General features: G+C 40.0%; 2 protein-coding genes across 2 annotated transcripts; both read left to right on the forward strand.

Moving 5' to 3' along the window:
- Nucleotides 1–3,315: 3,315 nt before the first annotated feature.
- Nucleotides 3,316–18,037, forward strand: CEP57L1 (centrosomal protein 57 like 1). Its single transcript, XM_026846353.1, has 12 exons — nt 3,316–3,433; nt 4,912–5,057; nt 7,117–7,261; nt 8,920–9,099; nt 9,678–9,796; nt 10,214–10,330; nt 10,618–10,695; nt 12,446–12,544; nt 13,246–13,323; nt 13,432–13,661; nt 15,316–15,460; nt 17,590–18,037. The coding sequence occupies exons 2-12, from the start codon at nt 5,019–5,021 to the stop codon at nt 17,791–17,793; spliced, it is 1,434 nt and encodes a 477-aa protein (XP_026702154.1). The 5' UTR covers nt 3,316–3,433; nt 4,912–5,018; the 3' UTR covers nt 17,794–18,037.
- A 6,424-nt stretch (nt 18,038–24,461) lies between these two features.
- On the forward strand, nt 24,462–59,707 carry LOC113477701. Its single transcript, XM_026844190.1, is given in 12 exon segments — nt 24,462–24,598; nt 25,639–25,711; nt 32,410–32,511; nt 35,800–35,964; nt 39,729–39,932; nt 43,952–44,144; nt 46,510–46,634; nt 49,423–49,626; nt 50,595–50,716; nt 51,720–51,902; nt 51,904–51,946; nt 59,516–59,707. Coding segments are annotated over 12 exon segments (1,743 nt in total).
- The last annotated feature ends 12,382 nt before the right edge of the window (nt 59,708–72,089 follow it).

Below are 72,089 nucleotides of genomic sequence, written 5' to 3' on the forward strand. Positions count from 1 at the left end.
CACAGTCTTCTAGTTATCTGGCTAAAAATCTACCTGCTACTCCACCTCCATGCTACGTTAGAGGATGTTGGATGAAGAGACTGACACTTTCCCTGAGAAAGTATTGGTAAAACCAGAAGTTTATTTTGAAAATAAATTCCAAGGCAATGGTGGGGACATAATCTGTGGGTTTCATCTGCCTAGAAGGCAAGTTGCAACGTTCAGAACCATCTTTCAATTATCCTATTAAATATTTGAGACATAAATGATGAAAATTATCATGCAGAAAAAGCATTTACTGTGAATGAGTCAGTGCCTGCAATAACTATCCCCTACTTCATTATATTTCTTCACTATGATTGTCATGTCAACCTACTCTTACATTTGCCCCACCCTACCCGGCCTTTTCCTTTTTGCATTTTCCCTTCTAATCTCTAATTATTCTGCCTGTGCAGAGATACACAGTCTTCCATATGGGAGACAGTTGCCCTTGAAAACCTTCCTTTTCCACAAAAGCAAAGTCTTCCTCTTTTTAATCACGGGTCAATAGCCAGAGCCAGTAATTTCCTCCTGCCTTCCAATCTGTCAGGACACACGTACTCTGCTTTGCTCTCTAGAAAGCTGTGAGAGCGACTCCGAATCTAATGAGCAAAAGCAGATTTCTGAAGGTGAAGAGAAGTGACCAAGCTAACCAAACTACATATGGAAGACAGTGTGATGGCATCAGCAGCTTAAAATAACAGTAGGGAGAAAAAGTAATTTTTTTACATTCTTCCTGTAGAGTACTGAGGAGAACACCTTCAATTTCCACATCAGTCAGTGTACTAAGCGCAAACAGCATCTGTTGGAACTGGATCCTAAGTATGAAGGGAAGAAACTTGATAGTTATTCTCATGTATGAAAAAATTATTCTTTTTACTTTGGAAAAAAACCCTAAGTTTTTATGCTAGAAGAGGGAATGGGAGAAAAACAATACCAAAGGAAGAAGAGCAAGGAACAAAGCTATAGGAAGGTGTAAATACAGTGAAAAGAGAGGAGATGAGGGAGAAAAAGCAACTATAGCATGAGAGTGGATGAAAGGAGAAGATGAACAGAACTAAAAGGGAAGTGAGGAAGTATATTAGTGACCATTTATAGTATTTGGGTTTGTGTTTGATGCTTATTACAAAAAGGTTATATTTAATTACTTAGACTGATTAAAGACTTAGAAATGTAATTATTTTGATAACACTATATTTCAGGCCAGATGCTTTCATGCTAACATAGCAATTGTTACTAGGTAGGAACTCGCCGTCTTGCTCCCCTGAAGTTCAGTTACCATCTTTCGTTCAGCTTAAAGCAGTTTGCGCCAAGTGGATTTCCCCACAAAGTATTGAATATGATTTTATCATGCACTTATGAACAAAGGCCCAATTTATTGAGGAATGGGGTCTGCTGTGTTCATTGAAGAAAACAACAAAATTCTAATGATAGTATGACCCAAGTTTGCTTGATACACTGTCAAGTTAGAACCTATTCCTAAAAAAATTGTCTTTAAATAATCTCTGTTTTTTCTCTACCTGGTTATTTCTTTGCCTTGTTCCCAAAGTACTTGTGTAACTCATTCCATTTTCTTTCTTACTTCTTTTTGTCCTCTGTCTTTTATCTCTGGCAAACAGGAACTAAAGAATTAACAGTAGGAATGTTTCTGACACAATGAAATAAAAGGCTTAGGAGGGGGGGGGGGTTCATTAAAATACCAGGATTTATCATACTTCACAGTACATACAGTGTCATGAGAAAACACAGAATGTAATTTCTGTCCCTTTTCTTCCAAGACTGATAAAAATGATTGTATGAAAGTTCTGCATAAGACTTGAAATTCAGGAATGAATAGGTTTTGCTACGATATTATCAAAGAAGAAACCTGTCACTTAACCTTTATATATCCAGTTCTGAAACAGTTTGTATCTTGCAGTTTGTACAACAAACTAACTCCCATGTTCCTTAATTTCTCTAACAGATTTTAGTCATTTGTTCTAAACCTGTTTAAAGTGGGACTCAACAAAACTTAACATGTTGAAATGCCTTATTGATTCAGTGAGGCTTCACTTCCTATTAGTTTTGCAGCTGTCACCATTTCATTTCTAACCCACTTAGAATAAAGGAGGCACATCAGTACCAGTTACTTAGATATGTCCTGAGCAAGGTCATATGCTTCAGGCTGATTAAAGCAGTTGTGTCAGGATGCTAGAGACTGGGTGTTCCCAAAACAACAATGCAGTTTGCCTACAACATTACTTATTTCTTTTTGTCAGTGGAAGGGCTGTTCTTTGTCTGTCAGGAATAAGGCTGAAAGAGCATTGCAGCACAGCTAGTACAGCTGACCAAGCTTTTCCATGGTTCTCAAAGGAAAATGAAAGGGGAAAAAAATAGACCAATTTGGATTGTGTCACAAAAATGGCCTCTCACGTAACCTTTTGCCAGTAAGACTTGGCTCAAATAGACAAGGCGGCAGCCAGAATTCTGGGAGTTTCTTGGTATGGCCTGTGTTGGGGCAGTTCTTTAAAATTTCTCTTATAATATGTCAGATAAACAGTGAATCATTCCTTGATTCATCTGAGACTTTGTTTTCAGTTGTGAAAAAAACCACTATAAATTGTGCATGCCCAGTAGGTCAGGTCAGAAGATAGATATCTTTGTATTTCTTTCTGAAAAATGCTTTGATCTGTTTTTTCTTTTTCTTCTTTGAAGGTGTTCTGACAGCACCTCTTTGGTTCTGAGAGGTTGCCCTCACAGTGATTTAAATGAACTAGGATCTCTGTAAGATAACAAACTTTGGAGAACTTAGTGGGAGCATTGCTTACATTATCACATTATTCCCTTAGTGTATCTCTTTTGGGAAACTGTTAAGCTAGCATTATTCTCTGAATACGCTGTAGTTCACATGTGGAAAAAGCTTTTCCACATGCTGCTTTACAGTGTGGGACATAATTGTATATGTGGCAAAACATTTTTTGACTTAACTTCAAAAGAAATTTTTTTGAAACTTTTTTAATGATGTGGCTAGCAATGGAGGGGAGGAGCAGGATGGAGGAGGATGAGGAAGTCATAAATGGTCTTTCTGTAACTTTTATGATTTCAGTGGTGTTCAGTAACTCCTGACTATTGGCATGCTTACTTGTGCTAGGCAGCAGTAATTAAAATTTTAATTGATTTTTATGACAGCTTGATCCAGTACTCTGGCACTCAATGCAGGACATATACAGCAAAAATAAATAGTGTGAAGGTAAATCGCATTAGTACTTATATGACCATGATGAAATGGGAAATTCTCTGTTTGTCTTAAGGGACCAAACTCCAGCTTGCTTGCTCTCCTCTGAGGCATGAAAGTCACATATACAGGTGCGACCCCGCGGATGGGATTGCTCCCCAAGAGCCTTTGTGCCATCTCGCTCCCAGCCTGCATGTGACGGTGAGCCACCAGGCAGAAGTGGTCCTGCTCATCCTCACACCCAAGGGGCGAGCACACAGGCTGGGGCAAGGTAGGAGGTAGGCAGTGTAATTGCATTAGTGCAGCACTGTCACAGACCTAATTTACTACCCCTGGCACCATGCAACGTGCACAAGGTTGTAACTGTGTGGCGCTGCACTCCCAGAGCCTCCTGGCTCAGGCTTGGAGACAACCTAGGTGGCTAGGCCAGGCTGATGGTTAGCAGCAGGCCCACAGTCAGCACTAAGTTGCCCCATGTTTGATGCAGGGTATGAATGAACTGGCTACTTTGTGTTTTTCTGTGTAAAATAACACTGGGCATCTGACTATCACCACTGCATCCAAGACAGGCTGGGTCAGTTCTGGTTAAAAAACCCCAAAGGGCCAGTGTTGACTTCAGATGCAGCCTGCACATGCAAGTGCTTCACCCTGCTCCCTGCAGCCATGCAGGCTGCTGGGGTTGGAGTGAGACATTTCTTCCTCTTCTTCCCCTCCCCTCCCCACTGCCTGTAACCAGGGTATTTTGTCAGCCTCCATTTAATAGGCATATTTCTCCCTTGGCAGTTCCCCAAACTTGAAGGAGTGCACTAATTTCCTCAACCAAGGGCTTGTCTAAACAACGGTGTTTTGGCTGCTTTAACGAATGTTGTTCAAGTGCTAAATCCCCCTAGGCCTGGTGGAGTTATATTAGTACAGACATTGCCATTCAGGATGCAGTATCTGCTTTAAAGCACCTCTCTAGGTCTGTGTACCAGCATCCAAGGTAGCATGGCGTTAAAGAGTGGTAGGTTAATCTTGCAATGGTTGTAGAACATGTAAACCGTTTTAAAAAGCAAACCTGTCTGTGGTGGTTTTATAAAACTTAAATACTTGTGGGGGGAAAAGTTGATGGTAGAAGAGTTGACGTCCAAACATACGTCAAGCTATTTAATTATTTCCTGATAGATTTCTTGTCTTAGTGGGCTGAAAGCAGTCAGGATGTTTGACGACTTGCTGGTGTAGTGACTTGGTCCTTTTCCTGGCCCATGTCCTTGCCTGAGGTTTGCAGTGTTATAGAGATTACTCCTGTGCAGGATGGTTATTATAAACTGTATTTACCTGCCAAGATTGAATGACTTGTCTATACCAGAGCACCTCTACTGGAGTAATTATGTTGACAGAGCCTCCAAGCACTATAGCAAGTGTTCCATCAGCCTCCTTCATACAGCTTCTGTGCCTGACGAAGCTGGGACAAAGCAAGGCGTCCGTAGCTATGTCCACAACAGGGCTTCTGCAAACACGGGTGTCTCAGTTGTGCAGTGTTGTATTCCTTCACACCCCTTGTGTCAGCGGCTCTTAGGAGCAGCTTGGGAAGCTCCCCCAGGGTGCATATTACCCTTTGCTGTGCTGCCAAAATTGTGGTTCTGCACAGGTTTTCTGGTGCTTTATTCCCTCCCTCTCTCATTTGTAATTTGCTTCAGATCACCGCCCTCCTTGCAACCGGACACAAACCTATCTCCTTGGAAACGGCAGAACTTGTTTATAAGACAGTAATCAGGAAACTAATGGATGCATAGCAGCTGCAAGCATGCAAGGGAGCCATGTTCCACCAGAGGACATTGGAAAAGTGAGTCTCCGCTTAGGCTGACTGACAAAAGGTTAGATAGCATGAGCAAAAACCACCTTTTTCCCTGGGAATTTCCAAATTTACCTTACCCCATTCACAGCAGTGGTAGGAAGCTAGTTGAGTGTGCATAGGTGTATTTTCATGGACTTTATTAGTCTTTTTTTATCACCAACACGTAAAGGTTGAGAAGCAATAGGAAAATTGGTAAGTCTTGCTTATTTCTTATTTTGTGGAATACTGTGCTGATGCACTGTGCCATGCCAGGCCCATCTTGTCTCCTGTCTTGGGCCTGACCCTGCCTATGTCCACAGGACTCTCTCATTCATATATTGAGACTTCTGCTCCCTGCTTTGTGCCCATCACTGCCACTGCCCCTTGTGCTGTTGGAAATGGCTGGCAGGCCTGTCTGGCTAGTGCAGTTAGAGTCAGTTGGGTGTCCCTGTGTAGTGTTTCCTGGCCCTCCAGGAGGGAGCTGTGGAGGCCCAGAAATGGCTCATGTAGCAATAAATGTGTCAGGGTGGTGTGCCTGGCTGCCTGCAGCTGCTGACCCACTGCTGAGAGCTTGTATCCTGGGCTCAGGCAGGATGGCGGTGGGGCCCCATGGGGAGCTCTCCAGAAAAGGCCTGTGGTACAAGGGTAGCCTGGGCAGCCCCCTTCTCGTGGGTTGGCGGGACATGCCAGTGCTGGGGGGGCTGTGCTGGTGCCAGGGGGGCCACCCTGAGCTGTGGAATCTGCCCCGGGGGTGTTAGCACACAAAGGCAACCATGTCTGGGAGGTCCCAAGTCAAGCAAGCACTGGCAAAGAGATCCTCACATCAGTGTCTCTGTGATGACAACTTGGAGGAGGAACGAAGTATTTCCATGTACCTTTGGTTTAGTGCATATCTTGAAGAGGTGGTGTGGATGGATGGTGATTTTTCTGTTTTATATGGCCTCTGAAACAGTGCTGGAAGAGCTGTTCTGGAAACTTTTTCTGTTACTGAAACTTTCTTCCCTGCCCACCTGGTGTGTATGGCTTTTCCTGGGGTGTGCTTCATCAGCATGTTCCATTCTTGGTTGGGCTTTCTTCCTCCTGTTACTAGATACCTCCTTTGGGTGACTTTCTTGGGAACTAGTGTCTGTAAGTAGCCTTGCCCAAGCTGGACGCCTATTCCAGTTGCATGCCCTGTATTTTGAACTCAGGTGATACCATAATTGTTATATCATTGAATCTTCAAATAAACTGGTTTTCTGTCAGCTGAAGCTGTACATACTCTTTATTTCTTACACTGTATCAAGTGAAATGCTTGGTACTACTTTGCTAGGTAGCTGCAGTGTGATTTAAAACTTGTTTTAACTTCCTAGAGGTTGTATTAGACTAAAGCACTTTCTGGAGGTTTCACTGTCTATGTCTTGAGTATCAAGAAAAATCACTATTTGACAGGGTGTAAACTGTCTTCAGATATGCTTATGATAAAATAAAGAATGTGAAAGGGTGAGGCAGAAGGGGAGTGGAAAAACAGGACTTAATACATAAGCTTAATAATGGGGAGAATGCTGGGGATATTGCGTGTTAAATATCTTTCTGTTGTCTCAACATTAGATGTGGAGAACTATGTCTTCATTATGTAATAAAGCCATATGCAAAAAGATAGGCAAGAGATCACTAAGGAGGCTGCAGATGCAAACAGGCTGTGTAATTTGGAATGTTTGCTCTGCAGGGAGCACAGAGAGGCAGATGCTGAAGTCTGTGTAATAGGTAGCAGAAAATTTTGTTAATCCTTGACTTTTAAAAGGACAAAAACCAGCATAAGTTATTAGAAAGCACCACGACAAATCTTAGAAAAATTTGGTTGGTGAAAGAGAGCTATGTTTAGTGCATTTAGTGTTATGAAAAGGCATTGTTTTGGAATGGCATTAAAATACAGGATTCATCGGAGGTGGGGAGGAGTTAATTATTATTTTGGTTCACATGGTCTGGTTTGATATAAACAGAGCCAGGGATAGCCCAGTGACATACCTTGAAAACTGTTACATAGTCTGTTAAAGAGCTATTGGCATTAAATAGTGTCTTTTTACAGGCTATGGATTCTGAATCAAAGAACAGTTTCACAGGAAGCTTTCTTCAGCCACCAGATAAGATGCTTCCTACAGCCTTTGCTTATATAGAATCAAAGAAGCTGGCAGCTGTTGGTGGTTACAGGCCTTCTACCCCCAATAACCAAGGTAAAGCCTAAATATGTCCTTAAAGTGTTTTTTTTAATTGTTCCCTGTGAAATCTCTTGAGCAAACTCCCTGTTATGTTTTACTCAGTTCAATGACTTGCTGTGATTATCAGACTGACACTGAGACAGGATGTATATGTGTCTTGAGGGAGTAGTCTCCCTGAAGTCATATGTCTGGAATAGAAACTGCTACAAATCTTCTAACATCCTTATAAACTTTGGCTTTGAAATTTGTTTAACTTAAAATTGTCAGACTTCCTCCAAAAGCAATGGAGAGTGCTTAAAACTCAGCAGAAGTTTGTGACTTTAAATATGGAAAAATCATTAGTATGGTACACTCACTTGAAATTGGCTTTGCATATTGCTATTTGTCTTACGTTTTTTTTGTGTGGTATGATTCCTTGGGAGAACTCTTGAATAACACAGACTTTCAGGAAAATTAGCAGCACGAAGGTTAGTATGTATGAAATATGGGTCCAGTATGGTTGCTGTGTGCCTTAATGGCTGATTACCCTCTGGAGCTCACAGGGCAAATGCTCGGTGGCTTAGCATATCTCCAGAGCACAGTGAATCACAAGGATACCGTACTTGGATTTACTATCACAGACAACTGCAGTATTGCACAGACAGCCTATGTGTGTGCATGTGATCATTGTTCTTCACTTGAAGGATCTGTGACTTCTGTAGTAATCTTTTGTTATACAGATTTTGGGCTTTTTGGATTAAAATGTTCAGTTCAATGTTATGCAGCTAAGTGTTTAAATAAGGAAATGTTTGGCATGCCAATAGAAATATGGAAGAAGTGGTCCCACTTCATCTTTCTGCTCTCTGGTATCTGCTTTTTGTTTCTTTTTTTATTTTTGATTTTATTCTAATGGGGTTATGATAAGCTGATGAGAGTTGTTATGGAGCTAGCAGTGTTTTCTGGGTATTCCTTTACTGAAAGAATTGGTATAGAGAAACTATCAAGACTTATAACATGTCAGAAAAGAAGCTTGACTTGTTACAGAACATGTCTTAAACTTCCACAGGTGTGTATACTTTTTGGAATAGACTTCTAATTGTAGTTGAAATTGCAACTTTTATTTATGGCATAATTTTGACACATACTGATTTGAGGCTAAAAGCAAAATCTTGCTGACTTGTTTCTATGATTTAAATAATCATCAAATACAAGAGACATTGAATTACCTTTTGAAACAATAAAGTTTTTAATATGCATCCTCTACTAAAATGTCCCTTTGTATCTGACTTCCCTCCTGTCCTGAGTCCGCTGGGTTTTTTTCAGTCTGTCCACACCAGTTGCATTACACCAAAATTTGTGACCTAACTTTGGTACCTGTGTTCCCTCCCTCTGTGTGAACAGAAATCCCAAGGTTTGTTCTATTCAGTTTGCCCTGATTTCTTTGTGCTTGCTACCCTTTGGAGTGAAAATAGTTTTGTTCATAGGACCTATGCTTTATACCTCAGCTGTGCAGTAAACATGTCCGTTTTCTCCCAGATATGTTCTTTGTGTGTTAGTGTATTAATGGGGAATATAATTCATTTTAGGGGTTATCCTAGGAAGAAAATGTAGGTAGTATTTTGCTATTTGAAGCATTTTGTAAAAATAACAATAGAAACTATTACTTAAGGTTTAACTGTTGCATTGTTTGCCAGTTTTGGTGGCAGCCCTGAAAACTCTTCAAGAAAAGATCCGCCGGCTAGAGTTGGAGAAGTCACTGGCTGAAGATAATCTGTGCAGCCTCTCCGTAGCAGCTGCTCAGTATAAGAAGGCCTTAGAGCATGAATCCTACAAAAAGGACACAGCACATCAAAAAATGATGCAACAGAGGAAAGGTGTTTCTCTTGAGTGATAAGGTGTAACCATAGCAACTCCAAAACTGCAAGATCTAGGGAGTATTTGTTTATTTTGACAAACTGCTAATTAATGCACCCCCCCTTTCCCTTTTGCTTCAGAATTGAGGAGGGGCAGGAACCTGATAATTGTGAATCAAGTTGAGATCTTGTTTTACATATATTAACCAAGTATTGCATAACCCATACAGCTGCTTTAAAGAATAAGCAGATTTCAGGTGGTATGTTTAACTTCTACAATAAGCAAGCAGCTGCTTGACATTGCTAACTTGAGAAAAATAAGAAGAAGGGAAGAAACCAGATTCTGTTTAGATATCTGCTGATACAAATCAAAGTAACCGCAGTGCTCACACCTTTGGAATTCATATTAGGTACTAGGTCTGGAAAAACATCTTGATTCTCATGTCTTATATATAAAATATATTTTAACCACATGACCTGTTCAGACTAACAAAATTCTCTTGCATACATTCAAGATAGAGAATTCCTCAGTGAGATGACAGACTGGCCAAATGTGTAGCTCCCATTGCTGTACTGAATGTCTTTGTTTCTCTCTGTAGATATAAGTGTGCAGTTAAATGCAGCACAATCTCGCTGCTCCCTGCTGGAGAAACAGCTGGATTACATGAGGAAAATGGTTTCCAGTGCGGAACTGGAAAAGAAAATGATTTTACAACAGGTGAAGCCTTTTAGCATACCGACAAAGTAGCAATATAGTTAAAAAGTATAGAAATGTGGAAGATCAGAACTTTTTTTATGGCCATCATTCTTCCTCCACTCTTCTCAGGGTGGTAGCAAACGGAAGCAATTTATTGTCTGACTGACAGATGACAACCGTTCAACGAATAGTATGAAAAGACTCCCTAGGTGGAACATTTAATGAGCAAAACCATGCTAATACTTGCACATTTGGTAGACAAAAAAGCTGCTGGAAACTTAAGTCTTCTTTGTCTGCCTGGTATTTTTCATCACTTTGCAATTTAAAAAATATTAAATTTAAACTAGTTAAACACCTTTACTGTAGTGTGTTTGGTTTTTTGTTGCCTGAAACAATTTCAGTCAGCTGCCAACTCTGTTCTTGCTTACTTTTTTCCAGGCTCAGCTTCATAAAGAGGAACATCAGAACCAGTTAGAACTGTGTGCAAAACTTGAAAATCTTGAAATGCTAGAAGAAGAGTGTCTTAAGTTTACTGCTACTCAGAGAATTGCAGAAGTAAGCATGAATGAAATGACAGCCTGCAAGTCATTCATTTGATGTCATTTGTATGGCATACTGTTAATAGTACTAAGTTTTGCAAAAGTTTCCTCTTTCAAAGCTGAGATTATAAAGCATACCTGACTGAATACCTTGACTTCATTTACATGAGTCTTTTCTTCAGTCTGGGCTTTAAAAATTCCTACAGTCCTGTTTTATCCAGATTACAATTGCAAGCTACTTCAGACTTCTGATTCAGCATGTCAAACTGAAGTGTGACTAATCATTTTTGCTTTCAAATTCAGGACAAGATCAAACACTTAGAAGAAAATCATTGTAAAGAAGAGCATGAGTGTAAGCTAATACAAGACAAAACTGCTCAGGTAGACTGAAAAGGTTTTATTTTATCTTATTTTTCATTACTGAAGGAAGCTAATCTGTCAGTCAAAAATAACCCTTTTCTTTAAATTACATTTAAACGCCACATTTATTACCCGGGAAGAACTCGTGGAATGTTACCTAGACCTCTTATAATCTACATAGTCGAAAGCTTGCCAGGTCTGTTGCATATCTTAAGAAAGATTCTGCTTGGTTATGTGTTAATGGTGCAGTTCATCAGCCTCAAAGCTGCTATAAGTGATCTGGGTGGGGAATTAATTTCTAGAGAATCTGCAACTAAATCAGATAACCTTGATTTATAGTAACTGGAAAGTGGTCAGTGGTCATGTAAGAAACTTTATACACCAAGTAAGGTTGGTTATTCTCTTTGTTTTCCTCTTTTTGTTAAGATCTGCTGAAATCTAGTATACTGGACTACACTTGGAAAAGTCTTTAATCAGTGATACTGTTACATTGTTCATTAAGTGAGAGCTTGAATAATTCATTATTCTGTGAAGCCATAGCCAGTTTGTTGGGCCACCATCCATCTGAGAGAGAAGTATTTGCCAAAAGAGAGCAAATTCAAAGAAACATTTTGTTAAAGGGACAAAGTAGCTTCAGGTATTCTAAACCTCACTTCACTGAGAAGTAGCAGCTAGTTTGACAGAGAGCAGTTGTGGTGGCACTCCCTTGGGGTGGGGTGGGGGTATGCAGAGCTGAAGAATAATATTGAAAGAACCTAGCCATAAACAAAGCTGACAAATTAATTCATCATTGCTGTCAGTTTTTATACCTCATCCGAGGATGATGGGCTTTCATCAGTCCAGGAAGCTTGAAATAACATGCAGATTGTAGCCCAGGTACCTGACCAGCAGAATTCCAGCAGAATGACACAGCTGAAACCTTGCAGGGTTTTGGGTTTCTTGCTTAAACTGCTTGCTGCTGCAGAGCAGAAAGCCTTGCATGGAGATTTTATCTTCTGAGAAATATATCAAGAATGACTTTCCCAGAGCAGATAGTCTGACCTTAGCAGTATTATAAACATTTGCTCAAGAAAGAACTTAGGTGTAGTAAACTGAGTCCTCAGGTAGTATTAATACCATCTTAGTTCACTGCAGGATCAGTTCAGGTCTGTTGAATCTGGGTTGGGTAACACAGGGGGTGGGGTGGTTCACTTCCTTTTGATGATAGAGAAGCCAAAATATGGATGGACCTCCAGCATTGTTTAGCCGGAACTGTTACACATGCCAAAACAAAGTCCTTGTCCTGTGTTTAATTGGGAATGGCTATTATCCTGTTTATCATGGGCCTTTTTATCAGCTTTGAACCACAGAGCAATCTGAGGATTGTCCAGCAGGTTTGACCTCAGTGTTACACAGATGGGCTCGGTTCTCTCTGCCCCCAGATTTTAAGATACAAATGTTCATATTCTTTGGATTTCATGATTAGATCCCCAGCATGCGGCAGGATCAGCTTATCACAGTTACTGCTTGTCACAGTGGAAAAATACAGCTGCTGCAGCTGAATATGAAAATGAGGACTTCTAAAACAGAGCTGCAAGATCTGCCCGATACCCAGCCATCCTAGTAACCTGTTCAGTTTTTAAGTGTAGTTTATGCCTTCCAAGCAGGACAGTTAATAGTGCCCTTAATTGGTTCTCATCCATGCATGAAAGAGGGAATTAATTAAACCATGTGATATCATACTTAAAATATTACATTAAAAGGTTGTTTTCTTTTTTGCTTATTCCCACAGCTTAAAACAGGATTTGAGATAAACAGAATTTTAATGTCTCCAGTAACGTCTCAAAATAAACCTAAAAAGGAAAATGGGAAGAAGAAAGAAACTAAGAAGGTAACATGAAAGGTTTTTATTATCATACTGTTGCTGATAGCATCTGACTTGCACAAAGATTGGAATTTGTGAAAAACAGTGATGTAAGAGGCACTTAATTTGTCTGCTGCACTTTCCTCCATTTCCAAAGTGATAAACAGTGCTGAATTGGTAATTAAAATTGTGCTAGGGCTGGTGGCACCTCACTGGAAAACTTTCCCTTACCAGCATGACAGTAACCTCTGTTACAGTCTTACTGCCACCCCCTCTATCCTGTCTTAGCTGCCTTTCAGTGTATCTGACAAAATTAGTTTCCAAAGCAATTTTAACTGGGCATCTTAAGATGGTGTGTTTTGGGAGGACTGCTGAAATCAAGAGAATTCATTTTGCAACACATGTTACAGGTCAGTCAAAATTTTGCAACTGTGGTTTTGCAAACCACAGTAAGCAATGTTCAATTTCTTCACTGTCAACCTCATTGTCAAAGTATGTGCTAAATGTACCTGGAATAAAATTTACTTGTCTCAGCTATTGGAAAGTCCTATTCCTTCCACATATAGGAGAGAAATTTATTTTTTTTTTAAACCTGAGGGAAACTGAGGTCATGCATTTCACAGCTTGTTTATTTGAATTTTAGTTATTAAAAAAATAGTTTAAGATTATGCTGTTGGGTCAGCAGACTGGAATTTCTTGTCTTACTTTTTCTGTCTAACTTATGGCAGAGAAATCCTACAATGAAGAAAATGCACCTTTCACAATTACATGTAATGGCTGGTGAACTACCTTTTGTAGCTGGGAAGGTGAGTGAAACAAAATGCTCTTGCTAAACTGGCATCTACAGTTTGAATAAGTCTCTTTACCGTAATTGTTAATCACTTCTGTAAACCACTTAATAATTCTGCTTTAAGTCTATCAGCTCCAGCCATTCTGTTAGTGCAAACATACAAAGTGTGTTGCATATTATGAAGCATCTTAATCCACATATCTCATCACGAAGCCAAGGAGAAGTTACGTCTGGGATTTCAGGATGCAGCACACTTTCAAAATCTGCATCTTCTTATTCTACATCATCTATGGCTACCGAAAGTCTTTCAGACCTTCTGCTGGCCATGCAAGACGAGCTGGGCCAAATGAGCTTGTGAGTACTCATCCCTGGTGTTACGAGTTAAAATTCCTCAGTGGTAACCCTGTGAAGCTACAGGTGTGCTATAGTCAAACCTAGCCTGTTTTAAGTGTAGGATGACTTGTTGACAGAATGGCCTGAACAGGCCTGAGTGGTAGGATTTTTCTCATTCAAAAAATTCTTTCTATCCTGGTGTCTAACTGGTCTTGTGAGCAAGCAACATACTCTTCAACTGTTTTTTTTCTGCTTCCACGTCCTGTACTTAACCGAGTTGCTACTAAAGTAACAGCTGCAGCAAGTGGAAAATCTTTCAGGCCTGTGCTTTTTAGAAATATTAAACATATTCTGAGATCTACAGAATAGTCTAAGAATGTTCTCCTGGAGAAGGCTGTGAAGGTGGTGTTAATGTTGAGTAGGTCTGCAGCATGCAGTCAGTCTGAGTGGTAGGATAGGTTAGTACAGCTGTGGCAGGAATAGTCCTGTCACAATATCTAGCCTATTCATTTGTACTCACTCTTTCTGTGTTCTCCCTGTACGTGTGTACCTGATGGGTCTTTGTGCTGACGCAGTCTGGTGTTCGTACCTTTTCCTCGTTGATAACAGGAGAACTTGCCAGTTCTGTAGGGGGGTTGTGAAAGAGGGACAGTCTCCTGCCCGAAGATGGGCAGGGTGTGGAAGAAACTAACGCATTAGATGGGAGTGTATGCATCTTTCTAGCCATGCAAGTAAATGTGGATTACAACGTCGTGTTCTTAGGCATCTTCCCATTAATGCAAGCTTGTAGAACTGTGAGCCAAAGCCATGTAGCTGGTCATAGTAGACATGTCAACACGATGAGCTGTGGTTTGAACAGAGGAGGATGTGTTGGTTAAACCAGTTAGGATGTTGTCACTGGTTTGAAATCCTTGATGTGTCAAAATTTAAACTGGCAACTAATCTCTTCTTCAAAAAGCTTTGGCTTACTCATGGCAACTGAAAGGCAGGCTTTTGGTTTTCTTTAATAGCAACAACCAGTTGCTTCAATTGAACTGTCAAGGAGAAGCAGTTACTCAGAAGACAGAAAACAAGCTGTGACCTTTGTAAAGAGATCATCTATCTAAGAGAGGGTCTTTGTTTTTGACTAGTTCAGATATCTAGAGATCAAGTAGATCTACACAATTTCTTTTAATTAAGCTGGTTAATTTGATTAACCACTAAACCTCATTACAAATCTTTTTGAGTAGAACATTTAAATATGAATTATCTGTCAGAAAAACTATAAATGTACTAGTTTAAACAATACTTTTCTGTATTAGACTAAGCTTTCAAAGTCAGCACTAAACTGGGCAGGAAGTGAAAATACCATGCTGCATAGCTGCTGTTCACTTTCCAAAATCTCATTTTGCACACTATTACACGTGTAGTTGTTATGACTGGTGGCAAAGGGGAGGAGTAGGATGCACATCAACTACAAATTTGGAATGTGAAAATCAGACCCACTGGAAAACCTTTTTCTTTTCTAGTGTGAATATATGCCAGATTAGTATGTGTTATGTGAGGGGGTAAATAATGCTAAATTGCTGTACCCTGGACAAAACAGCTAACAACTCCTGCAATACACTGGAAGTACTGGAAGAAATCCTAGAGGCTATGTTATGAATACTTAGTGTGCCATTCTTGTCCTTAATAGTGAGCGTCAAGAACTTCTGAAGCAGATACAGGAGACCCAAGACTCTGAAGTTTATGAAGACCTAGAACAGGAGTTGAATTGCCTTGCAAAACAAATGGAGATTAAAGGAGAACAAATATCCAAGTTGAAAAAGCATCAGGCAACTGTAAGAATAAGATGTAAACTGTCTAGCTAGTAACACTCTAGTTGCAGGCTGCCACAACTCTGCCTCCTGTTGTCATTAACTGGAATGTCACTGGAATTCTTAAACCACGGTGTTCCAGGATGGACGATTATAATTAGGCTGCTAGCTCAGTGTTCTTGTACCTCCAATTCCTTCTTTTGATCAAGAAAAAGTGCTTACAGCTGGCAGCTAGGTATCTGTGCTAGTGAGAAAACTTCCTGCCCTGTAGCAGTTCTGCAATACGGAGGTGGGTTGCTTGGCCTGTCACTTCTGTTCATTGCATTCAGGCAAACTGTTGAGATTTAATTCCTTTGTGTCCTGTCCCTCTGTGGAATGAGAAAAAAGCTGTAATTCCTGTACAGACCAGGTTAATGTCTTTTATATAACTGAAATATTGAAGCTTTTTATTAACCAAATAGTCTGTTGACCCCAACTTCTTCAGAGTCATAGCCAGCCAAGCCTTTCAGTTTTGTTTAACCCCTAACCTGTACACATTCTGTCAGTATTCATTTTTAGAGCCACAGATAACAGCTTTTCATGCATGCCATATAAAATCACTCTGCTGTAGATGAACAGCTTAACCCTTTTGTAGCAATTTGCTTTGGAACATATGATAAAAAATGTAATCCATAGTTCTGTCTGATAGTTTTCTGTTCTTCCATCTTACGTTCCAGGATAGACTCACCTAAGAACTTTGCTTAGATAAGAAACAAAAAAAATCTCAGTGTGAAACCTTATGAAAGGGGAAAGTGATGGTTAATTTAAATCTCACCGATTTTATTCATGTTCATTCTTTGATAGATTTTACTCACTCAAACCTTTTGTTGTCCATGTAATTGCAAGCACAAAGGTGCTTAGGTCAAAGCAGTCCTGTCGGGGTTGCATGTTAGCAATGTGGACAAAGGACATTGTTGAGTCCTCACTGCCTCTCTTGGCAATGTCAACTGTTTTTTGGATAAATCTCTTATATTCTTGAGGAGCCAACAATTATAGTGATATTCCTTGCCTCAGAATCTTGCTGACTTCATCCTCCAGGAACCTGAGACAATGGACAACAACTGCACCTTTATTTCTTCCTTTTGCATATCTTTATGGCTACAGTCTGCCTTCGTTTTTGGATGAGGAGAAGAGGAATAGCACATACAATGTGGTGCAGCCTTGTCTGTTATCAGGGTGAAGATCTACTGACAAGTCATCTGTGCTCTGGTACAGCCTTATCAGAGCACATGCCTCAGGGTCATGATGTAAATAGCACATTCTTCATGTCTGTCAGTTTGATTACTGTCCATCATGCCCTGGTTATCAATATAGGCCGGTCCTGTAAACGTTGGCCTGTATCTTTTTTCTGGTGCTTTTGCACACAGACATTTTTGTTTTGTACAGACCAGTCTTAATATTTCTGATGCATATTTCTGCTCTTACAACCTTTCATACTAAAAATGGTGTAGTCATCTATGTGTTTCACAGTTAATAATATGTTCTAGAATGCAATTAAAACTGATTATTTTTAGAAATGGACTTAAAGCCTAAATTGGCATATGGAATGCTTCCAGCCTAATTTTATCTTTGGGAGTGACCTTTTCATGCCGAGTGCAAGTCAAGACTTACTATTTGACATTAAAAAAAAACATTCTTTAGCAATCAACCCTATTTACTCTGTTTTCTAATTTTGTTATGAGGCTTCAAAGTAAACTGCTTAAATATAGTAACTGATCATAAACAGTATACATTTTACAGGTTTGTTTGGGGTTTTTTTTGGTTAGAGTAGTACAATATGAAATGGAAAAAGTCCGTTGTAAATATAAATTGGTAACAGATGATACTCTGTCTCTCTCAAGCAAGCCTTTTTACATTAGGGAGTAATGAGCTTCAACAACCTTTTGAGTGTGGGTGAGATCAGTTTTCTGTAATGCTTTCTGTGTGGGCGAGGTCAGTTTTCTGTAGTGCTCTCTGTTACAGGGAGACAACTGTTTGCAAGAGTAGTAGGTTTCAACCTTTTTTTTAATGTCCCTTAAACATCTTTAGTTTGAAGTTCAGTAGAAGTCCAATAAACTCTACAGCTGTAGGTCTTCTGAGTATGTAGCATTCTAATTAGTAATCTTCCTTCGTAGGTGCAGAAATTAAAGAGAAAAACTCAGAAATTGAAGCAAGGGGCAGCTCATGTCAAACGAAAGTGTGGTGACCAAAAGGAAGCAAAGGAGATTGCAGTCGCCGTAAGGGAAAGTACTCCTGGGCAGAAAAGCAGAAGCTCTCTTCAGCTGCTAAAAAATGTGCAGAAACTTCAGTCAAGACTGAAAAAAAATTATATCATGTGAGAACAATAGTTCTGAAGTTTACTGTGTTAGAAGTTTTTGAAGTCTGACAGCTAGTAAATTTTTAATTTCACAAAATGCCTTTTAAAAATAAAAAAAATTAAAAACATTTTAGTAGGTCAGTTTGTTCACCTCAGAAATAACTTTCATGTAGGGTAGCTATAATTCAGCTACACTGACTTGTAATGAAGTGTTTTAATGGATTAATTAAATGCTTACTTGTTAACTTGCCAAATAAAATTTTATACCTTTTTTACACTTGAAATAGTATGAGATCTTTGTTGTCCTGTTTTCCCTGCTGCCAAGGAGATACTTAGATCTTGGTTTTCCTGATTGACTTGGGCTAGTTCAAAAAAAGCCAGTGGTTTCCCTTTTCTCTAATAACTGAAGATTCAGATCATTGCAACTGAGGCAGAAGAAGAGGTATTGTCTCTTATTTATATACATTTCCATTATTGTTAATATTATTACTCTATAAGCTTTGATGACACTCTTAGGATTAGGTACAGCTGGGGACTGGAAGCACAGCCCATGACTTGGTTAAACCACAACAACATGAGAGTGTTCTTGATAACTGTATGGGAGGGGCCACCACCAGAATCTTGGGTGCTTGTCTTCTCATCAACAGAATCTGCTTCTACCACAGTATAAAATAACTGAGCTGTCATAGAGGACACTCTGAACTGTGTACCAGTACATGTTGTGGAATTTGTGTACTCGTACAAATGGGTCTTTATTCTAATAGTGAGTCTGCTCTTTTTCATCCCCCACTATGTACATATGATAAAAGATGTAACAGTGACTTTGAATCAACACTGGTTATTTAGTTGCAATATATTCTAGTCGAGGTTACTGACTGGGTTTGCAATATGTCAGAAAAAAACAGCTTCCTCGGGATATATCAGTGAAGTTCTGCTGTAGATCTCAGGTATAAAGAGAATGTAGTGGTCTCAGTAAGAGAATTGGGGGCATGCTCTGTTGCAATGAGTCTGCATTTCTCAGTAAGAATTGGGGGCATGCTCTGTTGTCAAGGGTTTTGATTAAAGGCTAGTAATGATGTGTAGCCCTAATGGAAAGTTGGGTCTTTGGGACAGTAAATTTTGCTCTGGTACCCTTTAAGAGAAAGGATTAGGAAAATTTTTAGACAACTAATTTAAATTTAGACTAAACTTTTGTTTTAGTTGCATGTGTGAACTTTAGGGGGTGAGAGGGGAAGTTTCTATGTACTAAACATCTTTATCAGAACTGTGGAAGACCTGGTTGTTTAACTGATATTTGGGTATGGGTTTCCTATGCTCTCTTAAATTGTATAGACATCCTTCTTACGGATTATCTCTGGTTTAGAAAAGCATGCTGTACGCTTAAAAACACTTAAACACAGTTCTAAACATGGTGTTTTCCTGGTGTAGATAGTGTTTCGGGGGTAGGTTTATTCATTTCTGGACACTGGAATTGCTGATACCAGAGACAAAAGAAAAGTAAGCATTTCTGCTATTACCATTTTCAGATTGTAGGTATTCTGCTGCCATGAGATAAGCCTTTGCCATTCCAGAGTTAAATAATCTCTGAAGCTCTGTGCCTGTGTGAGAGGGAGCAAGTGAGAAGGACCTTACCAAGCCTGAAGGAGCCTTATATTTCATCTGGAGGTCCAGCCCTAGACAAAAAACATCCGAATTGAGAGAGAAAAATTGCCAGCAATTTGCCCGAAGTGCATAAAAAAGGGTGAAACAACTTTTCATGATGGCAGTGGCAGGAGTGAGAGCAAGACACGTCCAGGGCCTGTGGCGTGGGGTTGCTATACAGCTGGGCCTGTCTGGGCAGGCAGCCGGCACATTGATCACAGGGTCCCTCTGTGCCTTGACCTGGTACTTTTGTTGACTATAGAAACCCGGAAAGAGGGGGCCATTTTGGAGCTGGAGCTGGAGAAGGAGGGCCCTGGCTCCTCTCTTGGACAAGGAGCTGCAGTGGAGAGCAGCAGCTTTGGGTTGGTCCACCAGGTACTGGATGGGGCAGCACTTAAATGATGGAAGCATTGAATAGTCAGTCTTCAAAAGGCTCCCCTGTGTGCCGAAAGGGGCTGTCTTGTCCCAGAAAAAACCTGCTGTGTTTGCCTTTCTGCGGGGCGAGTGGCTGAAGGGAAGGGGAAATAGCTGAACCTGGTGCTGTTGGCAGCTGGGTGTTTTGCATCTCTGCCTGCTTCAGAGGGGGACGGGGGAAGCTGGAAAAGCTGTCTTTTTCAGAGCCAGGAGCTGGGGTTTGAGAGTAGAAAAAAGGAATGGATGATATGTGAGCTTACATTACTTGACAGGGGTACATCACTTGTATTTCAACTTGGAAGATTTAATTGTATTTTAATAATTCTTTTGTGCTGCTTTTTTTTTTCTGGAGCTTTTATTTCTCTAGTGCATGTGTTTTCACATACTAAAGCAAAACAGATGCGCTCCAGCATGGCTGATAGGGTCAAGCCGGATACAAAGGAAGTGTATCCCAAACAAGTTTTCTTGCTGGAAGAAACAGGGAAAAATTATTTTCAGATTGTATTGGGGGTGGGGGGTGGGGTGTAGGAGATATGTTTATGTATTTATTCGTTAGCATATTGACAGTTTGAGGCAATTGTCAATCACATAAAATAAGTCTTCAAGGAAATTTACAGCAATGAATAATTCTGCAGAAACAGCAGTGGTGAAGTTAAGCTTGTACACAAGTGTTGGTGAGGTTCAGCTCAGCAAGAAATAGGCAGGCAGATCATAGTGAGTTTTGCTGGGATCTGAATGCTTCGTGTCTTACGCTTCAAAAAAGTTCTGGCCTGGAACTGCATAAACGTGTATTTGGAGAAAGCACAGTGGTCAGAGCAGGCTTCTTCACAAAAACAATATGTTTTGGCTTAATAAACGCTTGCTCTACTCTTTTGCAGATCCTTATTTTGATTTATGTCCTGCATGTTTTTGTTTGTCTTCTCAGACAAAACTGCGTATTTCTTGTTTTTATTAATGTTTTGAATGTAGCTATACCGGGCAGCAGACAAAACCACACAGATCCAAAAAAAGACTAATTGTTTTATTTACTCAAAATCTGGGTTCTTTTATGCTGAGTTATGCAAAATTTGTTAGTATTTGAATCTAGGGTCATATTTTATGGCTAGACAATTAAGGAAATTGGACAAAAGATGTAGGTCAAACAGTATAATTAAAAATACAGACCAGCAAATTGCATCCAGTAATAGTTCACTTTCCTGCTGCTAATGAAATATGCTAGCACAAATTAATGGCTTGTTACTTAAGCCTGCTGGAAAGACCTTTTTCTAGTACAAAAGGCATTCAGTTTGAGCATGTGTGTTACAATCTTCTAACCAGCAAAGCTGGAGGTTGGACATAGCTATAAATCCAGTGTGTTCTGGGAATAGAAGCTGGCAAAAACACTCCCAGCGAAATAATCAGGGCAGGATCTTGCTGGGATTTGGATACTGGCTAATGTAACTAAGTACAGATGTTCATGTGGACTGAAAGACATTCCCAGGATAAGAATACTGTACAAACACACAATTATTTTTATAGCAGAAAAAAACAATGAAGGGGGGGTAATAAAACATATGCTCTTATTTTTGATGAAGCATTTTCTGTTTTCCTCGGCTTGCCTGTACTGAAGTGGGCAAGGCTGCCTCTACAGTATACCCTGCTGGGGCCTGTTGAAGCTTCTGCAAGTGTCCTGGGTTGCAGCTCTAGCGCTTACCTGAAGGTCTCCACAGGCTCTCCATGTGGGTCTCGTAGTGTCGCTTCCATCAGTGGAGAAAACCAAGTGTTCCTGAAAGTGTTACCATAAGGTAACAGCTAAACCAGGTCAGATGAATCTTATTCCAAACTCCTGATTCTCTCTACCGACGACTACAAAGGGAGTCTGGGGTGATTGGTGAGCTTAACTGAAGATATTTATACTGTACAGAGTTTGGCCAGATAAATTCTGGTGAAATGTGGAGCTCTTTCCTCTGATTTCTGGGGATCCTAGGTTAGCTCTTCAAAATTTTCAGAAGTACTGACTAAGTCCTGGGCTGCTGACAGCCTGGGAATCCTGTGCACTTCCCTGCATACAAGCACTTTTCTCCCGGTTTTCATGTCAGCCTTTTGTGCATTGGTGTAAATGTGGGTGCCTGTCCTGAGAACCTGCTTATCGTAACTTCCTCATTGGTGAGTAGCCTCACTGATCTGAAATGAGGAAATGGGACGCTCAGTGCTCTGTGGTTCAGGAAGACACAGGATTTTATTTTTTTGGTACTTAAGATGACTTCTTTTTGCAACCTGAATTTATTTATGGGAAGCTTTACTATTTTGCCAAAAGTTTTGCTTTATACCCAGAAATGGTAATTTCATATTCCCACTGCATCGCTGCTAACCTAACTTCTGTGTTCTCAAAAAGCTGAGCTAAATAACTCCCATTAGTTCTACAGCCACATCTGAATTATTTTAATCTGATCTCCACTGCCTGCATAGTGGCATCATTTCTTTTCTATTGGTTCCTTCTTAATTATATATCTGAAGAACAGCCTACTCTTTATTTTCTTAAGCAATTTTTAATTTAGCTGGTATTTCTTGCTTTAGTTCTAGGATTCCCAGTCCTCTGAATTTTTAGGTTGGTTTTTTCTTCCCCCTGTTTTTGTTCTCTGCCTCCTCTTGATGATTTCTTGGTTGGCTCTACCATCCTTGCTTCCAACCTCTTTGCCTGCTTTTATTTTGAGGTCAAGTTCCAATTGGCTTTTTATCATTGATTTAAAGATTCTCCAGCTTCTCCAAAATCATTGAAGTATTAGTTACATTAATTTTCTAATTTTATTAATTTCTCTAAAGCAGCCCTTTTGCACTTTAACACTTTACATACACATCTGGTTTTATTCTTCCATTCTATCCCAGACTATGTTCGCTTCTCTAATGTTCTTATCACTTACCACTGTCTGAAATACCATCTAGGTTCAGTGAGTAATTTCAGTGAGGACATTTGTAGAGCATGGCAGGTTTAGGGTTTTTTAGTACTAATCTAGTAAAAATCTTTATCTTCATTCTCCAAAGTAAGTATATCTAATGTAAATAAATTCTTTTTGACCTTTTACCTGTGCTAGCCATTCATAAATGTCAATCAATTAAAATACCAGACTATTGCATCACCTTTACCATAAATTCAGTCTCTCCAAAGCATCTCATATCCTGCTGCCAAGGTGTGTTTGCTCTTCCACCTTATTTATATTATTCTTATACTGTCAGCTTTCATGTCTTGCATCACTAGTTCAAGAACTAACTGAGGTATCTGTTTGTAGTGTATGAATATACTGTCTGCTTTTCATTGATTTCACCCAGATTCCTGGCTGGGTTCAGTAAAATCTTTTAGTCTGATTTTTAGGTAACACTTCCTTCTTCATTGTAGTCTTCCTGTCCCCTAGTGTTTCTCTGTATCCTTTCTTACCTGAATTTCCTCTTCTTTCAGCTGTGAAATTCAGGTGCAGAGATCTGAATTCTTCAATTTCTTCCCACAGTTGCTTAGTTTGCAGCTCTTCTTATCAGCAAGGCCAGTCCCATAACAGACAAGGATTTGCCCAAGACCTTGGGATTCCGTCAAGCAAGAAGCACCCCCAAAAGGTACATCCTGCACTGGTATATTCAGCCTCTTGGCCATCTCCTACATTTGTCAAGTCAAATCTGTGACTGGACCAACAGCTGTTATCTCTCATGAAAGAAGAAAGCAGAAATGATGTGACCAGAGCAACCAAACAGATTCTGCAAACCACTGAGAAAATAGCTGCTATGGATGGTTGTTCTGTGACTGAACTTGCCTCTTCCTCCCCTTTGCTTCCCAGAAAGAAGACCCAAACCTTTCCGCAATCACTTGTTTCTTCCCTTAAAAAGACAATTTCCTTTTTTTTTTTTTTTTTTTTTTTTTTTTAATTGTTTATACTCCTCACTGACAAGTGAATAGAATAACTGTAATTCTAGATGTTGGAAGAATGCACAACTACTCTAGAATTTCTTACAAAGCAAGCATTTCCCATTAGAACAGAATTCATTTGGTATTAGTGGATCATTTGCAGTCAGTACATTTGTCAAAAAGTGGCATTTCATGCAAATTCTTTCATCCCTTTTATTCTGGTCAACTTCAAATAATAGTTTCAGGTGAGGGAAATGGGGTAAAATAGATTTTGAATGTCAACGTATTTTGTTTTGCAAAAAATGAAAGCAAAATATTTCAATTCTTCTTTTGTAAAATGTTTTATTCAGCACATCAAATTTAATGTTTAATTACCTAAACTTTCTGAAGTGTCCTTAAGAAACTGGATCAAGGAGGGAGGAGATGGTATTTGTTAGTGGGATGCAGGAGGATACTAGAAAATTTTGGGGCCAAAAGAGTTTTTCTGCTATTTTTCTCAGGCTAGCAATCAAAATGAGAAAAATCACATTCATCCAGTTCCGTTCCTGATACTGAAGGAAAAATCTTCTTGTTAAAGGAGATGCTGTATAAACAATTCTTTAATGAAGTTGCTACATATTATATATAGTCTATATGGGAGTGGGAATTTGTGCTTTTTAGGTGGACAGTTCTCCAGGTCCAGAGCTCACAAGTGATTTGCTCTTGAGAAAGGAACTTCTTCTCAACTGCTTTGTCTCTTGGTCTGCCAAACTGAAATAGGCAAAATGGATGAAGTGTACCAGATCTCTTCTACTGAGAAGGTCCAGCAGCTGGAACAAGAACTAGCAGCACAGCTGGCAGAGCTGAAGTCAGAAATAGAAGACAACAGGATACTCCAGGGAATACAGAGAAGGGCATACAGGTAACAAGAATTTTCTGGGGAATGAAGAAGAGAGTGAGATTATAGCAGTGTATCATGTCTCTTATTGGGTTTTTTTGGTTATGATACAAAAGTCATGTGTCTATATCACTCTTAAATTTCTGTACCTGAATACACACCAGGAGCCAGGAATAGCAGCTTTTTTATTGTGTCTACCACGGAATTAGGATAGAAATGGAAGAGAATGTCAAAACATAAACTAAATTGATTTCATGTTGTATATTGTAAACAAAAGTTTAAGTCTCCCTAGAATGTCAAGTATTTCCTTCTTATAGTGAAGAGGAAGTAGCTTCAAATGTAATGCTGGGATGTAAACAGAACGGTCACATATAAGACAGCTGCTCTTACTTTCCTCAGCGATGGTGAGATGCAAGCTATGAAAATGTGCCCAAGTTGGGCATTACGCTTCGGGGAAGCTATAGACCACCTGGAGAATATGTGAAGGAAAACAGAGGTGAAGAATACTTGACTAGGACACCTGAAGGAAAGGAGCTGGACTTATGTCTCTAGCCCATTTTCTCTAGATTGAACTCTGACAGGCTTGGTGCCATAACCACTTCCCTGAGGAGCCTGTTCCAGTGACCAACCACCCTCTCAGTGCAGAACCTTTTCCTCATGTCCAACGTTGATGCATGAGTATTATAAAATAGTTCTCCTCCAGAAGTTTTCTCAGCCCCTTCTTCTGTGATGTGGATGTATTAGGAAGGAAGTTGACAAAATTGTGAAGGATGCTTGTTAAGGAACTCCACTGCATAGTTGTGGGTTGTAATATGTGTCCATAGGATTGACAAGTATCCAGATGGACTTTTTAAGAGCTTTGACTAAAAAATAGAGATGGAAGAAAACAGTTTGCCAAAAAAAAAAGCTGCTAATTAAATAAATTCTGCTGCGTTAATATAGACTTTTCATACCATTAAACTTGTTTACTGTTAACTTCATGGAGTTGTGCAGGGCCTGACAAATGTTTGGTTTATACCAGCTTGTATGTAACATCCTGTTGAGTTTTTTTTTTTTTCTTGCAGTTCTGTTGCAATTCCAAAGGATGCATCTTATTTCAGAAAAGAAAGGGAGGTAATACTGAAGAAAGCCTTACAGGTAGGTAGCTAAAATGTACACTGACTAAAAAAAAATCTCTTTGCTTTTTACCAAGTACTAACTGAAAATTAAAATCAGAGGAAGTTATAAGGTTTTTGGCATCTGGGCCTGTAAAGACAGAATGGAAAGGGTTATAATGTTGCTTATGCAGCAATAAAAGCATAACCTGTCTTTTATTTGAATAATAATGTGGACCTGGCTCTGCAGTGTTTGTTTATATGACAACTCCCAATTAAATTCAAAGCCTAAGCATTTTTCTGTATTTACCACTTAAAAAAAAAAAAAAAAAAAAGTGATCCGTTTGCAGGTGGCAGAAGCAAAACCTCTTGTTATTCAGGCTGATGTCGTGCAGAGGGAGTTAGAGAGCTGCTGGAGAAGGGAGCACACAGCAACAAACTTGCCTCTGCTACTGCACCAGGTAGGGCTCCCGCTTGCTGCGAGGGTTCAGGAGCTTTCCTCCGGCCCAGCAGGTTGCACTGTGCACATCTGAAAATAAAACCAGTATGAAAATCCTTCCTGAAAACGGGAACGAAAATGTTAGTGCTTGCAATTCCCTCGTACGATGGGAAAATTGCCTCTTCTCTTTTGCTTTTGTGCTCGTCTCGTAAGTCTGTGTTGTGAATTATTTTTATTTTCATTCTTAACGTGGAGTTTAAATTTCTAGGTTCCGGTGGACTGAACTCTGACATTTTCCTTGTACTGACTGTTTTTTTTCATTCCCACAATAATACTGCCACGGCGACAACTTAGGGGAAGTACCCTTCATGGACAAATAAAACAGCACAGCAGTCTTTGGTGACTGGTTAGCTGTTGTTTTGGTGTTATTCTCTGATGCTAATGATGATCTATATACTGCTTAAGTTTCCTATAATGCTAAGCTGCTGTTGTTTGATAATGTGTGATTTGCTGGTTATTTCTGATTTTATTCAAGTTTTTTACAGACAGAATTACTCAGCTAGTCCAGAGTAAATATTTGCACATGCTTAGATGGAAGAGATTTTGCACGCACAGTAGTGTTATTGAACAGCTTTATCCTCTCTATCAGGTAAGAACCAAAACCTACGATGTAGCACATATATATATATATATATATATCTAGCACAGTAGCTGCTCATGAAAAACAAAGTGTTAGCAATGGCTTTTCTTCCACACAAATAAAAGGATATTAAAGTTAAGGGTAATTTGTCTCTGGACATTCACTCACAGCTGTCTGTTTATGGTCAACTGCTCAGACAGATTCACTATTTGGACTGAAATTTCCTTTTCCTCATTGGGTTGAAAATACCATTTGTAAGCATTTAGGAAGGAAATAAACCTTTGATATTACTCTCAAGCTAGGATTCCTCATGCAGGGGGAATGCAATTACCTTCTAGAAGAAGCAGAAATTTTAAAATGACAGTGTCTCTTTTATATACATAAACAGAAGCAATTAGTCACATCATGGAGGAATACAATGATGCAGTTCAGAGGGCTGCAAGACTTTCAGCAGCAAGGGAAAGTTTCCTGACAGGAAAGGAAAATCTGGTGAATGTAGTGACATAGGAAGATCTGATGATTTACACTCGGTGGTTAGTGTGTGTTACCTACACTCTCTGAAGAGCATTCACCATTTTCTCCAGGTAAGAAGAGTGTGTTCTGAACAGTGAAGTATGATTATGAAACCTTCAAGTCTTGGATAAGAAACTGAGGAAGATCAAATTCAATGTAAAAGAAATCTAGACATTTGTAGGTAGGGAGCTAGATTGTGTACATACAACTTTCAATTCTTTTAGCAGATTGATTTTACTAGAAAGGAAATATTATACAATGATAAAGCTGAATTTAAGTAAGGGCCATAATGAGCTCCCTGGGTTCAGTGTAGATAGTGTTGGGCTGCTTGGATTTGAGGAGATCCAGAATGAGCAGGAGAAAGCTTGGAGACACTTTATTATTACTGTGATGATGTTTTGATAGAAAAGGACATTGTCAAAGGGCTGAGTCATCTCAATGAACAGTCTGTAGACTTGATGAGTATTTGTTTGTTTAAGCATCACCTTTCAAAAAGAAAATTTAATATTTCCTTATTTTATCTAGTTTCCTTAATGATTTTATTATATGAGTGCTATACTTTATTATATGAATGACTCAACTTCTGGACGTATAGACAATGGATAACTATGATTTTTTTTCTCTCTTTTGTGTTTTATTTTATAAATTTGCAACTGAATAGTTTGTATGCTTTCTAAATGACTGAGAGAAACAACAGGTATGTTCTTAACTCCAGGTTCTCCAGCATTTACCTATTTCTCACAAGATGAATGTGGCTGAGGATAAACATCCTGATATGGTCCAAGACAGCTGGGACAAATTAAGAAGTGCTTTTGACAAGAATTCAGATCTTTTTAATATTGACATGTTTCCCTGTTCAAGAATTTTAAGACTAATGGTGAGAAATTATCAGCTTTCCTTTAAAACCACAAGTGCTTCAGATAATGCGTTTATTGATGTATATTCTTTGAGAAAGGTCAACGGTGCAAATGTTGCCATCCTTGGCTGCTCAATGGACTCAATGGTTCTTATGGGTCCCATCCAACTTGAGATATTCGATGATTCTATAATCAGTATGCTTACAGGAAGCATACATTACATAATACCTATGCTTGAGAAATTTGGAGTGTGGCTTATAAAGTCAGCAAGAATCCTAGAAATGTGGTGTTCAAATTTCAGGGTGTGGAGCCCTGAATCTGCAGCGGTTGCTCCTCTGGCCTTACTGTGCCCTGGGCTGCAGAAACAGGTGGTTCAGAAAGATACTTGTGGGATCAACTCGGTGGAGAATCCAGGATGTTGTCCTGATTATGCCAAACCCTGAAACGCACCTTTCCAACTTTCTACAAGAATATTATTTGAAATATTTCTATGAGTGATGTGTTTCTGGAGAAACTAAGAGGAGAGAACTATTCTTTTAAGACTTACACTGAAGTATCTCTAGAAAAATCTCCTCGTGGTTATTTTCAAGTTCACTTCCCTTTTGAAGGAAGGGAGGGAGTGATGTTGTTTATGTGGAGATACCCTGTGAGTGGTACTTAGCAAGCAAGGCAGCATTCCTGTTGCAGGGTGTTTCAATCCTATGATTTAACCCATGCTTTTACAGAGTGGGAACAGTGCAGAACCATAGGAGCTCACAGGGTTGTCTCTGGAAATGCACAACTCCTCTCTCCTGGGGACTAGGCAGAGTGTATGCTGCCTCCTTGCATTTGAGAAGTGGGCTGGCCAGGGTGACAGAATGAAAAGGGGCTGTGACTTGTCCCTCCCATCTCCTTTCTCCACTGAAAACTTCTACCACAAGGGATGTTCCTGTGGGTCTGCACAGGGGAGCAAGGCACAGCCCTGGTATGGAGTGGCACTGTCCAACCAGTGACAATTGATTGAGACTAGTGCTAAGGAAAGTGCAGATTTACCTGGGGCAAATAAGGGGCCTTTAGCCCTTAGTTAGTAGTCTAACTAAGCTCTAACTGATCTAACTGGTGGTGCTGCTGCAGCACGCTTTCACTCCTTGGGCCCGAGGGGGTCCCATGTTGAGGAGATATGGCAGGACTGCCCCAGGAGTACAGTGCTACAGATGTTAAGGCACAGGGAGAGGTGGGTTAGACTCTTCTCTCCAAATGAAGCCACTTAAACAGGCTACATTTCTCTTATATGAGCAGGATAGGAGAGGGAGGGGTGATCTGGGATACAGTGGGCTAATAATGTAGAAAGAAGGACGCAAGACTACAGTGTTATAGAGTTCACATAAGCCATTCATTTTTCCACGGAGTAGACCCTTATTGATATTAAAAAGCAACTTACAAGTGCTCTAGCTCATTTTGATCTTCAGTATCTACTTATTTAATATTTGAGGAACAGTATCATATTACCATCATAAGCTTCATTCATCTGCTATCTAGATCTGAGCTTCATAGATGAAATAACAGAATGATTAAACAGGACATTAAAACCAAAGCTGAAGTAAAGCATGGAATAGAAACGCAGATGGCCCTTTATTGCTGAAACAATTAGATAATAAATTAGATTACATGTAGTTCCACTAAATCCCAAGAGTTTTGTTGAACTTTAGCAAACTGTAATTGACCTATTAGGATCTTTGCATGTATCAGTAGTACCCACGAGTACTGGGTAGAGAAAAATCAGTTGACACTTATTTGGACTTTCAAAAATCTTTGGAAAAGTAGTAGCAGAAAAAGTGCTGCTGTTTATTATGGCTTGGCCTAAGACAAAGCCCAACTAGTTGACCAAACCCCCCATGTTAACTATGTCTCTCAATGAGTGGAAAAAGGGGAAGAAAAGATGACAAAACTTAGAGGAACACAGTAGTTTTGGCTCTTTAAGGATGAAGGAATACTGATATCCATCAAAGCCTTGAGCAAGTCTGAGATGAGGTAAAGAAGGAGGAGAAAACAGTTCTTCTAAAAATGGTGCTATGTTGCCAACAGACTCTTCAACACCGATACCAGGCCAGACTCAGCCATCCCCAGTACAGCCTTGTTTCAGAAGTTTGCAGTAGCAACATCATGCCAGAATCAGATACCGGAGGAGTGATAACCCTGAAATAGTAACATACTTGAAGTTCTTGTGGCATGTGAAGATTTGGGAGGTGTGTGTGTGTGAGAAGAATGTTGTCCACCCCTGAGCCAGTACTCTGTTCAGGCAGTAGGATTTGTTAGCTGACATCCTTTCCATGCTAGAAGATAGGCATTCCAAGGATCATGGAAGTGCCCTGACCTGCAACAGCTGTAAGTCTTTTGGAGTGTAGCAGAAGACCCTTTCTTAAGAGAAATGAAAATACTAAAAATCCATACAATGTGGGTTTTTCTCACCATCGCATTCCATTCTCTGTCATACTTCTGCTTCAGGACAAAAAAAGGGGAATTACATCATTTCGTGGATGCAAAGCAAAGGGCACTGGCAGCATTGCTTACAGGCATCTTATAGTCATGTTTCTTAAAGTGTTGATGTTCTCCAGCTGGTCTGATTATGGCTTTTTACAGAATCCTGCCACAAGGACACTGGAATAATTTTGCCCCAGCACAGCACTGAAACTGAGGAGCTGAAGCCTCAGCTCCAGCTTCTGCTTTCTCACTTTGGTATTGACTACAACCTTAAAGACCTCAAGAAGTCAGATGATGAGATGGTGCTCTTTTCACTGGTAACTGAAATGTACTTCTCAACACTAAAAAAAAATTAAAAAAAAAAAATTCTTTAAAAGTATGGAATGAACTTCCATTTATTACAAGTCAGTGTTTTGCATCATGGAAAGGTAAGACTGTGGGCATTTTTGCTCTTAACAGGAAGCAGCAGAAAGGCTTGGCTTGCTCTGACTAAGCTATAATAACTGCTCATGTTCGGATTTTCAGCATCATGGTTCTGATTCCGTATGTTTGTTCTCTTAGCTCTCACTAGGGCTTTTGGTGAATTTTTCTCGAGTTTTCCTGCCCTTGTTTGGTGTCTCCCCGAGCTGTGGTGCTTCCACTAGAGGTCGGCTGTGACACGTCATCGCCCAGGACCTCGCCCAGCCTCTGCAGTTCAGGGGTTACCAGCAGGAAAATTCTGGGTTTTGTCTTTTCTCTCATCCAAAAGGCAAAACCAACTGAAAATCTCCACCATGTGTCCAGGGTCCAAAAGAGATGCATAGCTGTTAAACAGAAATAACATACTGCTTTTAAATACATGGCTTGCCTTACAAATTGCACCTTGTATGATAACAGGTGGTACAGCTGGAAAGGGCAAAGGTTTGGTTGCATAAACTGGTCTGTAAGTCTCTCATCAAAGTAACATTTAACTAGTCTAGCTGAACTCACTGAACTATCTAAAATAAACACAGGCAGATTTGTTTACAAAACTAGGCAATAATGTAAATTATCTTCATTGTAGGCTGGCAGTGGCTTATTAATTTTTGGACAGGATTTTCAAAGTACACCTTCTAGGCTAATGCTCTTCCTATTGAAGCCAGCAATAATAAATTTGCCATTGACTTTGTCTGAAAGACTGTGGTTTTAAAAATCTTCATCTTCTTTTTGGAGGCTGCAGAGTTAACAGTAGGGAGTTTTTTCATTGTGTCTTCTGGAAAGGAGAGAAAACACAGGACCAGAATGTCACTTTTATCACATTTATTTACTTTTTCAGCTGATAATATGCACTATTACTTTGCTATAGAATTTAATATCCAGCTTGGGAAATTTGTAACAGTACCATCTCTTTTTATGCTTTAGGTTATCCAAAAATTTATAAGTGTCTTCTGCAAACAACAGACAATGAGAACTTTTTCAGTTTATGACAAAGAGGTTTCTCAGTCAGAGAACTGGGGTGTGCTAGATCCATCCAGAGCTTTGAAAAAGAGAGCCAACTGAATCCCTTTTTTAAAGGTAATTTTGAAGAACTTTCCTTTTTCAATTGTGTTAGTGCTAACCAGTCTTCAGGATGTACCAAGACACATTTCAGCAATTAAAGTCTAAAATGTTTCTTTTGAGAAATAGAGTGATGCTTTTTTTTATAAATTCAGGCCTTATCAAACTACTATATTTCTGTATAGTCAAGAGCCCCTTTTCATGTCTGTTGAAAATAAAAAGTGAATGTATTGCACATTCTTTAGTAAATATTGCCTTCTATACCAAAAATATGTAGTCATATTCATAAGTTTTGTGGTTACTTTTATGTCAACCAGATTAAGCCTAAAGCAGATCCCTGGCAGCAAAAGCTTTTGATAAAACTGAAGCAATGGAAAAAAGTGGATAAGCTGATGGACCTTCATTCAAAATTTGTAGAGGTAATATAACGTAAAGTGATTTAATTTAAAGTGATTTTAATTTATTTATTGTTCACTTCCAGGGAAATTGATATCTCTAGAGAAAGCTTGCCTCAGGTTTAGGTATCATGTGTATATGCCTGAATTCATTGAAGACTCATTACTAAGGTGCTATAGAGATTTCTTCTCCCCTCTTTCTCAGTTCAGTGGTTTCAAAAGGCCGTTTGAACACTTTCATGAATATTCAAAAGCTCTGAAGTTCATATAAATCAGGTCAAGATCAGCCCTGGAATTTGTGTCAAAGGGATTGTTCAGAACAGCTTTTTTAAACTGTGACCAAGGTTCCGAATTCTGCTCAAAAGACAAGGAGATGCTTCACAGTCTAAAACTTGATAGGGCACAATGTGCCCCAGGGAGAAGTTACTGAGTGTCTCTATTTTGGTTCTAGTTTCACAGGTTGTCTTGATTCAGGTGATACATTGCCATTTTGGGCCATTTTGAGGATGTCCTACAGGACAGCTCGGTCTAGGCTGCCAGCCATCTAAAAAATGGCAATGTGCATTCACAGATCAGGCCTGCTTTGCATCCACAAGGAGCCTGAGGCACAACCAACACATCATTGTCTTGCAAATGGAGATCATCTGTGAAGAGTAGTATTCATTTGTCCTAATTGCATCTTATTCACTGAATGTACCCTGCAGGGCTGACTTGCAGATGCCCAGTCAGCTCTGCTCATTCCCGCCTGCTGCAGATGCCTAAATGACCTTCAGGGTGCGATAGGCTGGCCAGGTGTACTGGGGTCTTGCCACATTTTTCCGGTGAAAGTTGAGCAGGTTGAAAGCTGATATAACAAGAGTTCTCTGCCTCTCAAGGATGAGGAAAACTAGTGCAATTAAGATGGTGAACTACTGTAGAATTGGATCTGTATAAACATCTCGTCCAGTAAAACTGGTCTGGCAATCAGATGGTTGCTCTGCCTCTCTTCCCCGGGTGACCCTGAGCAATAAGAACACCTTGTAGTTCAGCTTTCAGTTTTACACAGGAACCAGAGAATAAATCCCTTCTCTAAAGCTGTGGAGGAGTCATGCCCCTGTGTGCCCTTTTCTATCAATAATCACATTCCTGCCAAATGGAAAGTCCTTGGTGATCTGTCCCTTCCTTTGGTACCTGGGCAGTGTTGGGCACACCAGAGCAGCCTAAGCCATGTGTCCAGCTCATGCGAGAGGCTTCGTCAGCCCTGAAATGTCACTGGGCTCCTTGGTCTTCTCTCCCCAAAGAACCACTGCCGGCAGGCCATCCAAATATCTCTGTCCTCAGCCTTGAAGATCCCCTGCTGTCTAGAAAGGGGGTAGTGAGCTTGCCACAGAGCCCCAGATAATGCTCTGTATGTGTCTGAGTTATGGGCAAGCCTTGATTTGGGACCCCCGTGGGAGTTGCTGCCTTCCTTGGGGGTGCTAGCTGAAGAGAGGAGGAGGCGGCTTCCCATCTGCATGGCAACTGTGGATGGCACAGGGCAGAACAGGGGCGAGGATGTCAGAAAAGCAACCAAAGCAACATGCAAACACCCAGAAACAGGCAGAGCAGACAGTGCCAGCTCAGCAAGGTAGAGCCCTTGGTGCTGTAGCCCTGGACCACATGCAAGGATGGTGCCTGCTCTGTTGCCCAGCCCAGGATTGCTTAGGATCCCAACACCTGAAGATGTCCTTATTGAAACAGCAACAGGGAGCCTTTGTAAGCAGTTTCTGTTGGGCTGCAGGCAGGAGGGTGATGAAGCTATGCTGGAGCAAGCTACTCCATGGCTTGGGAAGGAGAAAATGAAGGTTCCTGGCTTCCCACCCTGCTCACCTTCCAGAAGCGTCTTCCCACTGCCTGACTTCCCATTTTGTGTTTCAGTGTCTAACAAGCCTAAAAATAAATATAACTCTAAGGGAACAAAGGTGCTTGGCTGTGGAACACCAGATGGTAACCATGTTTAGCAGAGAAGCAGTAAAGGATCAGAAGTTGTTGACTCCCAATCAGTAAGAAAGTGAATGAAGGAAATGTTTGGGAAATGAACGGAAAAATATCTTCCATAGGGTGTGATATTTAATTTACATTTTTGTTAAAGACTGCTTATTCCCCTGTGCCCCTCCTTTTTTGTTTGCTTGTTTTTTGTTTTGGGGTTGTTGTTTGTTTTTTTTTTTTATCCTGAGTTATACAAGGTTCCATTTGTTTTGACTTCTCAGCATCTTTGTTCAAAACAGATGATAAAGAAAAGTCCTATAAAACTCCTGGTCTTAATCCCCTTAGAATTCCTATCAATGCTTTGCTAGAATTCATGTCAACAGAATTTTACTGATGCCAATAATTACTAAAGCACAACCATGTTTTTCAAATTATTCTTCCAATACAAGTGACAATTTAAAAAAATCCTGCAAGATTAGATGTGTTTTTAAAAAATTACCTTTGTACTACTAATAATTTTGTTTAACCTGTTTTTTGGCAGTACTCCTTATATATTTAGTCTCCCTGGTTCCTATTTAACATTCATTATTTACTGTCATGGTCTCACAAAGCATTTGAGAGAGAACTTTTTTTAAATTGAAGAAATCAGAAAGTGGATGTGTAGACTTTGCTGCTGAAGTTAATTTTACAGTATTTTAAATAATTGAATGTATTTGATTTTGATGATAGTCTTAGAAAGATTAGCAATTTATGGTCTTTTTTAAAAAATTTAAGACTGAAATAAGCTTACTTTTATGATCCCTGTTTTCAGACCTTTTGTCCATGCCAGATTTTTCACAAAGAAACCATTCTTTCAGATCTTGCCACAGCATGTAGTTTTTCTGAAAAGCTTGGGCAAAAGTCGTCATCACCATTAACAAAAGTAAAAATGGCTTTGCAGCTCACTGAGACAATAAAAAAAAGATCATTCTCCTTTTTTTTCCATTGTGGCTTGCTCGCCAAATATGATATGTTTGGTTTTGGTCAAGAAACATGTATATCTCCTTGAGTGTCAGAGGTAACAAGAGAGAAGGAATCACCCAATAGTCCCCTCCCTAAATCTCAGTTAGAAAAAAAGCGCTTTCCTATTCTTTCTTATCTGGTGTATTCCCTCCATATGCTGTGACTGGCAAGCCCCTTTCTACATTTTCACCTTGGAAAGGGGGCAGCAGACCACTCTCCCAAATAAAGGAGAAGCAGTAACAAGCAGAGGCTCCCTCACTAGATGCTCTGTATTGACTCTGCCTCACTATGGGACAGGGGCTGCACACAGACTTGTTTGCCTTGTAAATCTTTTGTCTGTGTGTTGATGTGGTTTGAAACAAGGTCTCGGACATAGAGACAGTGGTGGAAGGTCTCCAGGAACATGCGGCAGCAGTGTTCAAGCCACATCCTGTGCAGTCAGGTTCTACCGCTTCTTCTCATGCCTCCGAACAGCAGAGCTACAATCATGTCTGGAAGGAGATCTATGTCTGCACTGAGCTCCACCAGGTACTTAGAAGGGGAAATGAAGAATAATGATCAATTAAACATGTCTAGCAAGTGTTTGTCAGCTCTGATAGAGGGCTTCTCTAAGAGTTTTCTATTTGAACACCACTGTTCCCCTATTTCAAAACTCAGCCTCCTGCTAACTGCTGCTGAGCAGGAGCTGCCCAGCTGCAGTGCGCGGTCGCACGCCCAAGCCACATCGGCGATGTCCTCTCCTCCTTGATGCTCACTAGCTGCTGTGCACCCTTCGGTCCAGTCATAGCACAAGCAGCACAAGATTACACCTACCTAAAAATAGTGTGTGTACATGCCTGTGGCAGGGCTGGGGTGTGAATTTGGCTTCAAGGAATAGAAGTGTGCCCTAGTATATACTGGAGAGTGTCATTTATGGAACAGGTTGGCATGTGTGTAGGGGGGAGAGGGGAGGAAAGGGTGGGATGTCTTTGTTTGCTGGAGGCCATCCAGCATCTGAGCACCTGTGGACCTGACAGCAGATGCCTGCTTTGTGCAGGGCAGGTGTGACAGCAAGTTCCTCCTCTTGGGGAGGAAGTGGCATTTGTGGGCATGACCTCACGGAGGTACAGAAGCTGTGAGAGATCTTCAAGTTTGGGAAGAGAGGAAAAAAAACCACAAATGGGCTAACTGGCAGGGTAGCGAATGAGAAGTAAGACCTACCTCTCAGGTATCTGGGGAATTTGTAGTAACTGTGACATGCCTTATGTGGCGAGCTCTGTGACTAATCTTCTGAATTTCAGTGTATGACTTTGATTACCTATTTCTTTATTGTCCTTCTGACTCAGAAGTCATTCACAGCTGCTGCTTTGACAAATATAAAACCACTATGCACAGGACTGTTATATCTCAGAAGTTCCTGTATCTGCAGCCCAATGCTTCCTTTGTCTCACTCTGCCTGTGCCTGCCTGCTCACACCAATGGGCCCCGGGTGGCAAGTTAAGAAAGGACTGAACAATATCCTCGCTCAGCTGTTTTTTAAAGTGGAAAGGTCTCAGCTGCTGGGGCTGGCTGCAGCCGCAGTGCTAGTGAGAAGGTCTTGCTCCCCTGCACTTGGACAGGACCAAGCAGGGCAGCAGGTAATACAGGAGCAGGGGAGAGGGAACAGAGGGAGAGAGCCAGCATTTAGTCTCTTCCCACTCCCTTTTTCCATATCTGCCCCAAGCCTGATACCAACTCCATGTTAAAAAATAAACCCACATTTTTCTGTCAGGAAAATCTCCCACATGTAAAAACATACGGTTCTTCCTATCCCAGGCTGACCTTGACCAGGAAATATTTGATTACTTAATGAAAACCTCAGGAAAAAAATACATTGGTTTGACTCACCAGCTACATGATGATTAATTAAAAAAAAAAAAGAAAGAAAACAGGATTGTACTGTGCATCTTCTGTCAAGTGCACTGAGCCCACGAATGGGCTGGGAAAGAATACCTATCTGGAGCAATGCAAGGGATGTGATTGATCTCAAATTTGAAACAGTCTAGTCATGACAGTTATTGGAAAACTAGAATTAGATCCTCCACAGAACAGCTCTGTCCAGGTCTCAGTGTTTTTAAAATAGAAATTCAGCTGCTACACAAAAATATGCCATCACTTTTTTCCTCATTTCACTTGCATTTTTCAGACAGCATTGTCTGTATCTTTTTTTAGTGGAAATGCTTCATCCCCTGCTTAGTCCGTATACTTATTGTGATATTTAATAGAGATGTACAATTAATGCTGTTGATTCAGGAAAATATTTTTTAATTCTGTTTGACCTCACATTATTTTAAGTAATAGACGTTGAAGGACCTAGTTTCTCTAAAATTTAAGAAATTAAACCTTTAGAGTCAACGAGGATAAGATGAATGAGGATGATCATGCTTAGTAAGGATAGAGAAATCAGTTAACAGATAACCTATCATTGCAAGGATTATGTAAAGAATTCTTTGTTTGACATTTTGACATCAAGATTTGTTTGGCTTGAAGGAATTTTTAGAGACAATACACTCACGTCAACTTTCAAATTTATAGAACAGCCCAACATAGTCTCGAGTTTATCTGTGTCACTTCTATGAGTAGCTTTGTTAGGATGTCTCATGTTGAGTAGGATAAATTTGACAAGCACCGATTTGTGAAGATATATTAATAGGATTTTCTCTAATCCAAGAAAACAATGCCAAAATCAATGCTATAAAACCCTTAACACACTGAAAAGAATTCCAACTTATGCCATCCAAGTTCAAATGAAGTGGTAAAATAAATTGGGATAGAGAAGTAGGTAAAGAGGACAAATTTTTCTTATATACTTGATTGCCTGAGGAAATTAATTGTATAATGCCTAGTCCATAATGTTCCACAATTAATAAATACTGTGTGACTCACAGTGATCTTCTCATTTACGCTGGTACTAATGCCAGTTTAATTTCACCGACTGGTGAGTAACTCCTGATGCATGTGAGAAGGCATCAGGATAGAGTTGGTAACAAGGCAAGTGTAGCTTTTTTCCTGCTTGCTGTTCCTCTGTTACTCTTTGTAATACATTGTTGAGTGTGCTGGAAAGGAGTGGGGGGAAAAAAACCCACCACAAGTATTGAATTTAATTTTATGGAATGTTAACTAGAGTATTTAATATATGCTTGGGTTGGGTGTTGTGTATACATCACTGTAAAACTTCTCTACAGCCTAGCTGATGTTACTTACTTGTTGCCACACTATGATTTTGCCCCATGCTCAACCTATGATCTGCTGGAGCCCAGAAATCAGTTTTTCTTTTATGGTAGGAGGAAAAAGGTTGGACTAGGAGGTCAGACATGTCACTAGCATAGCTGGGTTGAGATTTTGATGGAAGAGATGTTCTGAACTTCTTTGGAAGGTTTCGTCGCTCTGACCCTTGACACAGTCTTGTCTTTGGAACGGGGATAGCTTTTTCATACAGCCCATGGACTTTATAAGGATAAACCACTAAAGATTGGAAAGCAATAAAATATTGTGGAGTTATATGCCATGATAATTTCACTGCTGGCTGGATTATGAATTTCATCCAGTACGGCACTTCCTTTCCTATTTTTTCTTTTTGTTATGGTAAAGCCTATGCATAAAGCTGTCAAATACGAATCATATGCATATTTACCACACCAATTTTTAACTGTGTGTGTTGGAACTAGGAACTAACTACAGAGAATGATAACACAGCTGTGGATCACAGTAGGGAGGATGTAGGAAATACCAGCTCCAGTAAGCCTCTGGCATCCTTCAGAAAGAAGAATGAAAGAGGGTAAAAAATTTTTTGTATGTATGTATATATTTATTAAAACCTGAAAGAAGGAAGAAAACTGATATCAACCTACTATTTCTCTGATAAAAGCAGTAGTGCATCCTTTTCTGTTATTCCATACCGCAGGTTTCCATGACAGTCAGTCCTGTAGGCAGCAGCAGCCTTCTCTTAGACAACAGATGTAGCAAAACTCTCCACTTTAGAAAGGTTTAGAAATCTCCTTGAGTAGCAAAAATGTAATTGCATTTTTCCTGTCTGGAAAAAGGTATAGTTATACAGGCAGCTTGCAGCTGCTGGGATTAGAAGAGGGCACACGGAGTGCATGGTGAGGAGAGGAGCCTATTTGTCCCTTCTTTTCTTACATCACCTGAGAGTCCGGGAGCTAAAGGTAAAAAAACTCAACATAAAATCTGCAGAGATCATAGTTAATTTTCTTACGAGGGGAGCTGTCATCCAACTGAAAATGCAACTGTGCTTTTGCTCCGGTTTATTTCAGCAGGTGTGCCTGGGCATCTTTAACTACTTCAGGTCCATAGAGAGAAGCCTGACCATCAGTACCGCCGGCCTCTCCCTCAAGGCCGGCCACCTAATTCCCAGTGCAGAAGACACCTCCTGGGTCAGTGCTGCCAAAGGAGGCACTGGTGTTTTTGGAGGCCTGAGTTCACAGCCGTATATTCACTACACACCAGCTGACTACAAGGTGAGTTATCACCCAGTTTTTAGTCTTCCAAAACACGTGCTTCAACAGGAGTACTTAATCCCATTCTCTCTTCCATGCAAACTATGCTGAGATCAACTGCTGAATCATCTGAGGGATTCGGGGTAGTTTGTTCCTCAGAACCACATGTCTTTCCTTAACAGACTAAATATCTGTATCTACTAGCAGTCTATAGCAAACCTCTGAGAAACTTCAGGCATGTAGAAGTATAATATCAATACTGCCTGTCAGATAAACATTTACTTAGACCGGTGCTGTTGGCAGTGCTACTAGGACCTTTGTAAGTGTGGGATTATCACACAGAGTAGATGTTCCTAAGAAATCTAAGGCATTTTGCAATTTATGGAAATGCTTGTTTAAGTAACTCCTAATGACTTCTAAAATGTATTATTTAGATTTAGGCAGAGTTTAAGACTTAGTGGTTTTTGATCTTGGATGAGGGCATGTGGCTGAAGGGATATAATTAGTACACTTAGCTTCACAGATTGGAAAAATAATAATTCAAAATAAATTTCTAAGGCTTATCAAACTTTGGATTCCCCAACTTTATTGTAAAATATACTGAACAGAATTAATATATCATACTGACATTAGTGGTTTGATGTGATATAATATGTTGACTTTTGAGCTGTAGAATTTCCTTGCAGCTCTGCTACCTAACACTCATCCCAAAGTTCTCATGCAGAAAGCCTGAAGAAGCATGGTAGTATTTTAATGGTAGATTTTTTTCAACATTTTGAGCTCACATTTATTTCTTATGTACTGAAAACTTGTTTGGTTGTGTTGGTTTTGGGGGGGGGGTTGGTTTATTTTGTTGTTTGGTGGTTGTTTGGGTTTTTTTGTTTGTTTTTGTTTTTTTCTGTAGAAACACACGGAACCAAACACACAGGCCACTTCATGGAAGAACTGTGGCTAGAACCAAAAAAGAGGTAGACTTCCTGCCCCTGTTTGTTGCTTATGTTAAGACTTCAACACCCCCCTCCCCTCAAAAAAACCCAAACCAGAAAAAAACTTCATGTCCCTAAACATCAAAAAATCTAAACCTCTTTGAAAATAAAATGTGTGAGGAGGACATAGAGTTGATATTTTTAAGGTATCTTCAGTTTTATTTCTAATATGGCCACATATATCCTTTAAAAATCTGATCGATTAAAATCCCTAAAAGAAAAGCTACTTGGAAGTAAAAAATCATGGTCTTCCACTTAAGAGATGTTGAACCGAGTGGTCCATCATATTTGCATTTTTAACTTAGAAAAAGTAATTTAAAAACTTTTGTTTTCCAATGGGGGGTGTCAGTTTTCCAGGAAGTACTCTTGCGACAAACTCTCCTTCTGAGCTCTGCATAATATACATTTATTTTCATTTCCTTTTTTTTCTGTTGTAGAAGAAATTATGCAAAGGTCAATCCTGACCTTCCATCTAAGCACTCTCTGATCTGGAGATTAGCTGTGAAATACTTCAGAGAGCCCCTAGTAATGAGAGAGATTATTTCACAGTGGCCTCTCTTTCCCCTGGACTAATACATGGATACATATGCTTGAACTTCAACTAAAGCTTAGATAAATATTTGCTAATCCTATTACAATTTAATTGGCAACAAATTTAGAAGCAGGAGCAGCAGTATTTCCTTAACAACAGTTTCTAATGTGTGGTTTGTTTTTGTGGGTTTTTTTTTTTAATATACTGTATGGACTGTCTCTCAAGAACTGAAAGAGTAATAGAGCCATTTAGCTGACAGACTAATTGAGACCTATCTAACATACTCCCTGGCACGTGGTATGAACCCGAAGTATATGGCATTGTTTTTAAAATACTTTTAGCATCTAATCCATGCCCAAAATTGGAGGTGTACCTGTGTTATGAATCCCTCCACACTGTAAACTGTGAGCCTGTGCGATGGCTTAGCACACAATGTATCTGAAACTGAGATTCTGAGGCAGTGTTGCATTCTCCCTGGAAGACTACTTGGGATGGAGATCATCAGAGATGTGACTTTTAATGACAGAAGGCTCTGCAAACAATGCATTATATTAATTTAAAACTCTTTTCTGTCCCTTTTGAGATTCAGCTTAGAAGAAAGTAGATAAAATATATGGAGGCGCACATGAGTGTTGCTTTATAACCCAAAAGGGATTTGTTAAGCCCCAGTAAACCCGAACAGGGGTAGAGGAGGAAAGCCAAAACCTGCAGACAAAAAACATCATGCATAAATATCCAGTTACTTGATTTGTTTCTAGAGACATATAGCTGGGTATTAACATTTTTTTATAGTCATAAGTGGTATTTAGAAGGCTTGGGTAATCTCTTTAAAATATGACTCTGAGAACACACGTGACAGGGAGAAAGTCTTCATTTCTTTTTGGTTTTGGTTTTGATTTGTAAGAACTCTCCAGTTTTTTAGTCACATGCCCCTTCTGCAGAATGCAGTAGTCTTGGCTGAGCTTTTAGGAGTGGGACAGAGCAGGAATCACCAGAAAAAAAAAAATTCAAGAGCTTGGAAGTGGAGACATTTCATTTAGTGTTCTACACAAGGATGACTGTAAACACAACTGAAAAATCTCTTCTGCCTGCCATGGTGAAGTCAGCCCAGTATTTGCTCAGTTATTTACCTAAATCAAATTGAATTTAATTCTTCTGTAAAGGGCTTTGATTTAACCTTTAGCAAATTCTGTATCCTGTTACTAAGAGCAGTAAGACAAATAATCTGTTCAGAAGAATAAGGAAAAGCAGAGAGTGTAGAAGACCATATCAAAAGAAGGAAAGAAATCTCTTTGACCAGGCTGATATGACATTATGTTCAAATTAGGCGTACATTTTGCAGGGCTGCCTCATTAACTTTATGGTAAAGAATGAATTCTGATCCAGCACAGATCTATGAAGCTGGCAAGGTGTTCTTCCCAATACGTTTAAATCTGACTAAGATTTCTATGACTAAACCAAATACCTTTTTCTTTCTTCCATCCTTTCTTTTAATAGAATTTGAGACATCCAGACACTATCAGGTAAAGTTTGGGTAGCTTTGTAAAGGCAGATATCAGAAGACCCAGTGAAAAGAGCAAGTCCCAATACACAGTGCGTCATTATTTGGCACTGAAGTGAGAACAAAGGTGCATTACATACCAGGAAATCATAAGGACAAAGAGTGGAAAATGAGGAGCTTGTGTATTTACTTGCTACCTTCTTACAAGAAGAACCATCTTTAAAGTCTTCTATGGCTATACCCCCATGCCAAGCGTTTACACTGGGAGATTAACTTCTGTAGTTATACACCTAGACATAAATGTGTGTAATTCCCTTTGTGGCATTCCTAGTCAAGAAACAGAATATTTTGAAAGCTAAGTCACTTCTGCTGACTGCAGTACTGCATTCTTGCCTGGGGTGTTACCAAGCTAACTAGTGACTCACTGCCAGGGTAGATGATTCTCTTTTAAAGACGCTGATTTTTTTTAGAAAAGTAACGTCATTGTTAAACTATTCTATGGAACAAGTGCTGATGTCACAGCTATTTGGGACATCAGTCAATGGGTGTTCCTTTTAATTAGTGCTAAAGTCTTTGTGTGTGCTTATCTCCAAATCTTGCAAGTGTAATTTACCCAAGAAGGCTACTTTGTATTTGAATATCAGGATTTAAGACACTTTTTGCCAAATTTGAGCTAAATTAGAAAAAGGGGAAAAGGTTCTACCTTAGTTCAAGAGCTAACCTTATTGTTTAGATGCCTTTTTGGTGGGTTCTGTGTATTTATATGCCTGAAGGATAAAGTAGGCACAATAGAAATTTCATACAATTTGTCTTACTCCATGGTAGTATAAGTGAACACACAGTGTAGGTGTTACCTGTAAAAAAAAAAATAATTTGGCAATATTTTATTTTATTGTTCTTTGCTCGTGACAAAATATCATGTTCCTAGGGCTGGTCCACACTTACATACATTGGTTATACAGAATTGCAATCCTTGCAGAACCCACTGCTTGTATCTCTGTGTTTCTTTTTCATGGCATAGGTCCACAGTGCTCAGTTCATGGAGTTTGCAGAGGTGGAAAACCATGACGACTTCCACACTAGTGAAGATGGATATATTCACACACAGGACCAGTAAGGTCTTTACATAATATATGATGTGGCTTTAGAGGACCTGAAGGAGCTTGAGAACCAGCTGCTGCTTGTGGCCAGCCAGTACATTGAGAAAGATAAAAGTAAGATACCTACGGGTCCAAAACACCTGTGATAATTTAGTTTGCTGTTTTCAAGGTAGGCCAATCCTATGACTTCTTGAATTGTTGCTGTACTTCTGCAGGACCAAGTTCTAACTGGATTTTTGGGATCCTTCTTTATCGTCCTAGTTAGCTAAGTGATGAATGTGTTGCAAAGACCTAACTGAGCATGTGGAACTGCTTGTCACATGTTGTCAATGTCACAGTTTTGCACTTATTCAGAGTTATAGTCATTAAAGTCATCCTGGAAGGGAAGATAACACAGAAGGGACATTTACTGATGTAGTTAAGTAATATAATGAGCAAGCACATCTTCAAGGCACAGAGTCAGAAAACAAAAATGTTATTTTTTTCTGAATGTCTTTTAATTAACGGATTGCTTTTTCTGCAGAACTAAATTTACCTCCCACCACTTTTAAACTTTTCTCAGCTGCAAATAAGAAGCTGCAAAGTATTTGATGTTCCAGACTTCCTTTTTTTCCTGCTGCTTTTTTTAATGGTAGGAACTGAGTTGAGACAGACTGTATTACAGATTTCTGAAAAGAGCAGCTGTACTTCTAGAACAGTGAGGAGGAAAAAGCTTGTAATTGTAGAAAGTATTGGGGAAGGGCCATTAGAAAACAGTGAATAACTGGCACAGACACGTATGATATTCAGAGAATTGCAAAAATTATCTCTTAAATCACTGGAATTACTTTCTATATTGATATGATAATGGTTTTGGTGTTTAAGCATGCTTCCTTAAAATTCAGTGTTCTGACAGAGAATGCAGGGCATAGCTGAGGATTAAGATGACCGGAAATCTTTACAAATCTGTGAATCCCTAAATGCCTGCTAGGACTTTCTTGGAAGTCACCTGAGGGTCCTCATTATGATCCTTCTTCTGGACATCTTTCATCTGAGGAGAGGCTGAGAGAGCTGGGACTGTTCTGCCTGGAAAAGGCTCAGGGGGGAGCTAATTAGTGTGTATGTATAGCTGGTGGGAGGGATAAAGAAGAGGGAGCCAGATCTTCTCAGTGGTCCCCACTGACAGGACCAGAGGCAATGGGCACAAACTGAAACACGTGAAATTCCATCTGAACACAAGAAAATACATTTTTACTGTGAGAGTGGTCAAACACTGGCACAGGTTGCCCAGAGACATTGTGGAGTCTTCATCCGTGGAGATATTCAAAACCTGACTGGTCACAGTCCTGGGTAACCCACCCTAGGTGACCCTGTTTGAGAGCAGAGGGTTGGTCTGGGTGACCTCTAGAAGTCCCTTACCACCTCAACCATTCTGTGATTTTGTCATGACAGGAGGTAGACTACTGGATGAGGTAGAGTGCTCTAGTAGTCTGGTATAGCATTTCTTGTGTTTATAGGTCACTTCATTATCATCCTCACACAGTAAAATTGGGGACTGGTCATGTCCTAGCTCCTTACACTCCTTGTTATGGTCCCTCTGTGTGTGCTGTGAACCCAAACACTTTCAACACTGACTTCACCACTGATCATGGACTTCAAAAAACTCTTGTTCAGCTTTTGAAAAACAAGATGCTTAAAGTCTGGAGCTGAAGAGTAGCTGCTGAAGCCTCTTCTATTTGTCCCATGGCTGATTTTTAACTCTGCAACTCTAAACATTTCAGATTCACTCTACTTGATAGATGAGTTATTGTAAAAATTACCTCTAATTTAGATAGTATCACAACCAAGAAACCAAAAGCATGATTTTTAAAGAGATTTATCATGGGCTGCTAGTGTAGAAACATTTGTAGAGATTTTTTTCCTTCCTTTACAGTCATTTTTAAGTTATGAAGAATGACTTTTCTAATAGCAAACCATCTGAAAAGAAAGTCCTCCCCTGGGTCTGCACTCTGCCCTGCTATATCTCTTTGTAAAATTTATCTCTGAGTAGTCTGTGCCACTTTTCTTTGATCTGAGAGTGAAGGTGATGTGGTGAAGAAGATCCCAACATGATTTGGTGCTATGAAAAATTAAGCTTCTCTTCCCTTTCCTCCTCTAGTTTTCTTGTGCTTTCTCTGGCTTTATCTCTTGATGTGGGCCTTTTGAACTCCAGCCATTGCACTTTATCTCAAGGAATATTTGTTAAAAGATGATGGAAGAGGTATGTTTAAACCAAATGCCTGGTGTGCTTATTCTTTGCATTGCAGAATACTCTGGGGCCCTCTGAAGCTTATGGGACTTGAAATCTTTTCCTGGCCTGGGGTTTCCTGGCAAGCAAAAACCACAACTCTCTGCTATAAATAAAAAAAAAAATTACCACAAGTCCTGGGACTCTAGGCATGTGGAAATCTCTCTGACACTGGCATCTACTTGTTTTCTACTTTTTGTTTTTTTGTCTTAGGCAATGTAGCTTGTGAGCAATTCAGTAGCAGCAACATCCGTGGCTGGGCACATGCTTCTGTGGCTCGATGTGCTATGCTGCTTGACCTCTGGACCTGTGAAACTGCTCTCTTGGAAAAAAAAAAAAATCAGGTACAGAAGATTTTCTTGGTCTGAAAACTGATTTGCAATCAGTTCAGGTTATGTAAGAGTCCCTTTCAACAGCATTTTCCGTTGTGTATTACACACAGATGCCAGAGCCAGGAACTGTGGGTGGTGGTATGGGTTTCAGATGCATTGGGAACATGGTGCTGGGCTGGGCGCAGAGGGTTGGAGCTGCTGAGTGCTGTGAGTTTGGTCCAAATGACCCCATGTAGTGGTTTTTGCAACAAGGGAGCAGAAATGCTCTTGTTGTCAGACAGCAGCCTCTGTAGCTGCTGTTCCAGGGGCTGGAAGCACTTCTGCAAAGCCTTGGGGAGAGTCACCCACCACTGGATAACTGGGAAAGATAACTGGGAAGGACCAGCCATCTCCAGAGCAAAACTGCAGAGTACATTGTGTCCCTCCTCGCATGCCAGGGAATGGAACAAATGCAGACTGGGAAGAATCAGGTCCAGCCCTGAGGAGACTGGGCTGCCAGGAAGTCCAAAATGCAAATTTTGTCTGTGGTCCAGGCTGTCCCTGATTTCAGGGGCTGGTGCAGGAAACCTTTTATGACTGTCATTAGAACTGTTCTCATTGCATCTTTTTGAAGCCCATGGAGGAGAGACTCAGTTGCAGGCTAGGCCCAGCATTTGGGTTACCCTTTGTCAGAGGGAACCAGAGAGATATTTTGTATGTTACAGCATAAAAAATAATCCATTTATTAATATAAACTATATATATATGATTCTATATAAATTTATTTCTTCTTTGTTAGTTGCTCCATTTGAGAAAAAAATGCCATGATATAATATGGAGTTAAAAAAACCTCAAATAAACCAACACTAAAAATGTTATTTGTAGCTTCACTGCTGCCTATCCCGTGGGCTTTCCCGTTCCTCTCTGATTCTAGTCATGTGTCTGTATTTTGCCATGGGACATGAAAGCATAGAGGGTTTCTGCCCAAAGACTTCAGTCTTGAAAGATGAAGATTATAGAAGTTCAGAGGAAGGGACCCAGAGGAACATGGTCAGTGTAGAAGCACTTGGAAGTGTATTCTAGGGAACTCACCAGTCCCAAGGACGATGCTGTGAGTTTCAAGAAGCAGAAAGGACCAGAGTCCACTTCAGAAGCAGGGAGAAATGGCACTAGTTGAGTTTGCCTTCACACAGTTGAAATGTTCTGTTCTTAGTCCTGGAGTTACACAGGGCAGCTCTCAAAACAGGAATGCTACAGGGTGTTAGGGAATCTCCTGTGTACTGGTGAAGAGGCTTTAGATAGAAAACCTTTTAAACTAAAACAGTTGTATGTAGTTTAGGAAATGTAAGGCCACTCTCCCATTTTCTTAAAGGCGCTTTGTGTGATGGAGCTATATAAAATACTAATTGCCTAGTTCACTGAGTTGCTGCTCTCATCCCAATAGACTGCTTTCCATTGCTGTATCATCATGCTACCTCTCTGAATCTACCTTTTATTTTTATCACAGGCCTTCTGTATAAGGAAACTTGCTTTTTTTTTTTTTTAAAAAGAAATCTCCCAGTAGAGAAGAATGAAACTTCTACAGCAACAATACACTAATTCTCTTTCAAAAACCATCAGAGAGTGTATTCTAGAACTATTCTCACAGCCTAAATCTCTAGGCAAGATTGAATGTACAGATGTGCTGTTGCTGGAGGTCTTCCACTTTTAGCTGAAATTAAATGGAAGAGGGTCTTGCTAGCTTCATTTCCAGCTGGGATAGAGTTCTTTCTGAATGAGGAAACAATAACCCTTTGTCCAGCAGCTGAGCCAGCTTAGTTTAGCCAATATAAAACTTACTTATGGCCTGTTGCTCAATCACACGGTCTTAGTTTCTTCCATAACAGTTCAGGTCAGGCAGGCCTAAATCAGAGAAACTGACTGTTTCCATTGAAATCTGAATTCTCCGCTACTGAGTTACCTTCTAAGTCCTTCTGCATCTTCCTCTTCCACAGTCTTCTGGTCTCAGTGGGAAAGTAATGTGGGTGCTTTTCCACTTCTGTGTCAATGTAAAAGAGCTAAATGTAAATCATTTCACACTGACGTGACTGATTTGTTCGAAAGCAAGACAATTAATATTTTCAATCCTCTAATTGCCATCTGACCCGAAAGTACTACAATATCACCTCGAGAGTTCACATGCTGTCATGCCTGGCACATTTGGTTTTCAGTTCTAAGCTGTGGGTATTTGTAATTACAAATTTTATTTAAATAAACTTTATAGCTATTCTTGGTAGAGGAGCCTGAAGAGAACATGTACCTTTGTACATCTTTAATTTAATCTTCAATTAATTTGGAGTTTCTCAAAAAAATGTAAAGTAACTGTGACAGTCATTGCCAAATGAGATAACGGAGAGTCTTTGATGAGTCTACTAGGGGAAATGGAGTTTTTCAAAGGTATGAAACTAGTATATGTGGTGGAAAAGAAACAGAAAATGGATTAGATGTGGAAAGATGTAGGTGTTTTTCAAGTAGTAAGTGCATTGCCTTGTTACTTTTTTAAAGGAAAAATGTGTATAATAAAAAAATCTTTATACTTCAGTAGAAAAAAACCCGATGTTATCTATGCAAGATTTGGAAGAAATTTATCCTGTGGGCTGTTTATTCTATGTTCTGTTCTTGAGCCTTCTGATGGAACATGGAGTAATCCTGTGCCAGAAACAAGATGCCATACTGGGTTTGATACAGGCGGCAACCTCCATTTTCAGAAATCTCTTCTCAACAAAGTGAATATTTGGGTGAATAAACATTTCTAATGCGCTTCTGAATATCTCTTCAACTTCTAGATGTTTACTTCGACGCTTACCAACATGCTTTGGATCCAGAGGAAAGATTTGCTTTGGCCCAAGCAATAATGGACATCATGCATAAACGTCCACAGCTTGATCTCAAGCTTGACTATTTTGTCAACGCCTACGAAAATGAATGCTTCTGTTTACAACTTCACCTCCAACTGCTGAGGGACATAGTAAACCAACAGGTAAGTAGAATTGACACTATATCCATCTTGGGGAAGTAGGAGGTGAAATCTGGAATGAGAAGGTTTTGTAATAGCCTGCATGTGTTTATACTGTTAAGATAGGTCACTACTAATTTAACAGTGAATTCTATGGATGCCTTGTAAGTTGAAGACCTGAAGCTCAAGAGCAGAAAGCTATCATCTAATCAACATCAGGAAGAAAACATTGGAAAGATTGCACAGCTTCCTATGTCATGTTAAAACCACATCTGCTACCATTTAAGACAATTAGAAATAATAGTTGAGAGGTGTGGAATATAAATACAATTTTAATCTATATTTGTTCTGTAATGCAGTGGATAAGGAACCAGTCCTGTTTATAGTAAGAGAGAAGGGACTTTAAAAAGAGTATAAAGAAAGTTTTCACTTTAAAGTGCACTTTGAAAAGCAGTATATTTCCGATAGCTGTAAATTCCTGTGCTAATAAATAAAGCACAACATTTAAAATCCTTGCATTTTTCCTCTGGTTTAAAAATCTGCCTCAGCTTTACTGTGTATCCTGCCACAAGATATTTCCTTTCTCTGAGCTTTGATTTCAGAGGCTGCAAGTTGGAAGTTTAATTAGCTAACCTTCATGACTTGGCTTTTAGTCCACAAGCAGAAGTTTGGGTTTCAGCACAAGAGGCTCCTGTTGTGCTGCTGTTGCCACTAATGCTACTATATTGCTAGGAATAAAAATGAACTGTTATCAGTATTGTTGGAGCTCGAATTTTGTTCTGAAGGAATATGAAAGATTCAAAATAATTTTAGCAGGAATAATTCAACTAGAGTGGGTACATATATAATTGACTTCAAAATTTATATATATATATATAAATAGAATTTTTTGCAGCTTATGTTTAATTGAAGAATAGTTGGGTTTGCCTTGATTTCTATCTGTGTGTGAATTTTACTGGCCAATGTCACTCGTGTTTATTGCTGAGTTTTAGATAGATGCCCAGAGGGAATACGTCCACAAGATTTGGCGGGAAGGTCAGAGAGGTGGCATTGGTGAATTTGGACTTCCTTATAATATAATTACTAAGCAGCTTATCTCTCTTAACACTAGCCGGTGAGTAATTACACAGTTTTGTTTTTCTAGAAAGTACCTGTTTCTGTTCTAATTTCTGTGATTGATTGTAAAAATTTGGGATCCTGCACCTGAAAATAAGACTATTTGAAAAACTGACAGGCTTAAGGTGAATCAAGCAACAGATAAATGTCCTGTGCTATTTAGATGGGCAGAAAAACATTTAAGGAACAGAAGTAATTCCTCTCCAACTGCCTTTGCACTGCACTTCCATGACAGTGGATGTAATACTTGTATCTTGCAGTGCACTGGGACATTAATATTCCCATGGGTACAAACTATTAAACATTAATGATGAAAGTGGGTACTGAGGTTAGCTTCACTTTAGAATGGCTGCATCAGTATCCTGACCTGGCTTCACAACTTCCACTGCCTTTTGGACACAGTCTATTACTCTTTTCTAGTACAACTGTCTGCCTGGATGTGCATGTACTCTGTTATCACATGTGGACTATTACGTGCAGAGCAGACCTGCCACGTGTTCCCCATGCTGCATCTGTGCAGCGCTGTGGGTTATGTGAAGGGTTTACATAGCAGCTAATACACCCCCAGAAGCCAAGAGCTCCTTTGCCGCTGGTCCCTTCTGGTTTCCTGCAGCTGTCTCAAACCCCTTGGCCCTCTTCCTCCCCTGACACACATTTGGATTTTGTGTTGGTTATCTGAGGGCTTATTTTCAAGTGCAGATGGTTTTAATGGGAGGGTATAATAGACATGTAAATGCAGTACATGTCAGCTAATGAAAGAGAATTTAAAACATTTTCTGTTTTCATTAGCAAATGAGACTACTTAGATGTGTTCCAACATAATTACGTTTATTAAGGCTTCAGTTCTATTTTCAGATCTAATGATTGATTTCTGATGTGCACTAAAGTCATTGCAATTAATTATTGCAAATTAAGCAATTGCAAGGTTTCTTTATATATACAATTTATAAAAGCCTTATTTGAGAGCTATTTATTCTTTCTTTGTTTTTGTTGTTTTTAAGTCCTACTTTGAAGAACATTTATTTGCTGGAGTTTTACCCTTCTCTTGGTCTGATGTGCTTGATCCCCAAAGCTCTTCAGTATATCTACCAGGAATTCTACAGCATCTGCAGACCAAAAACAGCCAGTAAAGCAAGCAATCTAGAAAAACAAGTACTTCAGCTAGTAGTTGATGAGTGGCTAACTGGAAAAAACAGAAACTTTGTACAGCTCTCAGATTCAAAAAGATGTAAGTTCCATTTTTATATTAGTAATGACTCTTTAAAGCACGATGACCAAGAGTGTCATCTTGCTAGTTCATTTACACTTGATGGTTAAAGTTCTAGCCATGTGATTCTTAATTCAATTATTTGCTTATGGTTTGTGAAGATCCATTCCATCCACCTTTAAAAAAAGATTTTTTAATGTAAATAAACAGAGAAAGGTAGAACACTTGATCTCATGCCAGTGTAAAGTAGGAAGAATCAGTTTAATGAGAAGGAAAATATACACACTTAAACTGACATGAGATCATGTCAAGTCTTCAGGTTTTGTTTGTGTGTGTCTACAGTCTGCAAAAAAGAAAAAAGACTGGACATTAAAGCAAATGTTGTTATAGGTGGAACCGGTTATTACTGTAATGTCCACCATTTCCTGGTGTAGGACTCTGAATTTGGTTGGCTATAATTTTGATAAATGCTAATTATTGTGAATGAAATTATTGATGCTGGATGTCTCTATCAGGTTATTTTTTTTTTAAATGGAAAATAAATTATTTTATCTGTTTTCCCTATAAGACTGTGATACAGCTATGCTTTGGAGCATTACATTTCAAGTTTGGGGAGGCTCATTAAGTAGTGATATGCTGTGCTTTCATTCCTGCCAAGTTTGGCCAGTGTAAACTAAATTAAAATACGTTATTGCAACATGTTCAGTAGGAAGAGATTATCTGAAGTTTCTGTGTGCCCTGGTATATCTGTAACCTGTGGCAAATCAGGACTTTCCACTGTCCCTTCAATAATAGCTCTGGTCTAAGTGATCCATGTTTAATTTGGCTCTATGCACTGAAAGTGAGTGCAAGTTGCTGTTAGCCTGCACTGTCACTCATGTTGCCTTCACTGGAGGCAGCGGAGGAAGCGGGCTGAGCAGATTGCAGGGGAGACATGGCAGCTCCATTACTGGAGCATGAGCTGGGCAGGAGCACAGAGAAAATACAGCTGTCTCAGTAAGTGGGATGGCAGCCAGTATATAGGAATGAAGACTGGGGTAGATGAAAAGCTGGGAGACAGAGACTAGGACTAAGACCCAGCACGTTCCTTCCTTTGGAAGACGAAGATATGTGGAAAAAAGTGCACTGCAGATTGGGGCTGGGACAAGAAGGCACCTCAGGTGGGGGTGGAGGGTTGTGAATGGTTTGGTAAAGAGAATAGATCAAGTTATGCAAAAGCACTTATAACAGGACTTGTAGGGAGTAGGGGTGAAAATTAAAAGTTTGAGGCATGGAGACAACTGGTTAGATGAACTGGCCTAGAGCAAAACCTAAGAATTACTTGTCCATCATCTCTCTGCTGCCAATAAAATCCACTGACAGTGTTCCACTACTTTGTTGTCTACTGCAGATCACAAACAATTCTTTGCTTTTTGAATTTTAAATCCTAGAAGTCAGCAGCAGAGTTCTGTGATGAGTCTTGCAGTTATTCCACTGCTGTTGCCAAGGGGTAAAGGGAAAGGTTTTGTTGTGTTTACCCATTCCTTTTCCTCCAAAAGAAGCTGTAGATGAGACAAACACATGCAAGCAGGCAATGTTTAGAAGATGCTAAGGCTGTAAAAGTCTGACATTTAAATTTTAGGAAATTTACTTTTGCTGCAGCAGATTTAATTTGGTTTCCTATTGCATAGGCATGATGATGCAGTCTCTACATGATCACATATTATTTTTCTTTATGACTTGGTGTGCTAAAATCAACATTTCTGTCCTTCCTGGGCTGCTCTTTTTGTGACCTTGTACCTCATTCTTTCATGTTTTTCCAGTCCTTCACTAGGGACAGTTTTACCCCCATCTGACTTCCTAAGCATCTTTCAACTTCATAATAAACAAATAACCCAAGGGTGAGGTACAGATGCTGCCAGCTTGGGCACAGGTGATTTTCCTATGTAGAAATATCAGAGGCCGTATAAAAAGAAAAGTGAATTCTGGAATTACAAGACTAAATGATCCCTGGGAAGCTGTGAGATCTTTCTTGCTCACCCCAAGCCAGGATCAGCTAGACTTATGTTATTCCCATGAGATAAATAGCTGACCTGTTCTTAAACACATCATGTGATAGAGTTTTTCAAGCAGTCTGTTGTAGTGTTTTAGTACTTCACCAGCTTCCCTTTAGCAAGTTCTCTTTAAAGTCTAACACAGGTGTGCCTTGCTACAGCCTAAGCTTGGAAGTAGGGAAGGTGCTATTCTCCTTGCAGCAGCTCTGTGAAGAAGCACATAAAGATGGGTTGTCCTGTCCCACCCATCCAGAGTCATAGAATTACAAAAGCACATTTGGGAAGAGGGACAAAATAAAAAATTGCACAACTTCTGACACTTAACTTTGGGGTGTTGCTTTTCAACCTTTTTTTTTTTTTTTTTTTTTCAGTGTAGCTGTGACGGTGTAGCAAATGGCAGGTGTTGAAATCTAGACTTTTATTACTAATAACTGCATGGCTGGGTTCAGATTTCCTCATGGTCTGTGTGATTCACTGGTCATAAGCAGCAATATGTGAAGCCGTTCAGCTATAACAGTGGCCACATCTATCCCATCTGACATCATGGGATGAGCAGGGTGGTACAGCTGTGTAAGTGTGACAGGAGCATCTTCTGCACAGAGAGCCAGGAGTTGCTCTCGCCCCCACTTCCACAGCACAACAATCAATGAACCATTTACTTCTTTATAGCTCTCCACATTACCAAGATGCACCTTCTGAAAATTTTTATTTCCTGGGGTTTCTGCTCTTTTGGAGGCTTCCACCATCACAGTAGAAAAGGGTCCAGCTTTGCCAAGTTAGCTGACCATATGGGTTTGCTGTCCCCAGTTTGGGAGCATCATACATACAGTGGCATGTGTGCTGGGATCTGCACGCTCTTTAGAGGAGGAATGGCCTCAGCTAGTAATAAATAAACCAAGTTACACAGCCCCTCCTTTGAAGAGGTGTCTATATCTGAAAGACTTCTGAATGTTGATTATAATAAAAAAGGCAAATATCTTGTGTTAGATATAGAAAATAAATAAAATAAACTTTGTTAAGTCCTTCAAGTAAAGCCACAGGTTTATAGATTCAGTGTCTTTACCTTTGAAGCAAGTGGCAAAACAGCAGTGTATTTTTAGGGGTGAGGATAGATAAGGGTGGGCATAAATCTGACCTTACATATGTTACATATGTTACATATGTTACAAATCAGAAGCCACTCCAGTCATGATTTACTCCAGAAAAAGAAAAAGGAGAATGGTCCCCTAAAGTATTTAAAGATCTTTCTTTTCCGTATGTAAATGATTTATCAGTTTCTTTTTTTTTTTTTTCCCTTTCTTTGCAGTTATTTGCTGAGGTACTCATGGAAGACCCTGTGATGGTACAAGAGATTGCTTTGTCACTATTAGAGGTGGGAACAGATGAAAAAAAAAGAAGACAGTCAGAGAAAAACAGCTCTTTATCCTGGATTCCTTCTCCACACTCCTGGAGCTTGCCACGCTCTGCCATCAGCTGATAGAGGCAGTGGTGGAGAGTGCACATTTAGCCAGGTTAGTGGGTCAGTACTGCTGTTTGAGCTATGGTGACCTCAGAGAGGTGTGGTTTGTAGAGAAAAAGTAACTTATTTTAAATAGACACTTACTGTAGCTGGGAAAAAAAAAAAAAAAAAAAAAAAAAAAAAAAAACTGCATCTGTGTTGTGGGAGAGATGTTTGCTTGTTACATGGAGATGGAGTCTACCTGGGGTTTGCAGATGTTCATTAGTTTCAAAAGTTGAGGTCATGCTGCTCCTCAAAGCTTAACAGGAGAGACCCTTTCCTAAAATACCTAAATTTTGTCAAAAGGAGGAGCAGGAGGAATTCGTTGATCAAATGAATAGAAAGATGCCTCCTTCTTCAGTTTTACACAGAGGATTGTTTTAAGCTGCCTTCTTATGAAGAGTAGTGCAATAAAGGCACAAAAGAAGTACAGACTTTGTTCACTACCAGAGGTAGGAAAGCATAAAAATTGTTCTAGCTATGCTGATTGTTACAACGATAATGAAATCATCTGCAGGAGGGAAGTCAGTGTCATGCATTTATGGAGTTACCAGCTGGAGGAGATGACAATTTGTACAGGAAGACAAAGATAAGGACTGAGATAATGGAGAGACTACAAACGGTAGTGTTGAACTACTGGCTTGGAGGCAGGTTACTGGTGAAATTCCTATTGTACAGCTCCATATTTCTTGACATTTTTATTAATGATTTCTACAGAAAACATAAGAGAGTGTTATTAAATTCAGTACATTATAGTGCTGGCAGATACGGAAAATAAATAGAATATCTTACAGGAAGAACTCACGGTTCTAAGGACTGGAGGAGTAGCGATAAGCATCAATAACACAAAGCTTAAGGTTATGCATAGTAATAGGAAATTCTCCTGTGAACTTTGAGCTTATTAGTTGGAGAAAGAATTGGGTGTGTAGCTGGTCATGGGATGGTTGTAAACTGCCAACATATTGCAACACTGAGGGGAGGAAAACCATTATATCTCACTGTGAATCAGGCAGTGAGTTCTGTAACCAGTAAAGAGAGGGAGAATTGATGCTGTGTACGTGATTCTGGTGAGGCCTCACCTGGATTATTAAGTGTAATTTGGAGATTTGTGTTCAGGCAAGATAAATTCAGATTGCAATGGGAGCAGAGATGATCTAATAGCATGCTGAGGGGAAACAGAGAATGCATTTTACAAAGGCAAATGAAATATCTTGACTTATTTATCCTAGCAAAATGAAGGCTGAGAGAAGATAAGATTGTTCTCTATAAATACACCAGGAAGATAAGCACCAGGAATGAAGAGGACCTATTTAAGCTAAAGACCAATTTTGGCAGCAGAACAAATGCATTTAATCACTATGAGTAAATTTAGGCTAGAAATTAAAAGGGGATTTCTAAGAATCAGACAACGGAGTTCTGGAAGGAAAAGAGCAAAGAGTAGAAAACTATCAGTTTTAAAATGGGGCTTGATTAATTTATGAAATGGATTTGTGGGACATGATTGCTTGCAATAGCAATGATGATTGTGTAGGACAGGTGACATTCCAGTCATGGTTTTTCTTTGTCTTAACCCTTTCCCTAGCTTTCTTCTTGAAAATTACAGTCCATATCAAAAAGTCAGCAGCATTTATTTTCAGCAGCTGAAAACCTAGACATCTTTAAGACATGTGAGTCATGGTCATTCAGCTTAGTTTGGTGGAAAACCTAATTTTCTGTCACAACTCATTTCCATTAAAGTAGGAACTTCTTGAACAGCTATAAATTGATATCTGGAACTTTCTTGGGCAAACTAACAAACCAGTTAATTTACTTCAACTCAAGCAATTTCATGAAGCAAGAAGGTCTCCTGTCTTAGCAAATTGTGTTTCTCGTTTGGATACTCAGATTTCTAATAAAATACACATTCTAGTTAAACTTCTTCCACTGGGGTTGAGATAACTCTCTGTGTTCCTTCACTCATACACATACACATACACACATACATTTTCTGGTAATTAATAAGGGGTAAGGTTACACTGCAACTTTTCACTTAGCTAAAAAATCAATATCCAATCACCTTTTTTCATGAAACCTGGAGGAATTAAATATCTTTGAAGCCCTGTCTCTGTGTCAGATTTCATTAATATTCACCAAATGATTTATCCAGAGGATAGAGATGAGCAGACTGGATCATCACATGGATGCATTTCTTTTGGGAACAAGGCTATGAGGATATACTCATCTGAGGTTTTATGCTTAGAAATCCCAGAAAAGTATCAGTAAATTGTCATTTTCCAGGATGGGAAGTCAGTGGAAAGTTATGACAAAAAGTAAGAGTTCATGATGTGTATGTAAGGTCATTAAGCATAACATATCTTAATAGAAGATGGTTAAGTCTAAATACCAGTATAAATGTATATAGTTTGTTCAGTGTGACATTTTGAGGGGCTATTTTTACCTCTTCTTTTGATGTGATGAAATTCACAGTTCATTGTAATATGAACTGTTAGACACTCGGGTTCAGACTGAAACATCAGAAAAATTAGTAAACTTTTTTCCTGCCATGAAGAGTAAAATGAAGTGAGTGCACCCACAGTTTTGGATTCCTCTACCTCATACCATAGTTTCTATCAGACTTCTGGGGGGGCATCTGCCAGAATTATTCCCGTTACTTGCCTGTCTCTCCATTACCAGAGTGGAAGGTCATTCACATCTAAAATACACATTTATGTTGTATGTACTGTTCCTTACAGACCTTGTTGCTTCTCTTTGCTCCTCACTGTTCCTCAGTATTCATCTTCTTCCATCTGATGAAAAGGGACACCCTTTGGTAGAATAATAGAGCTAGACAGTGCAGCTTTAATCTGAATTTTGCTTGTATCTAGTTGTTTGACACAGTCATCTTTTTAATATTTTTTTCTATTTTTTCCCTTTGCTCAGTATTAATAATAATGATTTATGTGCTGATGTCTGTTCCATACAGGCTATTATATGTCTATGCTAGTCAACTAAGAGAGCAACAGAGAGCTCTTTGTTTTAAGACCTTAGAGTTGATTTTGACTGTGCTCCATATGATTATTAGTTCATGCTCATGGTGTCTCTCATATATTATTTTGTCTCCTCCCCTCGTCTTTCCCTTTCTTAGCAGGCAGGGAATGCTATCTGATTTTAAAGGACAAAGACCTATGTCTTGTAGGTCTTACTTGTGTCTTGATCACATTCTCATGACATAGCTTCTCTGTGACCTGATTTCTTGACTGCTAAAACATCTGCCTTAGATGTTAGGAGGAAGCAAGGGAGTATCTTATTCCTTTGCAGTCTGTATCAAAAGGTCAAATTATTTCTTTTTAACATCTTACACTACATGAGAAGAGCCATCACAGGCCAGATCAGTGTTACTCTGCTCTTGCTCGTGAAGGAGTGCAGGGACAGATCTATAGGGAGGAAATATAAAAAGCAAGACGGTGCCCAACTTCTGACATTTGACGCTTTAGAGATTTCCTGAGCTAGTGGTCACATCTAGACCATGTGTTTACTGTCTGCTGATGAACTCTCCTTATAATTTGTTATACTGGGGAGGTTGTATTGGGGTTGTGTCATACTGGGGCTTTCTAGAATAAATATTTCTTAAGTTATGAAATCACTGTTTTAATGGTAAGAATGTGTATGAGCTCTGTTTGTCTATTGAGGCTTCCTGTCTGGTAGTCAGACCTCTTTCCAATTTCTAGTCTAAAATAATATTCTTCACCTCTCTGCCAAATGCAGTCCTTTCTAAATGGGAACATTTAGGATATTTCCCTTGATTTTCCCTTATGACATTGTAGACTTGCAACTTAGTGTCTTTTGTTAGTAAGCGCTGACTTTGTCAATTGAATAGGTGATAGTAAGCAACCATCAGTTACCTGGTTACATTTGTTTGCTTTGTATCCATCATACTATTTCAGATGCCAAGAAATGTTTTAAGTTGAATGCAGATACCTCATTGAAATTAACCTGATGGATGTAGGTTTCTAGATATGTACTGCCCACAGCAGGAAGAAAGTTAATTTTTCAAATGCATCCATGTGGTTTTGTTTCTAGGTTCTAAAAGCTTTTGCAATGGAAGCAGGTTTTGGGGAGTTCCATTTGTATCTGAGGCCTGTGCTGTTTGAATCCGCATCTCATAGGGAGAAAGCAGACCATGTCCCACCAGTATTCATTACATCTCTCCTGGAAGATGGCAGCTGTGTTGACAGGTTGATGGAACTTTTCTTTGTGTTTCACAGGGCATAATCTCTTCAGATTGGATGGGATCAAACCTTTAGTCTGCTTAGGCTCACATATAAACCACAAAAACTTCAGTGTGTAAAATACATAAAATTACTCAGGCAGAAAATTTAAAATGCTGCATGATTTGTGCCTTTTTCATATAGAGTCTGGGATTGAATATTGCCAATTTAAAGCTGTTGAGCAGTGAAAGAGAGGAGACACTGAATTTGTGTGGAATGCTGGCAATTTTGGAATGAAAGTGCATTTTCTTTCAAAGTGAAGGATGTCTAACAGGTCTGGCCTGAAAGTGATTGCCCCAAACTCCATAGGTAGCAAAATGGGACCTCAGAAACGGTTGTGAATAAACTCTTAATTCTGTGCACAAAGAAAGCTTATTCTCTTAAGAGTTATACTGCACTTCATGAAGTGGCATCTTTGACCTTTGTCACTCAGTGTCACTGAGTGACTACTGGACCCAATCTCTGCACAAGGAAAAGGCTATTTATTATCATCCCTTTTCCTCTGGGGAAAGTGACTGGAACAAGTAGATTTTTCAGTTGCAGTGATAGACTCTTTGAAGAGTTGGTAAATATGTGTGTGTATACACATACATAAATACAACCAATTGTGTCTGTGTTTGTGTGTATTTCAGATCAAGGTTTAGGAGGAAGAAAGGAAACATCCTGTGAATTCTCTTACTGGATTCAGGGAGGGCATCCTGTCAGTTGTTACCTATGGCTAACATGGGCAGCAGGGCTCCCTTCCAACCTGGACATCTACCACCTGCAGCCCAGTACTGTTGTGTGCATCCTAGTCATTTGCCTACACCCTAACCCTACACCCACCCTGCTGTGAAAGTTGGGCTGTTCCAAATGAGTTTAGCAATTGCAAGCAACCTGGAATGAAACTTCAGCTGCTGATTGAATTGGGTCAGTGAAGGACATCAGACCCCAGAAGACAGTACAGCAGCACAGAAAAACACATTAGAAACCAAGTCTTGAAACAAGGCATGATTAAACTGAACAGGCATATTTTTCACTGATTTAGACTAAGCTCATCTAGGAGATGCTAATGAATCATTGTAATGTCAACCACAAAACATCATGGGATATATTCTTTTTCTTACAGAACTACTTCTGAAAACTAAAGCAACATCCTAAATTAGGGACTAGAGTGTCCAATTCCATTATGTGTTCTAAATTTAAAGGGGTAAAGAAATTAAAAATATTTCTGAATATATCACTATTTTCCTTTCATCCTCAGTTTGGCTTCTTTCTCTGTCATGCTCCATATTTATAGATAATTCTGCTTTCATTGCAGATATATTCCATCTAGTTTACCATTAAGAATCCAAGAAATTGACAGTCATATTGGAAAGTTTAGTTTCTGTATAAGAGATGGTGTTATGCAGGTGAATTACTCAATTTGCAGAATAAGCAAAAAAATGTGTATTATATTATTATTTATTTGCTAGAGTATGAAAGGGCCTCATTCATGTGTTTATTAGACTATAAACTTCTCTATAGTTTGTCTTTCTCTGAGTGGTAATATGATTTGGTCTACTGTTTCATAATTAACTTCATAAAATTGCACTGAAAATTTGATCATTAATGTGGCCTAATTCAGGAATCCTTACTGGTATTAAACTCTTTAAGTCAGCAGAGTTTTGCTTAAGAAACTTTGTTAAATAAAGCAGGATGCCTGTGTGTGTCCGTATACACACAGTAACAACATCTGGTGTTGAGAGTTCTGTAATGAAAGAAAACAACCTTAGTCTTCAATGCTGTTTTCCATACTTTGTCATTTCCTCTTTGTACAAGTGTATAAAAACAGTATCACAGATTACCAGGCCATGGAGATTTCTTCTTTAAAGCTCTCCGCAAAGTCGTCTTCTTGCCATCAACTCAGTCATGACCTGTACTCTGCAGCAGAGTGGCATGTAATTAATAATTTGCCAAGGAAAAACAAATATGTTTTATTTGGTATCTACTCCTTTTCCAGCCTGTTTGCACTTGGCTGTGCTGTTTGACACCATCCTGCTCTACAGAGTGGAGTTGAGCTCTCTAACTACAAATGAATGAAAAGTTTCCTTGATCTCTAGATTTAGTCTTGTTTCAATGATAACAATGAATACAAATATAATAGAACGCTCCCCTTACCCCTCTTTTCATTAAATTGAGCTGCTGAAATGCAACAAGACAGAGAGTGTTGTCTGAAAAGTAACCTGTCTTTTAAATGGCAGAGGAAATGCCTAACATGTTGTTTTCCCTCTCCTTAGCTCTTGTGTCCATCTGGAATAAGGAACATGCAACTTATCTTGGCCTGTCAGGTCATTCAGAAAAATGCTCTTTTGGCAGCTGTTCAGCAAGCCTCCTTCTGTTACTTGGTCCAGCCTCCCCATACCCTGGACTTAAAGGTTAGTAGCATCTTCTTCCTCATATTGCACCAGTAATAATGGGTTTTGTCAGACTTAGCCCAAAGAGGGGATCTGTTAATTCTGCTTGTAATCAGTTGGATGGCTGTCCTGTGCAACACTTGGAACAGCATCACTGATGACTGCAGGTACTGCAGCGATTGTGTATTGACATGACATAAAAATAAATGGGGTCGTATCAGTGATTTATTTAAAGTCCATTAGTTGGGTAAGTAATGAAGCATAGCTAAAAATATACCTCAAGAGAGGACTGAAAGAGATTGGAGATTAATTGGATTCAAAAGGCCCAGGTGAAATCTTATAGCCTGTGGTATGCAGTAAGGCTAGCAATCACAACCTGACCTTGAAATATGCATTCTTCTGGGATGACAAAACCATCAGTTCCTGCTGCTTTCATTTGCCCATTTCTGAAAACAGAAGTATGGTCAACGTATGGTCAACACTATTTCCAGTGGGAAACAGTCATGTCAGCCTGATGCCATAATGTTGGTTCAAAAGCTACCTGCCAGGGTCATCAAGCAATTACTGTTACTCATCTTATATTTGGCTTTTTTTTTTTTTTTTTTTTTTGGTGTGTGTGTGTTTAATATATGGTGCTCAGGAGCTACCCTTGCTTCATACATGCTAAATTGCTGTAGGGCTCTGTGTTGCATTTTCGTACAGGGTTGTTGTGTCTCTTGCAGAGACAGCTGCATTACAATGATGAGCTAAGTGGCCTTGTATGCAATTTTGAATTCATAAACAAATAGATTCCTTAAGGCTTGCCTTTTCTCCTCTGTGCTTATATTGACATGTCTTACCATGTTCCTTGGGACACCTCATCCATCCCCTCTCAGCCCCTTCTTGCATCCCCGATGCTCCCCATACCCAGTCCCCTGCCACCAGGCAGTATCCTCAGCTCATTCCTGTGTGTGGGAAGCGCCCGTCTTTTGCTGGGCAAGAAGCACCGTGTTTTGTGGCAGGTCTGTAGCCGTGCATGTGCTGACTGCCTGGCTGTCATACTGGGAGCCCAGACTGCCTCCTGGGACCCAAGCAAGCCAAGCAAAATGGCTAGGGATCAAACTCTCCTTGCCTTTTCCCTGAGCAGGGGGTTCTCCTCACTAGCTGAATGATGATTTTGCAAAACTGGAAGGAGCTTTATACCCTTGAGATCTCTGTACTTATGTCAAATGTATTTAAGATTAGTCAGAGAGTTCAAAAGTTGGTAGAGATGGGTTGAGACTAAAACGTTTCCTGTGTGACAAGTTTCTTTCTGAGTTTAAAAAAAAAAAAAAAAGTTATAACTTCCTATTGTCTCATTTAGGGTCACTCAGAGCTGCAATGTGAAGAGGAGAGGGAAAGACATTTCATACAGCTGGGACATGCAAGCTTCTGAGCATGAATTGCTGTTCCTACAGCAGTGTCCTATACACTTTCTTTCCTTACACCAGAGCTGAATGTAAGGGAGGTCCTAGGGCTCACACTCACCCCAGAGACTGTGAACAGCACCAGAACAAACTTGTTTCACTAGTGCATGGTTTGCATTCTAGCTCAACACAGGCAGGACAGTGATTCTGCACCATACAGTTGAGATCTATTGGCCCAAACAAACTGATATCCTGATGACCCACCAGAAAAAAAGCTTAGTATTGTGTGGTCAGAGCTGCCTGCTTGCTGCTGAGCAGGAACCCTTTGCACCACTGATTTTATGCAACTTTTGGCAGCACACGAGCCTTGTCCCAGGGAGCTGCTGCACTCTGCAGCCACTTGGTGGGCACCCAGGTGTTGGCAGCTGAGTGGCCAGTTGTGAGGCCAGCTGTGCAGCCTCCCAGGGCTGGCCACGGTCTACTTTGTCCCAGAGACTGTTTTCCATTCCCTCTCACTGAGAAGTCTGAGATTCCCTGTCTTCATTTCTAATCAGATCCTGCAGCACTGAAATCCCCAGTGGAACTGAGCAACCATGGTTTCTTTCTGAAATCGATGCTCTTCACTGCCATACACAGTGCTGGTGTTGTGTGTCTGTGCCGAAAAGTAGCCTGACTCTGGAAATTAGCTGTTCATCCCCCAGTTGAAAAGGATTGATCTTCCAAATGTTTGAGCTCTTTTACTGTCTAAATGCTGAATGGCTTCTTTTCCACAGAATGACAGCAACTATTTTTTGTTTTCAGATGTCTCCTCTCCTCTGTAAATCATTTAATGGCTGCTGCATCCATTTTGCTGATTTACTGTCAGTGGTATTAGCTAACTAATCAAACTCACACACAGAAGACAATTAATACAACCAACAGAGGCAGTGTAAGGAGGTCATGCATCTGTTATTCCAGATTAACATGTAAAACTGGAAAAAATCTCCTCACATAGAAATGGCAGATGGTTGCAGGTTGTCATGGGCTGTGTCTGCACCGAGGGACCCACCAGTGCCATGGGTGGTGTGGTTGCCCGGGGAGGTGGTGGAGTCCCCATCCCTGGAGGTGTTTAAGAGTCGGGTCGACATAGCGCTGAGGGGTCTGGTGTAGTTGGGAACTGTCAGTGCTAGGTGAACGGTTGGACTGGATGATTTTCAAGGTCCTTTCCAACGCAGTTGATTCTGTGTGATTCTGTGTGGTTGCCCATCCAGCACAGGCCAAAGCCCATGGTATCTCCCTTCAGCCCATGTGAAGGAGAGCTGGTCGCGTGATGCCAGGGGAGCTTTGTGCTCTGCAACTCCTGCTGTGGCCTGGCTGGTTGAAAGCCAAGACCTGTGGGCTGTGCCGTGAAGGGCACAGGCTTATCCAACCCAGTCTCGCTGTGCAATAAGCCCTCATGCAGCCCAGCCTGTTTGTTACTGGTCTAGAACCTTCCAAATGGCAAACTCACATGTATTTGTAACCTCACTGCCCAACTTTTCTATGTTGACTTTGTTTATAGGCTGCACAATTTCTCAGAAATGAAGGCACTGCTTGTGTCTGCCCATTTACTTCTAAGGCAGTTGCTGACCACTGTTTTTTAAATACATGTTGTATGTTCCTTGTGCTCAGCCAAGCAAGGAGAGAATTGTTCTCTGGGTACTAAGTCCATTTTCTGGACTTAGTGAAATTCATTCCATTTGCATGTTTTCACAACAGAGCAAAGATGTTCTTTGGTAGATCTGTCTGCAAGCGGCACTAACTGAAGACAAACTAGTACTTAGGAGAAGGAACTCAACTCTCAAAACGTGGCTCTTTTTTTCCCATTTTGATCTTTCCCTTTCCCACGATATGCAAAAGACAACAGCTCTTCTTGATTTGCAGGGGAATTTGCTTTTTTAGCTGCCCTTGACTTCAAAGTGCCTGTGCCACTTTCAAGAACTTGGAAAAGAAACACTTGTTCTTGCTTGAAAATTAGGATTATTTTTATATAAATATTCAGAAATTTCTGAGCTTTCTTCATACCAGGAGCCACCAGAACCTAAAGAGATTGGAGGGCGGGGGGGGATGAGTATAGTTTATTGTGTTCATGGGGAGGCAAACATTTTCCAGAAAAGTGATCTAGATATAAAATTATTTGTACATGTTTGAAAATGTGAATGTCTGGGAATATTCATATTTTATTTGCAGCTGATTGAATGTTAAGAATGTTGTCTGATTTATAAATTGGGTACTGTCTCTGAGTCTGCTGCCTCTACAGTTTCATTATGCCTGTGCTCAGTGAGAAATGTTTTTTTTCTGTGACTTTCAATGATCCTAGTGAATTATTATACCATAAAGCTGGGGTAAATGAAAGCATGCAGAATTGCAAATCTACACTGATTTAGTAGGAAGAGCTGCCAGTCTTTATGAAAGCAAGCACAGAATTGATATTCATGATATTTCAGGAAGGAAATATGTCTAACAAGTCAGAGCAGTTCAGCAAGTGGAAGAAATTCAGTGCCTGGGAGTGAAACAGAGGATCAGCTGCTGCAAGCAACCACACCAGCCACTTCATTTTCCCCAGGGCGTTCTCCAGGTTTACTCTGTACCATTAAAAGGTATTTGTTACAGACGGGCCAAGCCTCCTCTACTAGGTAGGGGTCAGTCTGGTGCATGTGTGAATCCTGAGCTTTACCTGCTTTACATTGCACAGGGCCTCTGCCATCACAAAACATAGCGATGGGCGCTCTATCATAAGGGCATGTTCCCAGACACCCTGTTTGTTGGTGTGAATTAGTAGTCTGAGTGTTATGGTTGGCTCACCATACCCTGTTGATGGGACTCTGGCTTCACATCAAACCCCATGGGAATCACCTGTAAATTAAAGGAGGAAATCCAGATACCTCATAGGAGTTTCTAAGCTTCCGTGAGTTTACAGTTGAAAACATTGCAAAATTATGACAAATAATAAGTGGGCCAGGATGAGGCCATTAAATATGATTTTGCTCCCCCTGTAGAACAGAGCTTGGTCTTAGTGCCTGTATGCTCACTTAATAGCTCCTCGGCTCAGTTTCCTGGCTTTTACGTGGGGCACTGTGTACCAACAGAGTACTAGTAAGACACAGAGCAATTTTTTAAATTATTCAGTGCTGATCAGCTGGAAGTTGAGCACGGATAACTCTGTGCTAATTGAACAACCTGAAGTTTGAAGGTATAAATAAAAAGGCATTTCAACATGTGCAGCTTAGCTCAGGCAGCCTCACCGTTCCTGCTGTCATGACAGCATGAGAAGGTACTTTTTTTTTGTTTTTTAATTTGTCACTATTTCTTTCACCGTCTATTTCACTTGCACTGAAACTAAAAATATGTAGATTGGGAGTCTTTCCCCAGAGCTCATCTCATCTCTGGTAGCTGATCCACAAGATCCAGTATATTTGTACCTGTTATATATAAGGAATGAGTAAATGAATGTTGTTGGAGAAGCTGTGTCTAATCTAAAGGAGTTATTTGAATGGTTCAGAAGGAAGTTATCAGTTTACCTTTTGGGAGGTGTCTCCTCTCAGTTCCCATGCGTTTTTACCCTCATTAGGCCTCCAGAAGCTTTTGTTTCCATTCAGCTGGAGAAACAGGGACCCCGAGACAGGATGCTCAACACTTTCACTCAAAAGAGAGAAGCACTGGGCATCAGGCTGCAGAACCCTGTAAGTACATCAGGAGACTCCTCAGTATTTTTGAGAGGAACTGTTGGGTTTTGGCATGTAGGCAAAGCGGTAGCTTTGAGTTAGCATTGTACTTACTCTGTGGTTACTTTAGGGAGAAAGATGAACTGGTGGCAGGTGTGGAAACCCCGGTGGAGGGGAGGAGGCTGGCACATGGCCAGGGTGTGTGGGTCAGGTGCGGGGCTGCAGACGATGGCAAGTGGGAGACTCAAATGAACCTTCTTCCACTGCATCGTCCTGCTGTGGTCTCCCATGGGCACGGCTGCCAAGGCCCGTGGTGAAGAGCTGCATGGAAAACAGCAGCAGTCTGCAGACACGTGGCTAACTAAAGGTGGTGGATGCTAATGGGCATTGCTTCTAAACTATTTCCAACCTAGGTAAGGAGGTAAATTCTGGCTATAGTTATGCTGATAGGTGCAGAACTGTTCTGGGCTTTTATGTATGAAGCATCCAACAGTGGTCCTAGCTAGAGATGGATGCTATGGGAGAAGACTTCTTTAATAAATATTTCTAGGGTGGTTTTTCTTTTTTTTTTTTTAATTTTAGAAGATGAGAGAGTCATAAAACATAATAAAGATATTGTAAAGATACCATGATGGGTATAGATTATGCCTTTTGTAAAAATCCTCTTTATCCAGCTTCTGGATAAAGGTGAGAACATGGATTCTGTATTAAACTGCTTGTGAATCTATATCTTGTAGGGAACACACTATGGGTTAGGCATGGCCTTTAAGAATTTAACAGGTAGTAAAAAGCAAACTTCTACATGATCTCTTAATGGCTATTCTGTTTTTGAAATAGGGAGCATAAATTATTTACTTTAATGTACTCATAACCTTGCGAGCTCAGTAGGCTAAATGATTGTATGAGGAATAACTGCTAGCTGCAGATTCTTTTGGGACATATTACAAAATTGTGAACAAAATTGTATGAACCGGATGGGAATTAAATAATTCTGAATGTATTCACAAGACTGCTTTAACTGTCTACTGGGTCTGGCGCACTGGTTGAAATCTTTCTTGATGTTTATCCTCCTTAAAGTTTTGGAATTTCATAGTTTAGATATTTGTAATACTGTACATAATCTGGAGGGGTTTTTAAAATTCTATCAACAGAATATGTTTCAAGTGTTCTGGCTTTGTTAGACTCACAGTACATGTAAGTCCTATGTGCATAATACTAAGAAGAAGATATTGTCTTATTATAGGATGAAGTTCTGGAACTCAAGAGAGATATTATTGTTGAATATTGTCATAAGTAAGTATATCTGATACGGAAGTTTACTGTATGTCTAATATATGTTTAATATAGATCTACTATAGACATTTCAATACAAGCATGTCATGTTTTAAATGTAACTCTTGTTCTGAGGGCATCTTTTTCATGTGGCTAATGTGAACTTATGGACTCTCTATTCAGTATTTTATGAATATACCCATAAGCCATTTTGCAGTCTAAGGAAAAGAACATATCCAGTGGTTTAGTGGGATAACACTACAGGCAGTACAAGCCATGTTGCTGGATGCACACATAAAGAAACCACTTGGTTTCTTTATGAGGAGAAAAGATTGATGGTGGGATGCTAAGCAGAAGCACACAACACCAACACTTTGTTGGTATTTCAGCAGAAATGCCAGATAAATGTTGTCAAGATGAGGGATAAATCTGCAGTAGAGCAGAGAATGAGTGAGTGGGATGTACTATCCTGTGAATTCAATCTAGTTTGTAAGGCAACTTGTGAGAAGAGTTTCAGAGTTGTACTTGATTTTATTCTTTTAAAATCCTGTGTTCATATGTTAATGTTCAATATTTGTTGTGAAGCCACCTAAGAGCTGTATGTTCTAGATCCATTCTGTCATAAAACTGGGCAAGAATCTGACATGTGGCCAGCATCTAGGTCTGTCTTCTCCTCATAAGCCTAGGTAGGCAGAGGTGCATCTGAGCCGCCTTGGGAAAGAGCACAGCAAGAAGCAAAGTGCAAGTAGGGCAGCAGTTTCAGTAAGTCATGTTTTGTAAATGATGGAGATATGTGTTGTGCTGCAGATGTAGATTACCTTTAACCCACGTACAACTTATCGAGTGTGTGGGTGAGGCCAGGCCAATGGGTCTGGAGGCAGCTTGCAGCCAGTTCTTAAATGCCACTTCCACAATTTTTATCCTTCTGGTTGTCGCAGTACAGAGGAACTGTAAATTTTGCTGTAGAAGATGCCAAAGATGCCCACACAGAAAGAGATTAAGTTCAACAAAGGTAGAGCTTATCTGGACAGAATACATTCTGCACAGCACTATATATTTTAACTATGCCTTTTTTAGGCTGAATCAGCATGTGTCCCAGCATGCCCTGAGAGGTCAGCTCATTAGGTACTACAATAGCCTAAGAAGCCTCTTGGATGATTTCCCTGTCATCAGAGACAAGTACTTCATAATTGGACTATCTCAAGGAAAGAAAGAGGAGCAAGACTCTAAGAAAAACCTTGCATCTGATCCCAGGTTTGTATTGTGTTTGCAGGTGTGTTCCTGGGCACCAGAGTCCTCACTCTAAGTAAAGGTGCATACATGTTTGTAAGGGGAATGATAATCTGAAAGTGCCCTGAGCAGTGTGTTCTGCCAGTCATCAGGCAATTTTGATGGATGGAGAATATGCAGAATCAGTCCCCTACAAAAGCTGGCATACATAGAAGGAAAATTTCAGAAACGTGCTTGCTTCTAATCCTGGCATTGCATGTAAGGGGAAAACAAATGGATAACCTCATTTTCAGGATGTAAATCCTTTGCTTTAATGATTAAGCCTAGGAAGTGAGGGTTGTTTTACCTTTTACATTTTATTTATTTAAGATTTAAACAAAAACCTGTTAATAAGTTGCAGGCATGTGACTTGTCAGAAGTTAGGAAAGGAGTGGAAGAGCACACAACACCAGGAGATGACCCTGTATCATCTGCTCCTTTCAGAAGGGACATTGGTTTTGGCCATGTCACAAGTGTCTCTTTCCTCAAAACTTGTGGCTAGCAAGGCGAGCCCTTCTGCTGACTCTCTGTAAGTCTCTGGGTTCCCTGTGTTGCCACTAGCAGGCAGATGGTTTTAAATGTGAAAGCAGTCACCCAGAACACTGGTTTTGCTCTTGATCATCTTGTCTCCCAGCAATAGGGAGGCTCAGCAACAAACAGAAAAAGCATTCTTCAAGGTTCAGGCAAGAGCTTTAGTTCCAACAACAAAGGTTGGGGTGTGGTTACAATCCCAAAAAATCATAAAACATGGTTCAACAAGATATTTGAGAAGGTGGTTGTCACCCCTTCCCTCTTGTTTAAATGCATGCCAGCTGCAGGCTTGTGGAGCTACACCAGTTTGGTGTATCTGGCTAGTAGTTTCTGGGAAGTAACCCCCTCTCGGGCCCACAGTACAGGCTGTTTTTCTTCCTTTATTTACCTACTCTTATCGGATGTTCTCTAAGGCACTGCTATCTCAGATGGCCTGAGACGCTTTTAAACTCTCTAGTATTTTGCATATTATCACAAAAATTTGTACATGAGCCATTTGTTAAACATTCACTCTTAGCTTTAGAAGGAGTCTTCTCTGGACACAGTAACAGAAGAGATAATAGTTATCCTAGAGCAAAATATTTTGGTAGACTTGCATTTCATGCTCAAGCTACCCCCCATCCCAGGTTCTTTCAATCTGGAGGTTTGTGGTCTCACAGTGTCCATCTTCTTCCCTGACTTGTTTGGGAGTTAGGACCAAGAGTGATGACTTGTCATAGGAACTGATCCTAGTTTATTAGCAAGGGCTAAATCAAACCTGATTTATTTGCTGAGTTCAGCTGAAGAACCTATACTTCTGTAGTTTATGCTATGCACTTCCTTTTACTCTTGGTGTCATGGGAACATTGAGCAAAGAATAAAGCCATGTACATTTCAGGATTATCCATCTTGTGGCAGAGAAGGTCTTGCAGAACATTAGCTCTGTAGGGATATTCAACATAGAAATCAGTGAATTCTAGCATTGTGCACTCTAATCAGATATTGGCTTGTGCCTCTTGGACCTGTAGTTTTTCAACATCAAGAAAATATTTCAATACCCTAAAATACTTTATAGGGTTTCACTATTACACTTCTTCAAAAATGTTAATATAAGTGTATTAACTTATAAGTAGTTACACATTGTCCTTTCACACTTTGAAGTGAAACATCGGGAGCAATGAACATCCTAGAACATAAGCATGTATACATATATATGCCCTTTTATTTTTAAATAGCCTTAAATTTTCTGAGGTTGCCTTTTCTCCTCCTGTACCTCGACAGTTGCCTGTGTCTCTCCAGCAGCTTGTGGCCCAGCCACACTCACTTTCATCTCACCTGCTATACTGTGCTGCTTTTCTGGGTTTTATATATGAAGGAAGCCGAGAGCAAAGCCTTACCTACGGGAGGGAGGCAGACATGAAGCTATCCAGGGAGCAGCGTGGAGACCACTGCAGCCTGCCCTTTGCACCTGCATCGACCTGCCCCTGCACAGGCTGGCACAGGAACTGGCGCTCATGCCAGAAAGGGAGCTGCAGGGAGCTAGAGAAAAGTCTTTAATTAAAAATGGCTCCTGTCCTTTCAGCCACTCTGCCCTTTTTTTGTACCCACTTTATCAGTTATTACCAGTTAATGTTTCATTTTCTGTTGTTTAACTGAAGCTAAGAAGCACCTTGTAGACAGCAACTGTCAATTAGTTACGATGAAAGCAGAAATTTAGCTTCCATCTTGCCTGCATTTACGGGGTTATAGCAGGACACTAATTCAATTGCTTTCTTATCTTCTGGACTAATCTGGTTGCCTGCTTTTGTGGCTGCCAGGCACTGGGGGGGTGAGCAGGTCCTGCCTTCCCTGTCCCTCCCTCCCTCCCTCTGAGAAGGACCGGCAGCTAGGTG

This window comes from Athene cunicularia, assembly GCF_003259725.1.
Source record: "Athene cunicularia isolate RWA chromosome 3 unlocalized genomic scaffold, athCun1 chr3_part1, whole genome shotgun sequence".
Taxonomy (NCBI): domain Eukaryota; kingdom Metazoa; phylum Chordata; class Aves; order Strigiformes; family Strigidae; genus Athene; species Athene cunicularia.

Excerpts from the sequence above, each read along its gene's own strand:
- CEP57L1 (XM_026846353.1), top strand. The coding sequence starts at position 5,019 with ATGCAAGGGAGCCATGTTCCACCAGAGGACATTGGAAAA. Across the intron at positions 9,100-9,677 it reads AATGATGCAACAGAGGAAAG|ATATAAGTGTGCAGTTAAAT; the intron begins GTGTTTCTCTTG and ends TTCTCTCTGTAG. Across the intron at positions 9,797-10,213 it reads AGAAAATGATTTTACAACAG|GCTCAGCTTCATAAAGAGGA; the intron begins GTGAAGCCTTTT and ends ACTTTTTTCCAG.